Below are 58,963 nucleotides of genomic sequence, written 5' to 3'. Positions count from 1 at the left end.
CCAACGTCACTTTACTTTGCTTTCCCAGAAGCTCCTTTGTACACACTTGCTTTCTGCTCATTTACAGTAAGTCTCTTCCCCTGTAAGACACAAGCATGAATTATTAAGTGTGTGTGTGTGTGTGTGTGTGTGTGTGTGGTGTGAGGAGCCCAGCGCACAGTGAAGCGTCACCAAGGCCAAAGCTGTCTGCGGCACGTTCGGAGTAAACCACGCATGTGAATGCGCTCAGTTGCAGGGCGCACATAAAAGCGGGGGCCCCCATCCTGCTAACGCAAAACACCCACGCGCTCCGGGGACTTCTGGTAAGTAGTCTAGAAACGGGCAGAGTGTGTCGCCTGTCTTGCTTTCACTGCGTTGTCTCTGCATGCACCAGTTGCCATGTAGGCAGCGATAGAGGTAAGAGCAGGATGCTTTTGTTATCTGCTTCTGCAGAAGGGACACCCGGCGGGGCGGGGCATTTGGACGGCTGGTTGAGCCCTTAAGTCTCTCCAGCAGCACGATGACCAACACCTGTTGGCAGTGGGAAAGACCTCAACCCTGCATCGTGTTTCTCAGCAGAGGCCTCCTCATAAGGATCGAGATCCTAGAATTTTGTCACCTTTGTTTGTGCTGCACGGTTCCGGAAAAGCAGCTAAAACGGTTTTGTTCTGTACTGACGCTCTATCGGTGTTGATCTTGGCTTCCCTCGCGCTCTTTTATCACCCCTCGTCCGTCCGCTTAAGCGACGAAAAACGGCATTTTCACTGCTGCTGCTCTTTGGTTCAGGCGGCTCGAAGGCACGGTTGCGGGCCCAGCGACCTGGTATGTCTCCTGGGCGAATGTGGAAAGTGACTCCACCGCTGGAGCTCGTAGTGACAGAGCCAGCGCTCGGAGGTGGCACCGTGGAAGATTACTGCTGACGGCAGGTAGGGGGAGGTGCACTAAGCAAATATTCGCAAGACAGAGGTGATGAGGGCTTGTGGAAGTTGGCAGGAGGACCTTTGTCGCAAGGTCGTGTTCCACTCACGTTTGGGAAAATAGACTCGACAGCTGTGCCACCACCTCATTGGTGAGATTTTGCATGTTGGTCTCAAGAAGTCAAACAACACATACTTCAGCAGAACAGCCAGCCATGTGCATTCATTGACATTTATTCATTTACCTGAAGTGACCTACAATGTTAAGGTTACAATTATTAACCCATTTATACAGCCAGAGAGTTATACTGGAGCAATTTAGGGTAAGTATGTTGCTCAAGGGTACTACAGCTGGAGGGGGGATCAAACCTGCAACCTTTGGGTCTACAGGGAGTAGCTCTAACCGTTACACTACCTGCTGTCCCATGTTCATAATGGGAGTGTTGGGAGGACAGTGACTGGACATGTAGGAGATCTTGTCCCCTCCAGTAGGCCCCCCACCCCACCCCAAAAGAGACCCTCTGCATTGCCGCTTTAGCTCTGCATATCTACGTCTGCATTTTGTTTTCAAAGCAGTTTCAAGTGCAATTTGTAGGACTTCCTCTTTTCCGTGGGGTTAGCAGGACCCCTGTCGTGTCATTGTAAGCACGGACGTCCACGTGTGCGTCTCTGGTTGTGCCTTCGCCGCGCGGCATTTGCTCTCTCTCGGTCGGCCTGGTCAGTGAGAGACCGGACTGCTCTTAATCGTTCTCTCCCACTGCTTGCATGTTGTGTCTCCCCTGGGTTCTCGGAATGGACGTCCTCTTCATGCAGAGCACCGCGGCAGCACATCTTCTGCACTGAAAACCTCAGTTCTCCTGCTCGGGCCACATCAGGAGTTGGCTAAACTGCGAAACACAACCTTATATACGGACACGTGTGTCTGCACTGCAAAACAGCACGAGAGAGAAACCAAAGGGCAGTCAGAGAGTTTCAGACCGCAGACACACGTGGGATGTGACACAGCGACACCTGGTGGACAAAACGCCAAACTGCTGCGCTGATGACGGATGGGAAATTTCAAGCGAACTGCAATTATAAAGGATACAAAATCAATACATAATATAATCTTGGCTACGCTGGTTGAATCTAACCCTAAAAACCAGTGTATGCATATAAATTACTATTTTGTAGCTTAATAAACAGTGTGCAGCTACCACATGAAAAGAGCACTCTATGGGACAGTTGTTACCAGGCCTACAAACGGTAGAAGCATGGGATACTAAACATGGGTCCCCATTTGCAAAGGATTAATTCATTGCAAATTTATGAATAGATTAATCCATTTTAAAATTTGTAAATTATAATTTAATTAGATTAAGAAGAATTAGTTTGGATGGGAAGTTTTTTCATAATTTTGTAACTTCAAAGTCACCAGTATCACTAAATCACAGCAGAAAAACAGCAATAATGTAGATTTCTTGCAATTTAATCGCTGGTAATGTTCTGGAAAAATGTAGTTATAAGAATGTAAACTACTCTGACGCACATGAAATCTAATTGAAAATGAATAAAAAGTGTTTCTACAAACTGTTGTTCGCTCACGAGCGTCTGCAAGCATGTGTGCCATTCACAGTTCATTGATCACCAACTCTTGCCATGAGTTATTCATCTCATGAGATGAAGTAAGGTGTTCCACACGCCTGCTGTTTGAGTGGTTTTACTGACATTGGCCGGTCGCACAAACACAGGTTTTGTTCGGGCCACGACAAACTAACATTACCAAGCTGGTAAGCCAAGAAAAAACAAACAGGAAAAAAACATCAGCCTTTGAAAATTAGCAAATTAACCATTCTTTACACCAAGACTCATTACATTTACAGCGCAAATAGTTTAGTGCAGCAACTTTTACAACGCTTGATGTAATTCAGCATCTCAGAGTTGAACACGGCCAGCAGCGAACACTAAGCAGACAACCTTCTTCAGTTACACTCCAGTTCTTTCAACATCTCAGGAGCAAACAGGATGGCCCATGTGGTGAGGAAGAGGAGCAAGATGTTCTTCAGAGTGAGTCTGTTGCCTGAGCTGCTGTATTGAGTGTGAAGTGTGAACCTGCCCAGTTCCATGACGTCAAAGAGCCCGTTCCTCTGTTCAGGACTCTGTCTGGACATGGGCAGAACCTGGCAGCGTGTGGAAGGAGCACAGCAGCTTTAACTTAGACACACAGGGATTACTTGCCATAATATGCTGAGCAGTTGCACGAGCCACCAAATATAGACCCGAGCAGAGCAGGAAAGCTCCTCTGAGCTGCTGCCTTGAGTCACCTCTGTTAGGGTTCGAGCCATTAGATCTTCAGAGACTGGAGACGACACAGCGCAGAAACCTGCACACAGGTTCATCAACACTGGATAAAAAGTCAAAAAGAAAAGCAAATAATGAAAATGAATTGCTCTTTTGTGCAATTTTTGGAGAAGATTCATAAAGGCCTTAATGTAAAAACAGAACATATGTCATTAGGATGTAAGTCATAAGTATGGTAAGTAAGGGTGTAAATGCTCCTGCTATTCACAAGACTTGATCGACTGCTACACCCTATCCAGACAACTTCGCTCATCTACTTCTGCACGCTTGGTGGTCCCGTGCACGAAAGGTAAAGTGCGAAGGTTCTCAGTTCCGGCTCCGTTGTGGTGGAATGACCTTCCCCTCTCACTCAGAACTGCTGAAACTGTCTACATTCAAGAAGGGTCTGAAAACTCACCTTTTCCAGTCTCACTTCACCCATGATCTCTCCAGCTCATGTGTGGTGTACATGTTCATGCACTGTGACTTTATGATCATCTCCAGATAGGTCTTTACACAGCTGCTACTCTTGTACTGTATGTAAATGTCTGTATACCTTTCTAAAAATAATTAAAAAAAAAAAAAATGTAAGGTGATCAGGATTAGTCTACCCTGAGTTTTGCACACCTACTCAGGCGATGAATATCGGTGCATGAAGTGCAAAGAAAACTAGGTTTACTTAAGAATCATATCTGCAACTATGTATCTTTCTCCTAGCGTAAAGCACAAATTGTATTTTCGCTGAGATGTACGTCACTTTGGAGAAAAGTGTCTGCTAAATGAATAAATGTAAATGTAAGTTCACAGAGCCATTCTGAAAATGTATAAAGGACACAGTAACATTCAAAAACACAGACAATGGACTGGTATCATATTTTATTGGAAAACACTGATATTTCACAGCTTATATTTTGGACGCAACTTCCACAATGTTGAACAGCAACACTTCGTAGTTACGTTCTTAGTCCTTCAGCAACACATACACGCACACACACATCCCTCTTAACACTTTACGAAGTAATTCACAAAACCATTCAAAAGCTTAAGAACATCAGTACTTCCTGTCCAACCATCTTGTCAACTTTAGTGACTTCAGTGTTTACTCGCATACCTTTCAGACTATGAGCTTTGAAAAACCTTAGCAAATACATAACATTCATGAAGAACCCACTCAACATTTGATCCCACCCACCCACCAATCCCAAACACCCAACAGCAGTACTGTTCAGTGATACAGCAAGCAGAGCAAGGAACAAATTTTGCAGCACTACAACATGAGGGTCTGATTAACCACAACAAGAGCAAGAGACGAGTAAGTTGTAGCAGCGGCAACAGCAAAATTTGGTTTTTCTGGATCTGAACAGATTCAAGATTTTTTCGTACACAAAAGTGCAAATATATTTATATATAACCACTAAATTTTTTTCTAAAATCTTGCAAAAGAAAATGAGGCTGAAGATTATGGCACAATTCATAACCAAGAGAAAACTAAGATAAGTCACAGGCCATACTAATATTTATATTAGGCAATGCAAAGTTTACAACACATTTAATATTGACTGATACACACTAAAAAGCATAACATATACATTTGTGTCATTTATTTGCAGTTTAGATATTTACAGCAATGCACACTAATTGAATGTGATGTTATCTTTGTCCTAAAATTGTACAGACACGTGAACACACAGCTCTATCCTAGCATGATGCTGCACTTTTAGGAAGTAAATATCACCCTAACAAAATTAAAAGTTATATGTTAAACTAACAACATTTATCTGTTCATTCCACATACTGCTCAAGAACATTGGAGGGGACTAAAAAACCAAATACCAGCTCCTACCCAACACTGACTCGTCTTTCACTTGTAGCAACCCTCAGTAATACATATTGTACAAATATATATATGTATAAACATCCTCACTGTACACCAACCAGGATGTCCACTCAACCACAGGAGTCCTTAACTGAGACATGAAACCATCCGAAAAGATGCATGCAAGATTATTGTTTTGTAACTTCTCATCTGAAACAGCACTGCGTTTCATTTCTTGCAAGCTGCAAGGTTAAGATTGTTACAAATGGAAAGCTGGTTTTGATTGCCAAAGAAAGAAAATAATCCATCTCTGTCATCAGCTTCCATCTTTTATTATGCACTCGGATGTTGTCCTTTCCTCAAATTTAGCCAGAACGTGTCAACACCAGGACACGTGGCAGGTTGTTCCAGGAAGGGGGTCTCATGCAGCCAGACTTCATCTGTTCACTCCCTTTGGGGCTATTCTGCAGTTATTGGGTCGACAGACACCTCAGAAGTAGATTGAATTTGAAACCACATTTACAGAATTTCAACATTTAAGTTTTTTTTATAGCTTTTCTGTTTGATTTGTATTGATTTTTTTTTTTTAAAGACAGAGTGATCGAAGGAGAACAGGCAATGTAAGAGATAGAAGACAAATGCTTCACTTTGCAGTCATCATTTGCACAAACTCTGAAAGAGGGAGAAGAAAAATAAAAATCAATGACCAAAAAAAAACAAGATAGTGCAGAGTCACACAATTCAGCAACTCCAATGGAGCGTTTAACATTCACAATAAATACTATTTAGCATTCTTATCACAGATTGAATTCAAAAAAAAAAAAAATTCAACAAGAGTTTGAAGAAAAAAAAGTCAGTATACAGCACACCAATTATCAATCTACTTTATGTATCAGTACTACTGATGCATCAGGTATTTAGACTTGTCATAATCGAATGACACCTTCCCAGCTTTTCAGTTTTAATTTTTCACACAAGGTTTAAACAACAACAAAAAAAAAAAACCCCCACACAGTAAATTGAGTTTTCTAATACTAAAAACAAAAAATAAATCAGTCTAATATGCACCATCTATATAGAACTGGCCATACTAATTCCAGTCTTTTTCTACCACGCAAACACAATTAACTGCCTGAATGTGTAGGTGTTCTAAATAGGTCAAGTGAAAGATTTAGTTAGAAAACATTTTATATTTTAGAATCAGAATTTAAATGTGCATCTGATTAAACCAGCTCATTGGAAGCTGATTTTTTTTTCCTCACAGAAATGTTTCACTGTTTTGGCACCCAATTCATCTTTTAGAGATTCAGGATTTCTTACCAATTTTTAAAATACTTATGGCTGTAACAAGACAGCACTATATTGAACACACAAACAAGAACTCACCCTCATAGTTGACTTGGCCATCACCATCAATATCGGCCTCACGAATCATCTCGTCCACCTCCTCATCTGTCAGCTTCTCACCCAAGTTAGTCATGACGTGACGCAGCTCCGCTGCACTAATGTATCCATTCCCATCCTTTGGACACACATATAAAGTCTCTCACAGATCATGCTCATGAAGTACTGAAAAGCTGGACTGACAGGGTGAAAGCTATTACTGGCTGCCCACAGAAATGTTAGTTCCACTGATGATAGATTTTTATTTTTCATAGACATTTACAAATAACTGACCAATATTGAGATGGAGAATTTCTACCAGCTTATTTAAATGTTGATTGTTCTTAGTTCGAAAGCTTCAGAACTGCTATGCTTTTTCAGAACACCTGAGGGCACACTTCAGTATGCAAAGCAAAAACAAAACCAGTTTTTCTTGAAAATCATTTTATTTTCTAAGATCTTTTTTTTGGAATAACTGATTTAAAGCAGGTGATGTTACTCCATCTATAGCATCACAGTGACCAAGACACCGAACTCACCGAGATGGCGCTGACACAGGCTAACTGACCAAACACACATAAACATGTGCTTAAAGGTACACTAAATTAACATGGTCCATTGAAAGCAGAACACATCACAATAAAGCCCAATATATGACCCGACAACTTGCAACAGAGATCACTTCAGAGCCATAAGCTTCTGTAAGAAGCTTGTTTCCTTCACAGGAAGGAAAGCCACAGTTTAGCAGAGAAATGCAAAGATGATGAATGGCAGGGACACTTTACCAAGTAAAGATGCTCACATGAAAATGGAAACAAAGACAGTAATGTGGCAAATACAAAATGGGCCACATGTGCATAGGCTCCACTGATTCCAACTCCAGGTCTAGCTATAAACCTGCCTACCTTGTCAAATACTCGAAAGGCCTCCCTGATTTCCTCTTCACTGTCTGTGTCCTTCATCTTCCTTGCCATCATGGTGAGAAACTCAGGAAAGTCAATTGTTCCATTTCCTGTTGACAGAAGAGGGAGAAAATCCATTAAAGCAGCTTCAAGAATCAATTACCCAAATACAATGTAAGCTTCTCTGATATAGGTAATCCAAAAACTGCAAGGAATGCATCAAAATTTAAATCCTGGAGATGGTTTTCACAGCATGTATTAATCCTGGTCCTAGATTAAAGGAGGTCTTTCAATGGACAATTTCTACTGGCAAAGCTATTTAACCCAAGATTTTTTTTGAGTCAGGAAAACAAGCTAATTATGTTCTTTACAGGTATGACAAAGTCAGGTGTGGTTTAATTAAAATACTTATATATTTCATTCTTTGAACAGCTAGGCAAAAGCAAACCATTTTGCAACCAATACTGCTATAACATCAAAGGTTTCAAATAAAAGGGCATCTCACTGGAAGTCAGCTGAATAGAGTAGTTAAATAACCCTGCTACTATTGTTACAGAATAAAATGAACAATATTCACAGCAATTTGTGACATTTAAACAGGGCAACTGAGGCTACTTTGTCAGTAGTGACAATTAATAGGGGTGTTAAGGCTTCTGAAATTCTCAGATTGGATACAAGGACAGAGTGGTGCCAGGGTTGCCTGCACCATGGTCCCAAGCCCACTCCCTCACCATCTGCATCCACCTCATTGATCATGTCCTGCAGCTCGGCCTCTGTGGGGTTCTGGCCCAGCGAGCGCATCACTGTCCCCAGCTCCTTGGTGGTGATGGTGCCATCGCCATCTTTGTCAAAAAGTGAGAATGCCTCCTTGAATTCTAAACATGCAAAGACAGACAAAATGAAATCAATATCAATATTACCATTGCAAGAACTTTAAGTGCCCATTAGATTTCTACTTTTCCTTGCTCCTCAACTCATAACACAGTTCTTGTAATTAAATACTGTCCACATAAATTTACACCAATAAATTGAGTGATGAACATCTGACAGTCAGACCTAAAGAAGCTGTAATAAACTCAATCATCTAAATGTACCTAGGAAACCAAGCAATAATTAAGTAAAATACCTGAAAATGTATATGTTCTGAGCTTAATTACATTATTACCAACAAAGTTAACAACAGTATTAATCATTTTATTTATACACATACACACACTGTCTGAAACCACTTGTCTCAATTTACACAGCAAATTACAAATTCTGCAGCTCAAAGAGCTTTAAAAAGAATTTAAAAATGACTGAGCTATTCAGGAGCTATAAAAGCTGATTTGATTAAAAGAATATACTATAAATAAGTGAAAATAAAACACTAAAAAATAACATTAATAACTCAAAACAGTAAAGTTAATTAAAAGCAGAATTAAAGTTTTGAGCAACTTTCTAGGTGTCCACAAAACCTGCATTTATCATATAGTGGGATTTTGACCCATAATTTTGTTGCATAGTAACAGAAAGCTGCCTCTCCACTCATCTCATGTGTAACTTTGGGAACATGCAATTAGTCTTCACTTCCTCTGAGAGCACAGCCTTAAAAGACTTTCTATAGTGTACTCTGATGCCAATTCATTTAAAGCTTTGTCAACTAGAAAAAGAATCTTAAAGTCAGTTTTCAAGGTTATACTGTAAGTGGCAAATGCAATTTAGCAAGTGGACAAGTTGTGTGAGCTCTTTTTTGTTTTAGTCAGAACTCTAGGATTCTGCACCAGCTGTAGTTTATCAATTAGCTTTCTTGGGAGCTAAAAGCATGACAATAATCCATCTTGCTAATGACAAAATGCATGGGTCAACTTCTTAGCATCATACAAGGACAGATAAAAAGGTCTTATTTTTGCAATATTCTTAAAGATGTTAACAGCATATTTAAAAAATACATTCAATAACTAAAGATAACTTTCAGACAAAAAGAATAAACCCAGCATTATATCTTTTCATCAACAAGGTTTTTTCCTTTATATCTTTTTTATAGAACCCCTTGTAGCACTACAGTGATACAATGTATCATATTTGTGGAGATGGAGGAGGCTCTTGTAAATTCAATATGCAGCTGACAAGCTTTTTTTCTTTTTTTTTTTTTTTAAAAATCAAAAAGAGTTCCTCACAGTTTACAGTTTGTATTCAAAGTGGCAACAAACAGCTGTAAAAGACCCAAAAAACCCTCAAAATCCCAAAAGTTCCTTCGGATTAGGGAAAAGAAAGAAAGTGAGAATGTATTGTGACTGGTTAGACAGAACAATGTTACCTCTAAAGCAAAAGCAGTGCATTACTACATTCTCCATCTGTTTGCTTGTGTCAGTTGACAGAAATTAAAAAAAAAAAAACAGCAGAGTAACAGGTCACTGGTTTTAATATCATTAACCTACTTCAACCAGTCATGAAATGTGACTCAAACACCTTTACTAATTCCCAGACAATTTATGGGGGATACATTTTTACAAACAATAAGAGGACACATATGATGGTTAACTGGCTGATGTTAATATTGTTTGTCATGTTTTAAATCTAAAAACACAAGAAGATTGAATGTCCTGATAAGTCACTGGTTCTCTTTAGGGCACGCCCACACATATCTGCAGCAGAGGGTATATTCACCCAGCGCCCCCAGACCCTGCTCAGAGTCAGCAAGACACAGGGGGGCAAGGGAGTGATGGACATGCCCTCTATTGCAGATATGTGACAGAGCATTCAGCTTGCATATGACCAGGCCTTCCAAATACAGTATTAGCAACTCTCCTCAGTGAACCTTTCAGCAAGCAATAACCTTTGACCTTAGGTGTATTTCTAGACTTAACGATTACTCTTAAACCTTTTAACCTCCTCCTCACCTCACTTCACACTATGACAAGTGGACAGGTGGCATATTCCAAACACATGAAGAGTGCAAACAGAATATAAAGCGAATATGTAATAACATACTCCAGGTATACAGTGAAGTGGTACCAACTTACCAGCAATCTGCTCTTCAGTCAGCTGGTCAGCCTGTGAGTGTGCACAAAAAAAAAGATTGAGGGTAAGAGTTCAATGAAGGAGACTTGCTGACAGGAAGGCTTACCAAACAGAAGCCAAATGGCAGTGACCTGGATCCTACATGAGAACAATTCTCCTTGTAAGCACTTACTCAATAACCCCAAGCGCATGCTGCGATTACGCACACTTCAGACTAGGGAAGCGCAATGAAGGACATGTATAAATACTTCATGTCCTGGAATAGGAGCACCGAGTATAATTAGAGTGACATTAACAGGGTCGGAAAATGTGGCACACTTAAAACTATCTGCATCTTTTTGCATTCAGCTTTTATTTTGTTGCTTGGCAGCAAAAAAAAAAAAAAAGTTTCATGTGGTTTCTGGTCTACTGTGATCAAGATCATGTAGCACAACCTAGAACAGGAGACCTGTCAGAACACATTGCCTTCTGGTTCAGTACAGATACATTTCTGTTTGGAAATAGTCAATAGATATCAAACTCATTGTTTAAGTAAGAAAAGTATTTATGGTGTCTAATTCCAAGACCATACATTTTCAATGCAAGATTGTACTTACATAAATGATAAAGAATACATTCTGTTCAAAAAAATTAAAGAGGTGGTTTAAGTCACTGAATAAAAGTATCCAGTCATTGGTACGGTAAATGGTTTAATGATATCAATACTAATTGTTTGCAAGGTTGACAGTGAACCTTCTAGAGACAATGTACCCAAGTCATGACTGGAACAGCACAGTCACTAAAGGCCAGGACTCCAAAAAGCAAAACAGCACTGAAAAGAAACAAGACATGAAACAAGCCTTCAATTCAGCCTGTTCAGAAAGCAGAAATCTCTCCCTACACTTTCATATCCTGCATGCATACACTGCAGTTTGACTGTCAGTGTACTGCAGCAAGCATGATTTGGTTCAATGCAGGGGGGGAGGGGATGTGTCCAGGGAGGGGGACTGAAGATCACCGAGGAACAACAAGCTGCAGTACAGTGGTTTTATGGTGCAATATGCAACAAGGTACCATCCACATCATTGGAACACCATGGAGTCTGACAAATGTAGCCAAATACATACACAGTTTTTAATATCAAACTACTCAACACCATCCTCAGAATTATTTCTGTGTAATGCAACAAGAAGCTTGGTGCTGCTGGGCATGATGCTAGGCTGCAAGGTCTTGTTAAATAAAAAGCTGTGTTATGATTCATGCACATTGTCACTTTCATGTTATTAGATCATAATGTGATGTTTCTTTTGACATCAGCACTAGTTTATATCATGTACCCTTTATGCAAAACTTTTTTCCCCCCCACAGACCCTACTGCGTCTCTGAAAGCAGAGATGAATGGCAGCATGACAGCTATATTAAATATTTAAAAAAAAAAAAAAAAAAAAAACCCTTCCAGTTGGACTCTGGCCACCCACGTTGGACCGGGCTTTGCAGTGAGGTGGGCAGTGGTGGAGCTCCGCGGCGGCGTGGTGCTCTCTGCCTGTCTATATGGTGCACTATTTTTACACCGCTGACTAACGGCAGCGACGCCCCCTCCACGCATCCCCCATCCCGCAGCCCGCCCTGCAGCCCTACTGCTTGCATGCGGGATCTGTTCTGTCTTATATAAAAGTGCCACCGAATCCGAAATGCCAGCAGAGCTACGCACGGCGGCGCAACCCTGTGCAGTGCAGGACAACACATCGATGTATTTTTCAAAAAGCAGGAAAGGAGACAAATCCCCCCGGTCCTGGTTTTTGTGTGTTAATCATGTGCTTTTCCTTCCGCCCCTCTCGCGAAAGCAGCAAAGAAAAAGACTGTTGTGGACGTCAGACACAGTGTGCAGAGCTTGTGTGAAAAGGTGTCGTATCCTTCACACAGACTCAGAGACTGACTGACGCGTATCCTCCTACATCCATAAAAATGTCATTAATTAAGAAGCTAGTAATTTTACTAGTATTCAGCCTTCGCTCTCTTTTTTGACAAAAAACCCTGCAGCACTGCAGCAGAGTTACGCGACTATTCTGAGAGCTCGCGCGGCAAACTATATATAGTAAACAGCTCCATTTCGCCCGCGCAGAGCCGACCGAGCAACGGTCCCGCGCCGTGAAAATACCGCACTGCTGGAATTCCTCAGCAACGGTCAGAGGAACATTCCTCGCGACTGCCCGCGAAACGGCAGTGACAGGTCTGCAATCCCGCCGCTGAGGCGCATACAGAAAACAGCTAAAAAAAAACATTCAATAAAGTCTCCAAAAATATTTATTAAAAAAAATGTATATATACGTATACTCACCATTTTATTGCCTTTCTGACTTTAGAAGCCTTTCTATACAAAGAAAAAAAAGCAGAATTTAATTTTCTACCGTCGACGTACGTCGCCCGTAAACGCTCCGCTGCTGACCGGCTCCTCCTTCCGTTGCTTCCTTCTCACCACCTGCGTATCCTCATTTGTACTGTATCCCTCCGCTAGATGACATCATCTACCCCAAGCCAGCATGCCCCGCTCGGAAACCGCAGCGTGAAAAGTGCGCCAGGATGCAACAGTTTATTTACGCTTTATCGACTTCAGCGATGCTTTTATTAAAATGACCCCGCTGGTGCGCGCTACGGTGCTCAGCATTAACGGAAACCTTAAGTTGCACTATTTTGCAAGCTCGCGTAGAGATACTGCAGACTGCGCAAAAAAATCGCTAGCTAGAGCCCTCCGCGCCTAAACAGGATAGCCGTCCATAACGGACGCACGTGCATGCTGTTCGTATGAGCAAACTACTGCCCAGCAGTATCTTCTCGGAATTTCCGTACAATGTAGAACTTTTTGTTTTAATCTGAGTATGTTTTGTATGATTATTTTTAATTGACAAAGACGGATATCTAAACGTGTAACATTTAAAAGAGGCGTTATTAGTCTGCGAAAAATGACACGATGGTCCTCATTGGCTCAGAGTGTTTGGAGAAAAGTAAGGCCTTTAGTAATTGGCTACTTGTTACCTGCAATGCGTCAAATTGGATTCAACCATTGCGGGATAAAACGAATACTGACAAGATGGAGTGAGCTATAATTGTTCATTTTGATTTTCCTTGTATCTTTCTGTGATATATATATATATATATATTTTTTTTTTTTTAAATGTAAGCTTGAGAGGATTGACGTTTAGACATCGTTGCAATAACATAATCATGACTGATTACTAACCGTGATAGCCGAATTATTCACCAAACTTTTTCACCGTAATTACTTATTTTTACTTGAAACTTTGAATTTTTCTTGACAAAGAGCCACATTGTTACTGTCACAGAGCCCTACAGGTGTTGAGGTGTCCAGACATCACAGTAGTAAAGTGTGGAATATGTTTGACATTGTCCACCATGCTATGGCATGCTAGAGGCCATGCAATAAAATGGATATAGCAGAACCCAATAAAATAAGAAAAACTTAGTTTATGTTGCATGTAATCAATGAAAATGTAATTTATAAATAGAATGTAATGTCAGAATGTGGGTTTGGTTTTACAGAAGTCAGGTTCCGTGACTTCACAATGAATGTTAAAAGTTTGTCTTAAGCATAACGAACCCAAAAACACTACTTAAGTTAAGGGTGAACCTGCCAGCTGTTAAAACTAATCACTAGTCCAAAATAATAAAGCATAAAGTGTTAATATCTCCTAGATTAATTTATGATAATAGCTACACTGATGGATTTCTTCAGAATTATTTTTACTCTTCGTGACATTCTTTAGCTCTATGGTAACTAGTTGGTAAACAGTTTAACTTAAGCTATCTACACCTACATTGCAAATAAATTGCAATGAATGAGGGTTTGTTCTTTATATATTGATTAATTGGACATGTTAAATCTGTCACATAGAATGGAAATGATCAGAGAAATTCTCACTAAAAATACAGCTCCAAGAACCAATATGAAATGACAAGTTCAGCTTTAAAGCAGTCCTTCATTAACATTTACCTTTTTTCCTTTCTCTGCAATGACATACAAGCTCAAAGTAATCAGTGCATTTCATCAGAGGCAAAGTGGTACAAAAGAAATCACACAATTCTCAGAGTACATTCAGTTAGTTCAATCCCACTGTTGTTGTCAGCATACATTATACTTGTAGTTGCATATTGAATTTTTGAGTAATTAAAAAAAAATTAACAGGTAATGCAGTTCAAGTTTATAGAGCAGATAGGAAATTGAGGGAGAAGTGGGAGATGTGTGCTTTCAGAGCCTTATTGGATGTTGAGAGGGATTCGGCAGTTCTGAGTGAGAAAAGGAGCTCACAACACAATTACAACTGGTGCTAGAACCAGCAATTTGTGGTTACAGCTTGCAAGACAGTGAATGAATGTGCTGTTTTGCAAGCTGTAACCACAGTCTTGACCTTGATTTGGGCAGCTACAGGAAGCCAATGGAGAGAAATGGGTGGATACACTGGAACACATTGGTCTTGACTGTTCACAGGTGTATTGCCTGTAACCTTTGCACTCCTGGATCTGTAGTCATGAAGCATTACATTCAGTTTGTAATCAACACCCATATGTAGTATCAGGGCAATATCAAAGCATGGAGGAAGCAAGAGTATTGACAAAGACCCCTGAACCCCATTACAAACATATATACAACAGTAGAATAACATTTTACATATGCATTATATTGACACTTCATGATTTTCACATTTAGTAATGTCAATTAAGGATGTTCTTAATGTTTCTAACCATGGTTAGAATGAGGATACTCAAAGACATGGTGTTTGTGTGTTGTTGAGTAGCATGAAAGAAAAAGATCAGTATCAGGTTTATTCAGCAGTACAGTCAAAACCAGTACATATCACCATAGACTGAGAGACAGGCATGTGAACCAGTTAGTCCAGTGTATGTGCAACATCTTTCCTTTTCAAAATTCCCATAGTAGACAAAAATATGTACATAGTTTTCTTCCAAAACAAATACTATACTCAGGGTACCATAGATGTAATTGAATAAAACAACCACACACAGAAGTCCCTTTGCCTCTTCATTTATAAGTGGCCTTTCCCTGGAAGTAAGCCTGGGGAAAAAATGCTTATTATGTCATTGCAAACTAACATGCATCGGAAAATTAAATCCATCTTACTATATATCAAATGGCCAGAATAGAAGTTTGTTAAACATTATGGATGACTGCCTGCTTTTATCACTCTCACTGAGGCATTCTGAGCTCATATGTAAAGTGTAAAGTGAGCTTATGTAAAATTTTTGGCAGATAGTGTTTTTGCCCCACAGCTCCTGGGCTGTGGCTTTGGGCTTGATTGGAATCCAGCTTACTTTGTATGGAGTTTGCATGTTCTTCTGGCATTTTCAGGAGCTCCCTTACTCTGCTTTCCTCCCACAGCCCAAAGATATGTTTCTGCTGAATTGGTGGCTCGTATTTTCCCTTAGTGTGTATGAGAGTGTGTTTTGTTTACCCTGCAATGTAGTAGTGTACTGAGTGTACCCTGCCTCACACCTACTGCCAAGACAGGGTCCAGACTATCATGACTTAATTCTGAACAAGTGGTTGTTGATTATGGATGAATTAAACAATTTTGCCATTGTATAGAATTACTATCATTGAAGTAAGATTGTATAATGTTTCTGGTGGAAGAAAAGCATATTAAATGTGCAGCATTTAAGCATATAGTTGACACAAAGCATCAAGTCTTCATCCTATACACAGTTAAATTGGTAACCAAGTTACCAAGTTAAGAGCAGGGGTGCTGATGACCAGGCTTGTAGTTCTGCAGTAGCTCAGTATGAATACCAAAGTATGATGTATGATGGGTTAGTTCCCTTAATTCACTACTCTGGAACTGATGCTTAAATTACAATTAAGATGGTAGCGAAGTGCTCAGAGCTGCTGCCTTTGGACCAAGAGGTTGCAGCTTTGAATTCTGTCTCTAGCTGTAGTACACTTGAGTAAAGAACTTACCCAAAATTGCCCAGCTGTATAAATGTAATAAAGAGTTGGGCCACCCTTTTGCCTTCAGAACAGCTTCAATCCCTGTCATATATGACATGTTGTGACCTGTGTGGGCACTTAGAATTCCTAGCTAGACTCCTGCTTAAAGGTTCAAGTGATGCTAAGATCTGGTTGTTGAGAAGGCCATAGATGGCATTTGACTTCATCCTGATGTTTTTATGCATTATTATCCCTGAATATCTGAACATACGGTGCACCTGGTCCTGTAAAATGGCCTCATTTTCCTTGACCATTATATGGCTACGTGGAGCAATCATGAGACCTAACAACTCCCACGAGATGGCTGTATGTACTGCTACGGGTCCTCCACCACGTTTAACAGCTGGTGAATAACACTGTGGGTTGAAGGTAGCCTTTGGTTTTTCTCCAAATATAAACCCATCACAATGTAAGAAATATGGTGAAAAATTACTCATACCATATTACTGTGTACATTGCTCAGGGATCCAGATTTTGTGCTCCTTGCACCAGGTTATGCATCTTTGTGGGTCAGTCTTCAAAAAACAGGTGATTTTCCAATGGCAGCCTGGTGAAGCTCACGATATACAGTTTTTCATGAGACTGGATCACAGATTTAATTCCTCATTAATTTCTGAGGCTGTATTTTTGTAGCATTTAGCCACTGTCCTGTGATGTGTGTCGATCCCTGTCGGTGAGCTTTGACTTTCGACCACTGTTCCTCTTTGCCTATGCACATTTGACATATGATGTTCTTATTTCTAAGACTTTTCCTCTTGATATATTAAAAAAATGTAACAGTTTTTATGACCAATGATCCTGCAATATGGGTGCCAGCTATCTAACCTCTTTGGACCTCTGTTGGCTCTCTCATGTTGCCTTGAAGACTCACATAACAAAGTGGCAATTGTCAGAGCTCTTTCAGAGCTGACATATACTGCCCATTTCCAGTCAGCCTAATATGATTCACCTTTGCAGCTCCAATTGTGATATAGTTACTTTAAACATTTTTCATTTACAGCTGGTTTTCTCTACACCCTGTATTAAACTACCAATGAAATCTTCTGAACCATTTCGAACACAAAGCCAATAGCTGCAATCAATATTCTTTTGCAGAGAAAAACATTGTCTATAAAACCAAAGATAAAATAAATGAGACAAAAATACTTTAGCAGAATTTCATGTTATTGAACAAAATGCACTTCACTATATTTGCCACTAGATGGAAAAATCTCCCAGCTAAACTAAGACAGAATTGTACAAGCTGCTATTACTGTCACATGTGGCTTTCTCATCTCTTGACAGTGTCAGATCATTTTTTTTTGCATATTAGGAAAGTATTAACAATAAGACTGACAAGTGACAAGTTTATGTTAGTGCTTTTAAATCTCTTCATTACTAAAATGTTAACACTTGGGCTTTAAGAAGAAACTCCTACTATACAGTACATTGCACAACAGGTGACTTTTCGTGTGATTTGATGGTTTTTGTGTTGGTGGGTTAGACTTGATCTGGTTTTTTGTTGGTGGGGTTGGTTTGATGGTTTGGTTTTTTGTGTTGGCAGGTTAGGCTTGGCTTGCTGGTTTGGCTTTGGTGGGGTTGGTTTGATGGTTGGTTGTCATGCTTGGTTTGTTGGCTTGGTTTTGTTGGTGGTATGGTTTGATGGTTTTGAGTTGGTGTGTTAGACTTGATTTGTTGGTTTGGTTTTATGGTTGGTTTTTTTGTGTTGGAAGTAGGCTTGGTTGCTTTCTGTTGGTGGTTGAGACTTGGTCTGTTGGTTTGGTGGATATGATTTGATGGTTGGTTTTTTGTTAGTGGGATGGCTTGAGATCTGGTTTTTTGTTGGGTTAGGCTGTTTTTTAGGTGTCAGAAAACATCAGAATAAAGAAACATTTTACAGTGAATACAATATATAATGTAATTTACTTCATACAAAACAAACTTGTGCTCTCCCACACAACCAACCCATCTGCATTCTCAAACCTTCCTCAATTTGCTTTTCCAAGTTCTGTCCCTCATCGTTACCCAGTCCCGTTCCACATCTCTGATAACAACCGCCCGCCTTGTTCCTCAACCATGATTTTGGATCCTTGCCTCTGTTCAGTTCACCAACCGACCAACTATTTGCCCATCCCCGACCATGAGCGCCATGCTGAGGACAGGCAGGCTGGAGACAGGTGAGTAGTGGACCCAGCTGCAGGTTGGTTTTAATCTTTTAACAAAGTTCGTAGGACAGGACACAATCAGTAGTTGAGGAGAACAGGTGAGGGTCAAAAACCAGGAACAAGAGAACAAGCAGGCCGAAGCTGCTGAGACTGCAAAACCACAAGGGAACTTGCAAGAATCCGCATCAACAGGTGGACATGGAGCTCCTTTTATTCGTGTCTTAACTGAGTGCAGGTGTTGTCGCTCCACTTGTTCCCAGTGGCATGACACTGTCAGCATGTCTAGTCCTTTGATTCTGAATAAACAATCCTGCACTTGGGTCCAGCCACCTCCGTGTCCTCTGTTCATCATCACAGTAGTAACATTTCTTATTTCTTTCTGTGTCTGTATTATTATTATTGTAAAATTAAAGATTTTTTAATGTATCCAGAACAGTTCGTTTAATGTTTTTATGCATAGAAAGGTACATGATATACGATATACTAAGACAAACATTTGACTAACTGATGGTAGATACCCGAATATTCTGACTTGCGTCAAAATCCGATTTAAAGACAGACTGAAGAACAGAATTCGTTCGTAATCCGAGGACTGCCTATAATTGTTATATTTCCCCAATACCATATAAAAGGTGGTCTTGGTCGTAAGTGTTTTTGGATGTAGTTTTTCAGTATTTTATGCTGAAAGAGCAACTGAGAAATGCATCAAGGCAAATGCAAGTTCATTTATTTAGATTTTTTTGTCTTTCCTAGTTGTACAAAAGTGCAGGTATTCAAATTTTCATGACTGCATGGTAATTGAAGGTTTATTGTGTGCAGCTTTTTGGGGGAAATGTCAACTCTGATAAAGCTGTTATAGTAAATAAATTATACTGCAAGGAAAAATCTCACATATTAAAACTCAGGCATGAGATTTGCCGAATAAACTGGTGATGTCAATGAACTATACAGTACTAACTTCCAACTTTTACAAGAACATTTTTGCAAGCTATGAAAACCAAAACAACTTGAAAAACATGATCTGTCAGTTTTTCTGAGGGCATGTAACAATAAAAAATGCAGACATGATAAATTGTGCATGTTTACTTATGGGGCAATATGCTGAAGAATGCAGCAGACATTTCTGTGCTCTTCTTTCTGCGTGACACTGTTGTGTAGACGGTGGTTTGTGAATAACTGTTCTGACATGCCTTAGCATACACAGCCCTTATTGTTCCTGTCTGTTGGAGCATAGCACATATAGAGTGTTACGTGAACAAGGTCATAATACGTGAAAATGTGCAAGCACTGAATTTTGTCTCCAGTGAAACAAAACAAAAGTTTCGAGAGCTTGACCAGCAGATCTGCATGAATCACACACACTGACTGAAACCGCTTGTCCAGAGCCTAACCTGGCAACACAGGGCGCAAGGCTGGAGGAGGGGACACACCCAGGACAGGATGCCAGTCTGTCAAAAGGCAGCCCAAGCAGGACTTGAACCCCAGACCCACTAGAGGGCAGGCACAAGCCAAACCCGCTGCACCACCATGTCCCCCAAGTCCTGTGTGAATTGGACTTAGATATACGATAATGCTGGAGGAGATCTTAAATACCTGAAGTAAGCAATAACTGGCATACTAAAGGAATAAGTGACATATGACTTAACACCAGTAGGACATCAGTAGTTTTTTTCTTCTCCATAAGTAAGTTATTTAAAAAAATTATTAATTTTGTTCTTTTTGAATGGTGGCACTGTGGCATAGTGGGTTGCACCATGGTCCCCGGAGGAACGACATTTCGTTCCACTGTATACATACAATCTATAGAGGAATGACAATTAAAACCCACTTGAACCTAAATGTCAAATGCGTATAGTGCCAGAAAACCTATGATAATGCCTTTATTTTTGCAAATGACCCTATGCTGTATGTGGTAATTACTGTGAAATTAGCAAACCCTCAAAAGAGCTTGCTGGCAAGTAAAATCCTAACCAGTGTTGATGTGCAGAATTTTAGCCTTGATAATGAGCAAACCTCAGTAGTCCATGGAATGCCAGCCCTCATCTGACAAGTAAAGCCAAAGTTGGTAGGTATAATACGTGACCCTATAAATAATTTGCGATCTTTCGCTCTCTGTCTTTTCCCCATCTTCACTTCTAGACTCATGACAAACCCAAACAGATGAGCATTGACACTGGTTACCCACCTGTCAGTCTCAGGAAGGACAGGAAAGTGCTGTGTGAAAATGAGTGGTGAGTCAAGATGAGAGGAAATTAAAGGATAACAAAAACAAGGCACCTCAAGCAAGACTCAAACACCAGACCCACCAGAGAGCAGACACAGGTCAAACCCATTGTGTCACCACACCTCCTCTGCTTAAAGAATGAGCATGATTAAACATTGCATTATAATAAATGTATATGTTATAATGTAAAATACAATAAATAATAATAACTATAGTTCTGATAAAAAACAAAATGCCTCTTATGTTTTTTCTCAGAAGGCCATGTGTTGGAGTGTATTGATGCAAAAAAACAATACAGACTTTTTTCGGGCTTTACCACAGAACCCTTGAACCCGTGCACAGTCTCAAAGTGAAAAGAAGCTGCTTTTCCTACTTTGCTGCTTTGCTAAAGAGCTCTTAGTCCACACCAAGATCACTTTAGAGGAACTGGAGGATGAATGACGAGGCAGTACGAAAGAGAGAAGATTATATCCAGTCACTCTTTGATTTACTGAATTCTATACATACACATAAAAAAAAAAAAAAAAAAACTGTCTTTAGTATTTTTTCCATCTGGCATTTTACGGTTATTATTGGTTCAAACTGAAATGAGAGAGGGCAGCGAACTACGAGCACTTTCACATGGCTTTTGACTGATTTGTTTTTCCTGTGCTGTAAAAAGAAATCGACAGATGCATTTTGGATTAAAAAACAGTTAAATGTTTATGTTCAACGGTTAAATTGTGAGAATTGTGAGAACGGCTGAGAAGATCATGGGAGTCCCTCTAGTCACCATCGACACCTCATACAACAACCGCTGCATCCGCAAAGCCACCAGTATCGCGGATGACCCCACTCACCCCTCTCCTGGACTCTTGCCATCGGCAGAATCATCCACGCCACCACCAGCAGACTTTGCAACAGTTTCTTCCCTGAAGCAGTCAGATTAGCCAACACCCTGTTGCCTCTTAACGCTCACCTGGCAAAGTCAAACTACTAATCCAGCACGACTCAATACCACTGCACACCTGCGCTTTACAAAGCTGCATCAGACACTTTTTTATGGAACTTATTGCTGCTGCACTACAGTTTACAGCCCATGTCCTGTGTATTTATTGTCCTGTGTATCTACTGTTCTGTTCTGCATATTTATTGTCCTGCACTTGTCTCACACTGTTGCGTATTTGCACTTCATGTAGTCCTGCGTACTGTTCTGTGTCGCACCATGGTCCCAGAGAAACGACATCTCGTTCCACTGTGAACAAGCTATATAGAGGAATGACAATAAAAACCCACTCGAACTTGAACTTAAATGTTAACGGCAACATCAGTGTGTGAGCAAATGGGGACATGTTCGGGCAGGAAATGATGTGGTCTCCTCACTTGTGTAAATGTCTCACATTGTCTTCTTCACTGCCTCAGGCCTGCAGCTCCTGGGCCGCAATCACCTGCTGACGTCTGTAAAATAACAACATTGTTAGAACCGAAAAAAAAGTCCCACATTTGTACATATCTCTTTATGGTTGTTGTCAGTGTGACGTACATATGATTTATGCTCTGTGTTTCACGGAAACCTGGCTGACTGAAGCCATTCCGGACAGCGCGCTACATCTGCCGGGCTTCCAGCTGTTCAGAGCGGATCGTGACGCGGAATCGGCGGGGAAATCACGTGGCGGTGGGACATGCTTCTACATCAACGAAAGGTGGTGTACAGATGCGACAGCGTTGAAGATGATGTGCTGTCCCGACCTAAAAGCGCTCTTCGTCAACTCTAAGCCTTTCTACTCGCCGTGGGAATTTTCCTTGTTCATCCTCGTCAGCGTTTACGTTCCACCGCAAGCGTGCGTCAACGCAGCGCTGCAACAGCTGGGCGACCAGATCACAGACACAGAGCAACAACACCCGGACTCTGTTATAATCGTTCTCGAGGACTTTAATAAAGCAAATCTCTCCCGTGAACTGCCAAAATATAGCCAGCATATTACATGTCCCACCAGAGACAGTAATATACTGGACCACTGCTACACCACTGTAAAGGATGCATATCACTCTGTTCCACGGGCAGATTTGGGGCTCTCTGATCACTGCCTGGTTCATCTTATACCGACCTACAGGCAGAAACTGAAATCTGCTAAACCTGCTAAATGCTCAAAACAGTGGAGATGATTGTGGACTTTAGGAGAAACACCCCGGCATTACCCCCACTCACCATCATGAACAGCACTGTGGCAACAGTGGAGTCATTCAGGTTCCTGGGCACCACCATCTCACAGGACCTGAAGTGGGAGCCCCACATAGACTCCATTGTGAAGAAGGCCTAGCAGAGGTTGTACTTCCTTCGCCAACTGAGGAAGTTCAATCTGCCACAGAGGCTGCTGATGCAATTCTACTCTGCAGTCATCCAGTCTGTCCTCTGCACCTCTATGACTGTCTGGTTCGGCTCAGCTACAAAATCAGACATCAGAAGACTACAGCGGATAGTTCGGACTGCTGGAAGAATCATCGGCGCACCCCCCCCCCCAGCTTTCCAAGAACTGCACTCGTCCAGAGTCAGTAAAAAGGCTAGCAAAATCATTGTAGACCCCTCACATCCAGGCCACTTCCTCTTCGAACCTTTGCCATCTTGCCAGCGCTACAGAGCACCGAGCGCCAGGACAGCCAGGCACAAGAAAAGTTTCTTTCCTCAGGCCATCTACCTCATGAACAGCTAAATCCGCCTAGAGAGTAAACCAGTGCAATACACAACGCTATTTATATTTATAACTATTTATCACATCATATCTCTTACTCACACTCCGTTGCATTTGTATAGAACATACCTGTACATACATACAATTTCTAGTGACTATTTTTGTATATTGGGTACTTTATATTTTTCTATATTTTTTATCCTTCATTCACATATTCTATCTTCTCATCTGTGCCTTGTCATTATCATTCTGTCTGTGCTGTGGAAGTTTCTGTCACCAAGACAAATTTCTTGTATGTGTGAACATACTTGGCAATAAAGCATCCTGGGTGTGTCCCCTCCCCTTCTGGCCTTACGCCCTGTGTTGCCGGGTAGGCTCCGGTTCCCCGCGACTCCAAATGGGACGAGCGGTTCAGAAAAATGTGATTCTGATTTACTGGTATGTCTGAGAGCAGGACTGAACACTGACATAATATTACTGATAGTGATCATAGAAACAAAATACGTACATAAATGACTCATTAACCACAATAAATATCCAAGCAGGATGAATGAAGCTTATTTGGCAAGTATATAGACACATTGTCTGAAACACCTTTTCCCAAGCGTGGTCGCTGCAAACTGGAGTCCAACCTGGTAACACAGGGGGAACAGAAGGGGACACACCCAGGATGGGACACCAGTCTGTCACAAGGCACCCCAAGCAGGACTCAAACCCCAGACCTACCAGAGAGCAGGATCCGGCCAAGCCTGATGCACCACCATGCCCCATCTTGGCAAGTATATCTATATTTTACTTACCTCACACCTTTTTCCATGGCAGCTTTCAGTGCCAGTGTTATATTGCAATGTGCAAGATTTTCCTACTTACAGTGATTTACTATTTTATACACAACTAAGTAGCTTTGAATGGAGCAGTTTAGGGTGAGGTCCTTTCTGAAGAATGCTGCAGCAGAGCTCAAGCTTGTGATCTTAAGCCTGCCACAGCTCTAACTGCTACGCCTCCTTCATGTCACCTTTAATCCATCCGCAAATATCAACAGTGTGAAAGAACCTTTAGAGAGAAAGTTCGTAATAAACAAATTGGACAGCAGCGTTGCCCATGTTCAGCACAATGTACTGATGAACAGGGCCGTTGCCAGTGGGGTGAAAGGTGGTGACAATTATAGGGGCCCCCACTGCCCAGGGGGCCCTCTAAATCAAGTAATCATGTTATATAGGCCCCTGCTCTTTGAATAATTATAGTATATATACTACAGCTTCAGCTTGCATGCCTGAGAGTTTAATGAAGTCTTTGAAGTTGCAGCCATTGACTTGGACGAGCTCACCGATACTGTGATACCTGACATCAATTTCTGTGAGGATGTGTGTGTTTCCACCAGGACCCGTTTAACATACAACAATGATAAACCATGGTTCACAGCTAAACTCTTAGAGGGCTACAAAAGTGGGGACAAAGTCTTGTACAATCAGGCTTGGAACATCCTTACAAAGGAGATAGGAGTGGCTAAGAAAAGCTACTCTGAGAAGCTCACAAAGTTCTCAGTTAATGACCCTGCATCAGTGTGGAAAGGCGTGAAAGACATGACCAACTACAAGACATCATCCCCCCACCCTGTGGGCAATCAACAACTGGCTGACGACCTGAACGTGTATTACTGCAGGTTTGAAAAGGCCGGTCTCACACACCACACCCATCTTCTCTCTACATGACCATCAACACCCCCCTCCCTTCTCTCCCCTCTCCTTTTACTCAAACTGCTCTGAGGATCTGTGAAGAGGATGTGTGCCGGGTCTTCCAGAAACAGAAGACAAGGAAAGAACCAAGCCCTGACGGTGTTTCACTTGCCTGTAGGAAAATCTTTGCTGACCAGCTGTCACCCATCTTCACCCAGATCTTCAACAGATAACCGGAGCAGTGCAAAGTCCCCTCCTGCCTCAAACACTCCACCATCATCCCAATCCCAAAAAATCCAAGATTACAGGCCTAAATGACTACAGACCTGTTGGTTTGATGTCTGTAATCATGAAGTCAGAGACTGGTGTTATCCCACTTGAAGGACATCACCTGCTGGACCCCCTCAAGTTTGTTTACAGAGCAAACAGGTCAGTGGATGATGCAGTCAACATAGGACTGCACCTCATCCTGCAACACCTCGACAAACAAGAGACTTATGCAAGGGTCCTATTTGCAGAATTCAGTTTGGCGTTTAACACTATCATCCCAGACCTCCTTCAAACAAAGTATACAGCAAAAAGATGTGTTTTTAAGTGTAGATCTGGAAACAGTTTCTGTCTTATAGATAGCCTCGTAATGTAACATCCAGATTTGAAATGTTTCCCCAAGGACAGAATATAAAGTTATGCTTTTTTTTATGGGGGCTAACAAGTTAGCCGAAACAACTGTTCGGAATTATGACGCAGACACAAGTTCCTCCTCTGCTGTTCCCAAAACAAAATGGATAAGATTGTCTTGATGAAGACTTGTCCCTGCTTTTTTCTGTTGATTGCTTTAGCTTTAATTGCACTTCTGTCATATTCCAGGAAAAAAAAAAAAAAAAAAAAAAAAAAAAAAAATTCTGGCCGCTTCCACAACAAAGCAGAAATGCGGTCTTTATCTGAAGACATATTTGGCAACTGGTGTTGACAACAAGTGTGGGTGGTGATGGATGGCTGGCTGTCTCAGAAGCTAAAGCTGGTAGACCTCATGTAGAATAAGCAACTCGTCTTACTCCTGTACAACCTGGGACACATTAACAAAAGAAGCAACAAAAAAGTCCAGCAAAAGTAACCCAGAAGAATTGTTCAGGACTCAGTTAATTGTATCCATGATCATACTTCCCTCCTATGCAAGATAACCAAATTTCTCTTACATTTTGCGTAACCTGTGTCACAAAATCTTTCTATAACCACATCTCAGTGGGATAAACTCATCCTCAGATGACTTTCTACTCCTGTTTTCAGACAAGCTACCCTGTTCCTTTGCAGAATCTTAGCATATGAAGACAACAACTTTAAGCCCCCACTGTCCATCCATCAACGGGGTGCGGTGGCGCGGTCCTGCTCTCCCGTGGGTCTGGGGTTCGAGTCCCCCTTAGGGTGCCTTGTGACGGTCTGGGGTCCTGTCCTGGGTGTGTCCCCTTCCGCCTTATGCCCTGTGTTACTGGGTAGGCTCTGGTTCCCTGCGACCCTGTATGGGATGAGCGGCTCTGAAAGTGTGTGTGTCCATCCATCATAATTAAAAAAAAGCAGCTGCTTCAAGGAAAAAGACACAATAATAATTATCAATCACACTATGTTCTGCAAGAGCATATGGCCCAAACATGGGTGCCTATTGACCGAATATGGGTGATAAGCTCTTCACCTGCATTTTAAAAACGTATGCATTGGAGGTTTAGGCCCAAATCATTTAGTTAGGAAAATTTTTTTCTTTATTAACTCAAATTAAAAATAGAAAGACTATACAAACACATCATTTACACCTATACACACTGTCTGAACCACTTGTCCCATACAGGGTCATGGGGAGTCAGAGCCTAACCCAGCAACACAGGGCGTAAGGCTGGAGGGGGAGGGGACACACCCAGGATGGGACGCCAGTCCGTCACAAGGCACCCCAAGCAGGACTTGAACCCCAGACCCACTGGAGAGCAGGACCTAGTCCAACCCACTGCGCCACCATGCCCTATACATTATTTAGCATTAAATAAAATAACAACCACAATACCAGTACAACTGCATATACTCAAAAAAACAAGATCACTCAAACAAAGTTCAATACAAAACAAACATTAAGCACTAGTTAAAACATCAGATACCAATCATGCTTCACACACACAGTTTCAGAACCACTTGTCCCAAACGGGGTTGCGGGGAACCAGAGCCTACCCGGTAACACAGGGTGTAAGGCCAGAGGGGGAGGGGACACACCCAGGACAGGACACCAGTCTGTTACAAGGCACTCCCAGCGGGACTCGAACCCCAGACTCACCGAAGAGCAGGACTGTGGTCCAACCCACTGTTCCACCGCACCCCCACCTTGCTTCAGTTCATCACAATCATTGTCCGACTACTAAAAATTCCAAAGCTGATATCTTTAAAATCACAGTTGCACAGTATCAGTACTCCAAGAGATCATTGGACTCCACCAAAGTACTCATGACTTTCAGCATCTGCCATAAATATCATATATTAAAATCACACTATAAATAAAGAAAAGCAAAATTAAATACAACAAACATTATCATTAAACAACACTCTAAAAATATATTAAACATCAGCAATACTAAAAACTTCAATAAAATCCAAATAAAAACACATTTTAAACAGTTGTTCCAAGCAATAGTCCCCCTCCTCCCCAACTCCCAGGTGGGACCTCTTACAAGAGCCTGAAAAACTGAACTTAGGAGGGGACCCCACCCGGGACAAATCAATAACCAAAACACCCAAATGATCTGTCCCCAAAGTGGAGGGGCGGTAATCTTCTTGGCTTTCTGTGGGATACCCATCAAAACAGGTACCCCAGTGTAGTACTGGTGACATGCCCAGCTTCCCTCCTTCGTCTTTTCTTCCTCCTGGTCACCCGTGAAAAGTTCAAGGTCGTGTCCTCCTGACCAGGAGAGTGAAAATCCTCTTCGGCCGGCCAGTTGGACCCCGCAAACACTAGCAGCTGCAAAACCATCACTTACCTTAGTCACCTTCACACTGGGGACAGCGGCGGGAACCTACGCAGCCCCTGGCCAGGTGGCCGGTCTCCGTACACCGCCGGCACCTCATGCCTCTACGGTTCCCTGGCCCTAACACAGACGACAGGAGGGAGGCTGCTTTAGATAAAACAAGTAGCCCAAAAGTTAAAATACGCAGAAGGCTGGACAAAACCTTCCATCCTAGCAAGGTCAGGGTGAAGACATACCTGAAATTGTCTTTGCCCATTACAAAAGCCCAGCTCATCCCGCACGTCCTTGTGTCCTCTGACGTCGACAAACTCCTTCAGGAAAGTTTCCATGGCTGCTACCGACACAAAGGGGTCAAAGATGTGGACTGTCACAATCCTTCGGTCGGGCCTCCACAGTGGTTTCAAAGAGTAGGGGTGCAAGGTGGGATAGTCAGCGATCTACCTACACAACCTCAAAGTCTTCCAGTACTCCCCCTCGATCAGCAGCGTGAGGTTGAAGAACAACAAATGTCCATTACGTTGGATGCAGACCACATCCTCAACAGTGAGGGCCAGGAGTCCTAAGACAAAATGACATCATTTAAAATCTGAAATAAGCAGTTTACGTCAGCCCAAACATTGTTGGTTCCAGGTTTTTAAAAAATGCTTATTTGCAAGAAATATAAATCTGTGCAAGTCTCAGCTTCCCAGAAGCCACAAATGCTGGCACTGAGATGAGGTATGTCAGAACTTAAGTTTGCTAACAAAAATGTACAGCTATCTAGTAGGAGATCAGGAAATGATAAAGCCTTGGAGGTAATGTTTCCGCATGTTGAAACCCTTCTTGATTTATATCCTGAACTAATCCCGTTTATGTTACACAAACTATATTCACAACACTAAATAAGGTAGCAGAGGACATCCAAAAGATCTGACAGCTGAGATATTAAGTTTATGCAGAACCACAGGAAACAGAACAATGTCTCATTGCTAATAAGTCTCTGGAAGGAGAGGAAGCATGTCACAGAATGAAGTGATATAAAATTTCTTCAACTGAGATTAGTCATAATTTCTCCCAGCTGCAAAAACATGTGATACTAATGACTTAATTGCAGGGACATTAAGTGAAACATACATGCAAGTACTCTCGTACGCTCAGCCCAGGCCTAGTATTTCAGTCTAGCGGAGCCATAACAACCACATGCAACTGCTAAAATGAAAACACTAAATGTACTGATGTGACAGTCATAAAAAGAGCAGCAAATGATGCTGCTCATATGCAATTATGGTTTCTTACATATTCAATGATACTTGTAAATTGTAAAATAGGGCCAAAAAAATCTCAGCTTTTCCCCACATTAAATTGTGGCAATAGGGGGGCATAGTGGTGTGGCGGTGTGGCAGTGTGGCGGTGTGGCCGTGCAGTGGATTGGACCGGGTCCTGCTCTCCAGTGGGTCTGGGCTTCGAGTCCCGCTTGGGGTGTCTTGCGACGGACTGGCGTCCCGTCCTGGGTCTTTCCCCTCCCCCTCCGGCCTTTTGCCCTGTGTTGCCGGGTTAGGCTCCAGCTCCCCGCGACCCCGTATGGGACAAGCGGTTTCAGATGATGTGTGTGTGTATATTGTGGCAGTCAAAATGTTATATTTTCTATAAAAATAAAGCTGACTTTACTCATTTTTGTCAGACAGAGCGCATAGATTTTGTGATTGCACCACTGTGTTGCAACCCTTCGCAGTCTAGTGTAAACAAACATGGGTGAGGTAATACTGAAGGCCAAAATAAATCCTGAATCATCACAACATCCTGTTAGAAATTGAAGGGAAAGCATATTGGCAAGAAAGAAAGGAACATGGATGACTAGGAAGACTGAAGAAAGGAAGATGATGCAACATTATGAAAGATTACCCTTAGAAAATGTTAACACGCGCAGGCATGAATAGATGCTGAACACATCACAGTAATAAATGTACAGTATATTGTACAAATTTTACTCTAAAAAATAATTTTTTCTGCATAATGGGACAGAAAGCAACATGGGGGTAAAGAATATGGACTTCTATCCTAAATGTTGCTGATTCAAGCCCCAGGTAGAGCCGTACTGTCTGCAGCACCACTGAAATTCCTGAATTGCTCCAGGAAATATCCAGCTGTGTAAATGTCTAAAAATGTATCTTACTTTATATAAAGAAATAAGATAAGAAACTAAATGATTAAATAAGCTCAATTAAAAGCATCTAGCGAGGGGGCACGGTAGTGCAGTAGGTTAGCCCAGGTCCTGCTCTCCGGTGGATCTGGGGTTTGAGTCCCGCTTAGGGTGCCTTGCAACAGACTGGCGTCCCGTCCTGGGTGTGTCCCTCCCCCTCCGGCCTTACCCCCTGAGTTGCTGGGTTAGGCTCTGGTTCCCCGCGACCCCGTATTGGACAAGCGGTTCAGAATGTGTGTGTGTGTGTGTGTGTGTGTGTAAAAAGCATCTAATTGTGAAGTTTTTCTTCAGGTCATAATGTCTAACATCACTGAAAAAAGTTTATATTTAACTTTCTCTTCCCACAAAGACTTTTGTCTTTTTCTTGTCACTTGGCATCTTATCAGTCTCAACAGGCTGATGCTGGTCCAGATGTACCGCTACCAATTTAGATAAAACTAAAATGTGAAACTTCAAGTCATCTAAACATCAGATCAGTACAAGTCTTGCAGCTCTCGGTGTGTGTGGGCAGCATAGTGGTGCCTTGGGTAGCAGCACTGTGTGATAGTGCTTGGGCAGTCTAATCTAATAAGCATTTAAACATGGGTTCATGTCATACTTTTTCCATCTGCTCTTGTTTCCTCCCACACTCCAAAGACATGATATGTTTTAAGTGAGTTGGGCATCTAAATTGCTTGTAGGGAGTGAATGTGTGTGAGTGACTACCCCATAATGGAGCTCCACAGTTGTTTTTTTTTTGTTGGGTACTTTATATTTTTATATATTTTTTATCCTTCACTCACATATTCTATCTTCTCATCTGTCTTGTCACTGTCATTCTGTCTGTGCTGTGGAAGTTTCTGTCACCAAGACAAATTCCTTGTATGTGTGAACATACTTGGCAATACAGCTCATTCTGATTCTGATTCTGATTCTGATAATGGACTTCTGCCCAAAGTGTTCCCTGAACTAGCGTTGCACCTAGTGAACCTTGGATAGGCTCTAGGAGGCTGTCACCCTGTCTTGGGCGAGCAGTTGCTAACAGGGAGTGATTGTGTTTTCATATAACTGTTTAATCTCAGGGGGGCGCGGTGGTGCAGTGGGTTGGACCAGGTCCTGCTCTCCAGTGGGTCTGGGGTTCGAGTCTCGCTTGGGTTGCCTTGCGACGGACTGGCATCCCGTCCTGGGTGTGTCCCTTCCCCCTCCGGCCTTACGCCCTGTGTTACCGGGTAGGCTCCTGTTCCCCGCGACCCCGTATGGGACAAGCGGTTCCGAAAGTGTGTGTGTTTAATCTCATAATCATCTTTCAAGGAAACCCAAAGTAGTATTTCAGGTCTATAAACTGCGGCTTGTTTCTTAGACATTAAGCTGTAAAAGACGTTGCACGTTAAGTTGCTGAACTCAGCCTGAACTTTTAAAAAAGAAGCGGCAGGCTCTGCAGTGTTTTTACTAGGACACTATAGTATGTGACTTTCAACTACAAGATCAATCTAGATGCGAGTCTGAGACATTATGTCACTACTGATAAGATCGTGTAACTGAGCATCTAAGGTGAAGTTAAAATGTTATCTGTAAAGGGTGTTGAGGGTGTTGGCCTGAGCCAGATAGTAAAAGCTGTGACCTTAACATACAGTATGTACCCCTTTCAGCTGTATGCTGTACTGGCCTGGAATTGAATGTTTGTGGTCTTCTTGATGGTCAATTACATCCACAACTTTCATATTTTATTATACTCTCATAGTTTATGGATGATGCTGTGAATAGCACTGGTGTCTCACAGTTCCTGTATTGTGGGTTTGGATTTGACTCAGTTTGTGTGGTTTACGTGTTCCCCCTGTCTGCATATCACTTTCTCTTGGTGCTCCTGTTTCCTCCCACAGTCCAAAGATATATTTCAGGAGAATGAGTGACTCTAAACTGGCTGTTGTGTGTGTGTGTGTGTGTAAGTGTGTGTGTGTGTGTGCGCGTGCGATTACGCAACGAAAGACACATTTTCCTGTCTCAGTGATACACTGATTTTCCTGGCCTGTTTCCAAATCATGATAGGAAACCCCAGGAGAGTTTTCAGCTTTCTAAAAGGTCCAGGACCAGAGCTACAGCTCTGGGATACTTCCCACTTTGTTTTTCACTTGATCAGTTCTCCACAGGCTGGTCAATAAACTAAGCAGGTATCTGGGCATTGAGCACATCACACTCATTGTACACAGCTTTCTACAACTGTCGCTAAAATTCCCATAAATTTCCAGAACACCATGCGCTACACATGTGCACTGAGGCAATAAATTATGGCTAGAAATGTTGTTGTCTATAGCAGAAGCTCTGTCCACATATTTGTGATTGACTCAAATCCTTAGCCTTTGACATACGTACATGATAGTTCAGATGGATTCTTAAAGATTTAGTTATCTTCCTAGAATTCTGAAACGCTGCTGCATGAGTAACCGTGCTAATTATTGTATCTTTTCCCCTATTGCTGTATTTACTGGTATCCGTAGGATTTATATTTTCTTGATTAAACTTTATTTCTCAATGGTATTATTGCCAAACACAAAGGGCAATTTAGTCATCAGTTCATCTGCCCAACACATCTTTTGACTGTGGGAGAAAACCAGAGCACTCAGAGGAAACCCAAGCAAAGATGGCAAGAACTTGCAAAGTCCATACAGACAGAGCTGAGTCCAAGCCCACAGCCCAGGTGCGACGATGCACTAGTACTGCCTGCTGTGCCACTGCACTGCCCAACATAAGATACGTGGATTTCATTTCTGGTTTTATGAATTTTATTAGGGACTGGCATCCGATCCATGGTGCACCTGGGATAGACTTTGGACCATTCCAACCCTGACGAGGACAAAACATTCACCAAAGTGAGCGAAATGTATGACTACAGTCTTTTGCAAAGCAGAATGTTATTTTCCTAATACTTTTGATGAGGGTATTAGAGGGCATTGTTTTTGGAATCAATGGGGGTAAAGTGATTATTGCAATGAGAAAATCAGCGTAAAGGCGCTTGAGGTAAAGTAAGGAAAAGGTAGGGAACGGTAAACCATCAACAGCAAAAAACCAAAGAAAGGTGATTAAAAAACATAGACCCAGAAACACAGTAAACCCTCACATTATGATTATTTCATGTTACAATGGCTCATCCATGGTAAAATGAGCTCTGAAACGCTATAAAATTTCACAATATGATGCAAATAAGATGATATTCTTCAGAATCTGTGGAAGTGACAGCAGAGGCATCAGTAATTGGAATGACAGCCATCGGCGATAAGAATGTGTGAATTGTGAGATGTACGTCGCTATGGGGAAAAGTGTCTGCTAAATGAATATGGGAATTCTCAGCCAATGAGCAGCTGCATAGGGGGCTGGCACTGCCTCATTGTTTATCTGACCATCCTGTAAGCCACAGTGCTCCAATTCAATTTACACATACATCATCTGAACCGCTTGTCCCATATGGCGGGGGGGGGGGTCACAGGGAGCCGGAGCCTAGCTCAGCAACACAGGGTATACAGCTGGAGGGGGAGAGGACACACCCAGGACGGGACACCAGTCCACCACAAGGCACCCCAAGCGGGACTTGAACCCCAGACCCACTGGAGAGCAGGACTCAGTCCAACCCGCTGTGCCACCACGCCCCCAATTTAATTTATTAAAATGTAATTTTATGTGCTGCATAATTTGATTTGTTAAATAACAAAACTGTGTTAAACAGAAGCAATGACCCTTAAAGTGCATTGTAACGTCCCTGTACGGATTCAGCGTGTTTTGTTATTCCTTTCCGTGCTTCTGTATTTTTGCTCTCTGTACAGGTCCATTGTCCATCATTGGTTGTCACCCCTGTTCATCGTCATCAGTCCTGTTGTCAATTTCTCCATTTGTTTAGTTGTTCTGTCTTTGGTTTGTTGTTATGGTTTTCTATTGACTTTGCGTTGCTACCTTGGGGAAAAAAGCAGACAGGTAAACACATCACATGACCTACATATTCAGCATGTAGGTTTCAGCTGCCCATCCAGACACATTAGGCAAGAGATGGGTGCCACCCTGTGTACTTTAGATTTTTGGTAGATAGAGTAGGTTAGTTTGGGCATCCTAGAAGCTGAAGAGCCATTTGTTTAGTTTTGTTTCATAGCTAGGGTAGTCTACCAACTTCAGTTAGTTTAGCTTGGTTTTCCTAAGTTCTTTGCTTTGGCACCAATTTAGTTCATTTTTCCCCTGACCAGTATCTTTGTATTCTGTAAATATTGTTAATAGTCACCTGAATTTCTGCACCGATTTGCACAGTAAAAAGAACTTGCACACAAGCACTGCATTGTTGTATGTGTGATATTCTTGGCCCCTTGTTAGCACTGAGGGTATGTCCTATTCACCCCTAGATGCCTGGGGTCGAAACATGCATAGTAAACCAAATACGTGAGATTAAGCATAAACTTGTGAAAAAAAAGACATGATGATAGTATTAAAGGAATTAGTGTGCCAATATGGCTATTCGCAGTCAATTTCAACAACTGTGAAACAGAAAGAAATTTTGAAAATTATAAGTTACTGAGGGGGTGCGGTGGCGCAGTGGGTTGGACCGGGTCCTGCTCTCGGGTGGGTCTGGGGTTCGAGTCCTGCTTGGGGCGCCTTGTGGCGGACTGGCGTCCTGTCCTGGGTGTGTCCCCTCCCCCTCCAGCCTTATGCCCTGTGTTGCTGGGTTAGGCTCCGGTTCCCTGTGACCCCGATATGGGACAAGTGGTTCAGAAAATGTGTGTGTGTAAAAGTTACTGATGTATATAACAAAAGGCAACAGACATTTTTTGTTGAAAAAGAGAGTGTTTTAGATTATGAAAAAACAAATGAAACATGAGCTAATTACTGGAACCTTCATCTGTGATTCTGCAATGGGCATTTTTGATTAAGTAAAAATAAAGTCACAGTCAACCCGTAGAATAAGGCTAGTTTGTGTTCTAAATAAAGATGTTCTGTGAAGAGTGTGATGAGAAATGGTGAGGCTACCAGTGCAAATCAGGGGCAACACCAGAATGGGGGAAAAAGTGATCTCAGTAATTTTGACTGTGGTATGATTGTTGGTGCCAGACAAACTGTTTTGAGTATTTATGTAACTGCTGATCTCCTGGGATTTTTATGTTCAACAGTCTCTAGAGTTTATTCAGAATGGTGCAGAAAACAAACAAAAAAAACATTCAGTGAGTGGCAGTTCTGCAGATGGAAATGCCTTGTTGATAAGACAGGTCAGAGGATAATGACCAGACTGGTTCGAGCTGACAGAAAGGCTACGGTAACTCAGATAACCACTCTTGAAAACTGTGGTGAGCAGAGAAGCATCTCAGAATGCACAACACATCAGACCTTGAGGTGGATGGGCTACAACAGCAGAAGAGCACATCAGATTCCACTCCTGTCAGCCAAGAACAGAAAGTGGAGGCTGCAGTGGGCAGAGGCTCACCAAAATGTAGTCTGGTCTGATGAATCTCGATTTATGCTGAGGCACACAGCTGGTAGGGTCAGAATTTAGCATCCACAGTATGAATCCATGGATTCAACTTGCCTTGCATTAACAGTCCAGGCTGGTGGTGGTAGTGTAATGGTATGGAGAATATTTTTCTTTGTACACTTTGGGTAAGTTAATACCAATCAATCATCGCTTGAATGTCACAGCCTGAATGTTGTTGCTGACCATGTGCATCCCTTTATGACCACAATTTACCGATCTTCTAATGGCTGCTTCCAGTATGATAATGCACCATGTCGCAAAGTAAAAGTAGTCTCAAACTGGTTTCATGAACATGACAACGATTCAGTGAGTTCACTGTTCTTCACTGGCCTTCCCAGTCACCGGATCTGAATCCAAAACAACATCTTTTGGATGTGGTAGAGGCTGAGGCTGTTTTGAGAGCAAAGAGAGGCCCTACCCAGTGTTAGTATAGTTTTCCTAATAAAGGTATCTCACATGTGTCTTGAAAGTAATACAGAAGCTGCAGAACAGTGAATCAAGTTTATTTTTAATATACTATATACTGGGTGGGGGTGTGCTGGCACAGCCGGTTGGACTGAGTCCTGCTCTCCAGTGGGTCTGGGGTTCGATTCCTGCTTGGGGTGCCTTGCGGTGGACTGGCATCCCGTCTTGGGTGTGTCCCCTCCCCCTCTAGCCTTATGCCCTGTGTTGCCGGGTTAGGCTCCGGCTCGCTGCAACCAGTCTCGGGATAAGCGGCTTCAGCCAGTGTGTGTACTGGTTGCAGCACATTAACTTACACACCCCCAATTCTAGTATAAATTTCTAAATCTTTTTTTTTATAATCATGCCTCACTTGTGTAACGGCAGGACAGTGACTGTATACACCTAAAGTACAAAAAACACAGAGAAAGGAATTTCTGCTTTTATTGAGTATAAAGGTAAGTACATTTTATCTATACATACATGATCCATCGACTCATGCTTAACATATGTAAAAATGACTGTCAGCAGTGTTTGTCACATATACTGGTTTTTGTCACACTGGTGTCCTTTGCTTTCAAAGTCAATACGCAACCAGGGTTTAAGTGTTTATCATGTATAAAAACAGTACATGTTTCAGCTCATTCCGTTTCTGCGGTACTGACAACCAACATCGCATGAGACCTTTGTACTAACATTTCATTTCAACATTAGTCACTGACACCAAATACACCCGCTAACACACCACAAACATGGATAAATATTACTGGTGAGTTTTTCACATTCTGTTAGTCTTGGTAACTGGCAAATTTCATGTTTCCAAAGTAATATATAATTATAATATATAGAATATAATTTAAATAGAATTAAAATGCCATCAATAATTAATAATTTAGGAAATTAAATTTTCATGTAAGTTACATCAAGTATTAGGGATTGAAAGGCACCAAAAGTGAAACCTGATGGATTTAGCACCTATTCAAGAACTGGAAACATCCACAACAACACATTGAAAATGTCACCAGAGCCTTTACATAGTATTCAAATTGCTGAGTTCAGACCACATTTATGCAAAATGTAAAAAACTTCCAAAACTAGTATCTTTTCACAAAAAATACACTCACAGTAAAATAATTCTGTAGCTAGTGCTAGCCCTACAAAAGCACCAGTTTTACTGAACAATTCCATCTCAAGGGAGAACTTTAATAAGGCAGATATGACAAATAAATTCTGAAAAACAGAAGCGTCAATGCTTAGATAACTTTTACACAATATAATGAATTACTCAAGCTTATGGAACTGATCTAGCAAATCTGTCTTGTTAGCGTGCATATACTGTATATACACACACATGCTATTTTTATAGTTTATGAACTTTGCTGAAGTAAGATTATAGCAGTAACTCGCCTTAACCTCACATTGTCGGCATACATTAAAGTTAAAATGTTTTCCACTACCCCAGTAGAAGGGCCTGGATATTTCCTCCACTTTGTGCTCATTACGTTGTCTGCCTCAGCAGCTTTCCTCAAGATCAACACTGACAACTTCATAAAATGCCACTGTGGTATTGGATAGGCTACTGAGCCAATTATTATATTTTGTCCTAATCTATAATTTTTTTTGGTCGGTGAAAACAAGGCAGACGGGAAAACAGTGAGACTATTTAGCAAGGCACAGATTAGCACAGCTATTATTGCTGGAAAAGTAGAGCAGCTACTTTCTATAATTTCAAGCTTATATCAGGTCTTCTATCCTTGTATGAGTAATGTTTTAATCAAAATCAATAAAGGATTGGAAGGACAGATTAATTACAGTAACTAATTTGAAAAACATTAATTTTAGTTCTTTTTTTTTGCAGCTCCATTTCTGCTTATTTTATGTATTTTAATTTTTGTCCGTAATTCCTTTACATTTCCAGCACCTCTTAAACGCAAACTACGTATTTATGTAGGCACATTTGAAACATGTGATAGTGTTCAAGTCTTATCACTGGTCATCAGTGTTTTCATTTGCCATCTGAAATTGTCTGAGATGACTTCTATGATTAAATAACATGATTTAATATACAGGTGAAGCTTTCCCTTGAGCACAGATTATTGAAATGGTTGCATGAGAACAAGTGGAGAAAAAATGTCAGGCTCTAATGCTACTAGGCTGAGATGTCCACGTAACCTCAGGATTTTTTGCATGCGGACAGGACAACAGGGAGCAAGGAAGTGTGGTGCTCCTGAGTAGGGTAGATCAGGACTTTGTCCCCACCAGCATCCCCTGACCTGTCAATCCACAGGTACTGCCTGCCAGCGTCCAGCTCTGGGCAGCTGCAATGATCCATAGCGAATGAGAGAGGACTAGCCTTTAGTTCTGCACGTCCCTCTCTCAGGTAGATGGTGAAAACGTTTGTCAGCACGATGTGCCGGCAGCTATCCTCCTGCCATGTTGCCTCTAGTGTACCCAGCTTAACTGGACCAAACCAAATAGAGTAGAAAGAGAGAGCAACATCTCTGTTCAGTGCTTCTTTCCGTCTCCCATTTGGAAGAGCAAAGGAGGGTTCAACAGGGGACTAATTATGTCTTTTAGGATGTGGGGGATATATATCACTATTGCAACAAGAACTAGGTCACTGTGCAAGAGGTTACAGACTGGTAGGAAATTATGAAAAACTACACAACTCCAAAACTGGAAAAGGTTTATTCATGTCCTAAGTAGTATGACAGAGCAACATGTTCTAGGTCCAAAACAGAAATCTAGAAGTTTTACGATCCCAACATTAGCAGAGGATTATGTGACCATAAATAAATGACTTTTAGTTGACACAAAGTGACAAGCCTAGCAAAGAACTATCACAGTCTATACATACTAAGACTTCAAGGCAGTTGCAGGAATGAGAACATAGCATTACCTGTGGCATTCTGGGGCTGTAAGCAGAGATACGTCAAGTTCAGATGGCTGCATTCCTTGATGTGCGCTGACGGAAATAAGCACAACAAATAAGTAAAAATTATAAGTAAAAACTTATTAACAGAAGCATTAAATGCATATTTGTACCCACGTTGTAAGTTATGATCAAAATTATTTAAAGAAAACATCACGTCTGCTTCTGGTCTCCTGACTTTTGACTGTGCTTTGAAGACCCATCTGTTCACCTGTTAAATTACATTTATTCATTTAGCGGATGCTTTTCTCCAAAGTGACTTACAATGTTATGCTACTCATAGTTACTTACTCATTTACACAGCTGAGTAATTTTACTGAAGCAGTTTAGGGTAAATATGTTGGTCCTGAGTACTGCAACTAGAGGTGGGATTCAAACCTGTGACCTTTGGGTCCAAAGGGAGCCACTCGAGTAACTGCAGCATCAGCTGCTCTACACTGGCAAAAATAGTGGTGTCAGAAAAAAAGAACTGTGCTTCAACAATCATCTTTCTGCATCTAAAGCTCTTCGTGTGCTGTAAACTAGTTTTGTTCACGCTGAGCTGTACATCATTTTGGAGAAAAGCATCTCCGACTCAGTTACTCTACCGAATAATCTGTAAATTACCCTGAACAAAGGTGTCAGGTAAATACAGAATAATAACGAGTTATAAATTTCAATTAGTCACTTAAAGTTTTTGGCCTTAGAAAAACCAAAAACATGTTGCAGAAACCACATCCACGCCCACATTTCTTGGGAAAACTGTCTTGAACCGAGTGCTCTACCTTTAATATTTGAGAGTGGAAGTAACTAGATTTCTGGCTGGCCAAACCCTAGTTAACAGAAGACTGCTATTAAGCTATTACTCAGCAATGGAAATTGATGATGTAAACACTTCAGGAAACAATATCTAAGAAGCAAAACAGTAAAATGAAATCTTACATTAAAGCAGAACTTTTTATAAAATATTACTTTATGCCAGTTTGAAGTCTTTTTCATAACCTCAACATAAATGTGTCGTGTGATGAACACTGGATTTTACGGTAAAAAGAAACAAACTAACTGTACTTTAGAATCAGGCGTCTGCATCTAAGTCTTTCTGTTGATATAATGCACACGTATTTTCTATGACATATGTCGCTTTGGAGAAAAGCTTCTGCTAAATAAATAAATGTAAATGTAATGTGTAGAGAGGGGCAGTAGCAAGACCTTTCCAGGCAGAGAAAATTACATCTGTTTTTGATTTTGTCTTCAACTGAATGTGACATGTATGAAATTCCAAGACAAAAGCTAACTGGAAAATCTGACGGACAAAGACTCCACGCCTGGGAAAAAACATTTTAAATAGAAATTAAAATACCAGACAACGTCTCAGACATTAACTCAAAGTTACAGACATTATCCCAGTCCCCATCTAATATTACAATGTGTTGGTAAACCCACGTTGAGACAACATGCAACACTGACCTGCTTGCAAAGGGCAGGATTTTAGGTTCTGTCCGGTTCCAGTGTGCAGGATCCCTGCACAGCAGAAGAATTCAGAGGTGTTGTAGTACTGGTGTCCGCAGCAGGAAAACTCGGGGCGGGAACTGTAGACCAGCTCCCACTGTGAGGAGATGCAGCACTGCTGCTTGGACGTATCCGTTATCGCTTGTGTCCCACAGCACTCGGCCGCCCCTGCCACACTGCTCAGCTTGTGCAGGTGACCAGAGCAGCACTTTTGCATCGGGTCTGAGGAATTGTATGCTTCGGCGCCACAGCAAACTTTCCCAGGTGATCTCGTGTACCTGTGTAGGAACATGCAAACAACACAGGGGATTTGAGATGTCCGAACTGGCTGGGCACAGTTGGGATCTTCATACCAGCTGCTACACTTGCTTGGTCATTGTCTGACTGTCATCTCCTTTGCCGTGATGCAAATAATGTGTTCCTGCTGCACAGTTTTATATACACACACAGAGAGAATGTCTACAACCGCTTGTCCCAAGCAGGGTCACAGCGAGCCGGAGCCTGACCCGGCAACACAGGGGGCAGGGCTCGGGAGGGAGGGGACACCTCCCGGACGGGACGCCAGTCCACCGCAAGGCACCCCAAGCAGGACTTGAACCCCAGACCCACCACAGAGCGGGCCCTGGCCAAACGTGCTGCAGCACCACACCCCCCCCCCCCCAAACAAAGCTATATACTGAACCACAAAATCAAAGGCCTTTAAAGTCTTTCAAAATAAAAATGCTACATTAGTCAGAGGTGGCACAATGGCACAGCATGTAGTGCTGGTGCTTCCTAGCACCTGGGTTGTTTTGAATCTAGCTTTGTGTTTATGGATTTTCCACATTCCCCTGTGTTTATGCGGCTTTCCCCTCACAGTCCAAAGACAGGTTTTAGGAGAACTGGCAACTCTAAATTCCCCTTTGTGCGTTTCTGCAAAGGAATGAGTATTTCCAACTGCTTTATGGCAGACTTAAATCCGATCCAGGGTGTATCCCGCCTCATGCCCTATGCTTCCAGGACAGGATCCAAAGCACCACGCCCCTGCTCTGGACAAGCAGCCGATGAATATGAGAAAAACTACATTGGCTGGAAGTACTTCACTTAACGATGAAAACTCATAACAGCCCCTGAAAAATAACACTATTTTTTTAAGAACTTTTTTGTTATGGGGGTTTTTCCTCATACCGTTCTGCCAAGCTGATTCATCTCTTGCACTCTACTAAAAAGCACTGAGTTCATTCCTCAACCATACCTCTCTCACACACACACACACGTCTATAACCACTTGTCCCAAGCAGGGTCACAGCGAGCCAGAGCCTAACCCGATAATGCAGGGCGCAAGGCTGAGGGGGGAGGGGACACACCCAGGACGGGATACCAGTCCGTCACAAGGCACCCCAAGCAGGACTTGAACCCCAGACCCACCAGAGAGCAGGACCAGGCCAAACTCACTGTGCCCCCATGCCCCCCAACAATTCCCAAAAAAGAAAAAAAAAAGCGGAATTCTATGAAAGCTGCTGTAACATAATTTCTTAGTTACAAGTTTGTGTTTTTACCTTGACAAACCAATGTTAACCTAAAGCTTGCTTGTTCATATCCAATTTGGGGTAATTTTAATTACACTAAAATTGGTCTAATAAAATACTTAAAAGCTTAAGGAAACTTTTTAGCGCTACAAACATTTGAGAGAGGCGTTCAGTATTTACACACACAGACACACACATTTTCCGAACCGCTTGTCCCATACGGGGTCGCGGGGAGCCGGAGCCTAACCCGGCAACACAGGGTGTAAGGCCGGAGGGGGAAGGGACGCACCCAGGACGGGACGCCAGTCCGTCGCAAGGCACCCCAAGCGGGACTTGAACCCCAGACCCACCGGAGAGCAGGACCCGGTCCAACCCACTGCGCCACCGCACCCCCTTCGTGTTCAGTATTTATTTTTTCATAAATAGGGCAAGAAGGTAATTCAGACTGAATGGCAAATCTTCAATCAATTCATGCACAGACAGCAACTGCGAACATTAAGTGCTGCCTTACATTCTTCAACACCCTGCACTAGCCCTGGCCAGGATTCTTTATTCCGCTTTCCGTATTCCGCTTTCTTATACATAATAAATCAAATATTCAGCTTGGCAATTTAGAACATGAAGGCATGTGCATAAGGCTCTTTATCAGCCTGTGCTCCACAAGCTGCTCCGTGGGAGCGAGAAAATCTCAATAACCCGACTACTGCTTTCCAGCCATGGGAGCCGTCATGTTGCTGACATTTTTACTTATTCATTTAGCAGATTGTTATCCAAAGAAATTTAAAACTCAGAGTAAAAAAAAAAGTGCATCTCACCACACACAAAGAGTAATACAGACATGCAATTCTCTGAGCAGTTAGTCCAATAGCGCCGTTATTGCGAATTACACTGTATATAGACCTGATGAGTTCACTTTATGTCCCATTCGAGTAACAAACTTTTCAAGAAACAAATGAAGTCTCGGCCCGAATTAAGTACATAAATAGGGGACCCGCTGTACTCAGCTGTACAAAGGAGAACAACTGTATGACCTATTTATAAAAAAAGAGGAAGGAAGAAACAGAACAGTAACAATACTATGATTAATACTGTACCATGAGAGTACAAGATGAGTAAAGAGTTCACCTGTATCCATTGCAGCAAAGTTCTGTGCTGGGGTCTAAAAGATGACGTCCACAGCAGTATCCATGTGCCTTTGGGTGTATGATGTTCTCGCAAACTGTCTCCTTATTGGGGTTGTAGAAATCCTTTCCTGCACACCGACTGCCTTCTGGGACATTGTGATGCAGAGTTCCATTGCAGCACAGTTTCCCTCGCTCTGCTACACGGTAAGTTATCCCTCCGCAGCACTGGGTACAAAAACAGACCAACACTCTCAGACTGCAGAATGCAGCACCCTGCACAAACACACAGCTAGAGCTCTGTTAATTCTAGAACACACACACACACACACACACACACACACACACACACACACAAGGATGCATGCTGGATTGCCTGCATTTTCACTCTGGCAGCACTACTCAGCACAGCAGCGCAAGAGAGTAGAGGCTACAATGATGCTACACGCAACTTCTAAACCCTTGCGCTCTGTTTGGGAGAAGAAGAACAATAGCGTGCTGAAACCCAGCCCTTTCACGAAGCTTATCTACGGAAGAGGCTGGTGTATAGTGCAACCACCTGCGTCAGAAAACTAGTGACACTTTTTCTCACAAATAATTCTACAAATAACTGTGTGATTGATGGAATGCTGGCTGGCGAAAGAAAACTATTCACTCCAAGTGGTGCTTAATTTCATAAAATCTGAGACAAACGATACAATGAAAGTAAGTCGACACTTACACAATATAATTGTTTGTCTAAAAGCACAAGTTTTGAAACCTGTCAAATTCAACGAGAAAAAATTTGGAATCGAAATCCGACACAGTTGGCCAGTCGGAGTACATGGGCTCCAGAAGCGCTTAAAGAAGAAGGTGAACCTGGAGTCATTTTAAGGACATTTAATTGTGAATAAATCAGAAGCAGAATAAGAATCAGAAAGTTTTATTGGCCAGGAATTTGCTGTGGTTCTAGGTGCCTCCAGTATTTACAGACAGACAGACAAACAAACAGCTGACGCAGAATTACAGAATAAATAAACAAACATAGTATATGAATACAAAAGTATAAATACAAAAAAAATTTAAAGAAATAAAAAATTACAAAAGTGATGGGATATTGTTGCACTGACAGGAGCCCTATAGAGAAGTGTTCACTGTTCATGAGAATGATGGCCTGAAAGTAAATTTTTCCCAGGGTGTGGTTGAGAGAATACATGTTACATGAGCAGCGTGGGATTGTGAGTGTGTGTGTGTGTGAGAGAGAGAGAGAGAGAGAGAGAGAGAGAGAGAGAGAGAGAGAGTTGGGGAGAGAGGGGCTGTGTGAGTTGGAATTGTGAGCATGGTCTGTCAGAGTTGGCTTAAAAGTTTATGGCATCGGTTGCGGGTGGGGCAGCAGCCTGTTTAATTTTTCAAAATTTTAAGAAAAACCAGACCTTTGGCAATCATCCCTGGTGTGGTTCCGTACTCATTCGGGCCATTGCATTTGGATAAATACAAAGCATCTTGTACAGTAGATACAATTACCTACATTTAGTGGTAGCTGAACATACAGTGTTGTTAGATCAACGTCTGAATACGAATAATGAACATGCCTATATGTTTATATGTATCTCCAAAAAATAAAAACTATTAGGAAGGTGATTAGGAATCGATGATATTCTGGTTAAGTTTTATGCAGCTACTTGTGTGATGAACGAACGTCGGTGAATACGGTGAAGGAAACTAACTGTACTTAAGTCACACATCTGCAACTCTCTCTTCCTCCTAATATTATGCACAAATTGTACTTTCTATGAGATGTATGTCGCGTTGGAGAAAAGCGTCTGCTAAATGAATAAATGTCAATGTAATGCTAACTGAAAAAATTTTTCAGGCAGCTGCTGTAAGGCTGGGCATACCTGTTTTTTGTCTTTCAGTTCTGAGAGATTACCATCACAGCAGATGTGGCTGCTGGGGTCATATTCCCAAGAACCACATAAGAAGCTCATCTTAGGTTCTGTAATAAAAGAACACTGAAAATTACACGCTGGAAATGGCTTGTGTGGCAAAAATATCATTAACAAGCAAACCTGGGACTTGTGGTTTGTTAAAAATATAACTTGGACTTCAACAGCCAGCCTTAACACCCTCACAAAAGGTCTTTGTACTTAACAAGATCATCAGTGCAGAGAACTTCATAACACCAGACTTAAGAAAATGTTAGCCTACAAAAAAAGCACACTTTCTAGAGTGTATGCCATAAGAACCTCAACACAAAAACAATAAAATAATCTTATATGTATTTACACATACAATGGCAAACACAGTTGGGAGCTGACAACCGTTCACAAGTGGATAGGCAAAATACCATCCGGTGCAATGTGGGCTGTGTGTCTTGTGTTTAATGTGCATGTTCAGCACTGTGCGTTATTTGGCTACTTATTCTTTGTCTACCCCTCTTTGTGCACTTGCCCTTATGGGTCAATATGTCATTGCCTTTGACAGACAGAGCTGAGATGATGCAAAATAAATCTGATAAAAAGTTGTTTTATTATGGTGTATTGTATAACTTGTTTTGATCATAATTCCAAATCACTTAAAAATGAATTCAGAATTTTTTTTTTTTTTGCATTTTTTTGCCATCAGTAAAATACTTGCATATAGCCATAACAAACAAAAAGTTTATTTTATTAACTGTGAACAATATTAATAAACGAATTTAAAATGACGGCACTTAAAAACATTGTCTCCACAAACTCCTAATCCATTCTGACTGTTGATCAATTTTCCCATGAACATAAGCAACATTCATTGTGCTGTTGATTACCATCACTCACAACCACCAGATAAGAGCCGGAAACAGTGTGGGTGCTTTATCCATGTATCAGCCTGACAGATAAATGTAAATGATAAATTGTGTAAAGTTCATACAACCCAGAGAAATTTTTGCAAATCGCATACATTGTATTTTTTGTGTAGTCTGTATTGCTTCCATTGTCAAAAGATTTGTAACAACTATCTGTAACAAGAACCAGTGAATTTTTAACAAACAAGATAAACAGCTAAGGGCTTGGTGGTTTACATGTTCCTGAATGGCTTTCAACAAAGTGTTACACTTATCTCCACCATAGCCTTGCCGGTAGGAAGGGGGTATTGTGGCTGCTGTACCTAAACATAGTGGTTTTGTATTCAGGAAGTTGCTGGCTCAAGTCTCTGAAAAGACTTATTTTACACCAGTTGATTGCTGAGTTTATACAATTATCCTTCTGTGTATATAATAAAATGCAAATTTGCAAGCCGTAGATCACTTCCTGGAAGATTGTTGACAAAATGACATAGTAAAATAAAACAATTACCTGGGATTTTAGCACGATTCACTAATCCGTGAGATTTTGAATGAGGGCTACAGAACATCCATACCATGACAAAAACAAATAGAAAAGGAAAAAGATGTCAGGAAGGAAGGGGGAAAAAAAACTGTTACTACTGGTGATAAAGAGCAATATATTTTCAAAGGCAGAAAAATTGCTAGACAGTGATGAACATTAGTGGTGTTGACTGCAAAAAAAAAAAAGACAAGAATAAAATGGCTCCTAATAAAAGCTCTTCACTCATAGATTTTATGAGTTTCTTTAATTTTCTGGTTTCCTTTAATGACCTGTAACTGCATAGATGAAATTATTCATTGCATGGTACTCATTTCAGTTTTATTGAAGGTCAGACTTCTACATTTTCCTCCTACTACTAGTCATTCCCCATGCTGGCAATGACTCAGTTTCTTCTATGTAAGGTAAATTGCAACGACACAGGTCATAAAGCCTGGAGAGATGCTGGCTCAGAAAATCACCACATAGGTACAAATGTGTGGTGTCATGTGATCTTACCTCTTGCTCTCATTGGCCTTTGACAAATTAGAAGGCAGCTGAAGAGTCAATTGTAAGATGTTGCAATATAAAAGTAATACATGTAAGAAAAATACAAGACAACGTAATGATGCATTTTAGGAATTTACACAAGTTTTGTATTTTTGTAAAAGTGAATATTTTTCAGGACATGGACATTGAGAATTAATTTGGCTTTGGAATGGAAATAATTTAAAATACAGTATCCTCTAGGTTTGTAAACCTTCATGACTTAGTACAATGAGAACACTAAAGAGGCAAGAGAACTCCTGATAAGTATCCATGTGTAGGTGGTCCTAAATGAGTAACTCCACAAAATGGAGTGCTTACCAGCTGTTCTTGACAAAGGGTTTCTATAGAATGAGAATAGAAAATGAGAAGAGGAAAAAAAAAAAAAGAGTGAGGAAACAAAAAAAAAAAAAGCAATCAAAAGACAAATTCTGAGGAGCTTTTTATGCACCCACCTCAGCATTTGGTACAATGTTAAAATGCTTTATGTATTAGGTTCCATCTTTCAGATTTGTCATAAAGTTCAGTTTTTCCCCTTAAATTGTTCTCATACAAATCATCTTTCACTTTGCAGTTTGTTTATAACGGTTTCATACCTCTCTGGCAAAAATACACCACAGTACATAATATACACAAGTCATTCTGTACATGAGCATTTACTGATCAATAGATAATTCTATTAAATGATAAGAAAACATGTTCTGGCATTTTCCACACTATACTAAATACACAGTACTACAAATAAGAACTTTTCACAGGAATAAATGAAGTGTTGGAACTAACCATTTTTTGGGTGAATGGTAACACTCTTTCTAATGCAACAGTTTTCTTGAGCATCAAAACTTTGGTTCCCACAGCATTGATAATGTTCATTTTTTTTTAATAAAACGCTCTCTGATTCTTTGGAACCGCAGCACAACTCCTTCTGTTTATCAATAACTCCTGTAAAACATGTGAAAACAGAAACGAGTACACATAAGATGAGGGACCAAAAAATTTTAACAGTTTTATATCCTTATGTTCAGTTCCCAGAGATGTTTTATGTTAGTATGGAGCAAACTCATGGCTTCTCCTACACTGAAGAACAACTGTATTCAACATCCTCCATTCCTTTTTTGGTTCAATGCTCCAAAGCAAGCTTCAGAAAACCCTGGTACTGGATAGTCCTAGTCACTAAGCACTGAACAATTACCTAGTGCTTTGTATGGAAGTATGCAGAGAACTACAATTTTGGCTAAACATCCATCTCATGCACATTACACTTCTTTAGACAACCTGGCTTTCTAAAGAGCATTAAAAGTACAGCAAACCTCTATCCACAGATGATACCTAAAAACATATATCCACACAATACAGTATTTGAGTGATTTATGGTTGTTTCAATAGAATTGTTACAACAAAAATTAAATTAAAAGGAGAATGTGTCAATCTGTTTCATGTGGCTATCTGTTGAATCACATGTGTGCCATTAGGAGGGGGACCATTTCACTGTTTTACTTCAACCTGCTATACAGATATGTTCTCCCACCTTTCCCACAGCAACCTGAATGGGCCTGTCGAGGGTAAACATAAGATCTGCAGCATATCTCATTCAGGGGGTTATATGCCACTGAACCACAGCAAAGCGACACCAGCTCACTTAGACCCCTGGTGAGGTTGCCTGTCAGACAGAGGACATCAAGACACATATGTTGACACAGCTGGAGACAGCTTGATGAGCAATCTTTAATTCTGCAATGCCTTGATATACATCTATTCAGACACATTTAATCCACCTAAACTATTGGAATTGTACAAGCTCAAGACTATTACCTGCTTATTTGTGTTGTATAAGGTAAAATCTTATCAATGCTGTTGTGTAAGGCTGTTGTCAGAAAGTGAGTTTTACTGTAGGCACAGATTCATGTAACATAGGCCGTATCACCCTTCTTTTCTCCTTTGCACTCTTTCATACTCACCATTACAGCAAGTGTCCTGGATGGCATTGTAGGAACTTTTTCCACAGCAGCACAGCCCAGTGCCCTTGTAAATCTGGTTACTGCAGCAGGAGTTAACGTGCGAGTCATAGTTAAAGCCATTGCAGGTCGGAGGACTTTTGCCGCATATGGAGAAAATCAGCAATGCAGAGTTGAAAAGTCCACAGTTTGACGAGATATGAAAAAAAGAAGAAAGGAAACTAAAGCACATTTCTGGATGTAGTACAAACCAATTATTGGAATAGTTTGAATTGCAGTGATGCACTCACGAGTAGCACTTCACCACAGTGGTTGACTGCACATGTCCTTGGTGAAACAGTCCTAAAAACAAAAGATGCTGTTAATCTTGAGGCTGTTGGTACACGCACGCAGGATTACTTTTTTTCCCCACAATACAAGAACTTTAATTCAGAACAGTCAACCTAGCCAGGGGAATTAAAAAAAAAAAAAAAAACCTTAAAAATTACAAAACACTCCAATAACCAGACATTACATCAAGTCCTTAAAAATATTACAATAGTCTTAACGGCCTTCTTATCACACTCCTCGATAGTGTTTATGTACTGCTTAACTTCTTTAAGAAAAACATAAAATATAGGCTTTTTTATTAGCAAATTTGACCTGTGTATATGATATTTAGCTAAAATGATTAATAAATTGATATATGCTTGTTTTTCTGTACGTCTATCAAAACGCAAGAACCCAAACAGTACATATTCATAGCACAAAGCAAAATCCTTACACAGTTTATCAATAATCAATTTTGAGACATCTCTCCATAGCTTTTTGGCATAACGGCAGTGCCAAAAGAGGTGAGGCACCGTTTCTGGGTGCAGGTTACAAAAAGAACAACTTACATCAATCCCATCCTTGAATCTTCTAAGAAAATTCTTGACAGGGTAGAATTTGTGTACAATCTTGAAAGAGGTTTCCCTAACCTTGTTAATTAAGAAGTATTTGTGAGTCGACAAAATTCAAATAATTTTCAAGATCTTCCGATCTCCCTTGCACCAACCTGACAGGCTGCTCCACTCTTCAACGCGCCGCTCGAGGTTAGAAACTCTCACAGTGACAGCCCTGAGGTCAGTAATAACACACCCTCCACCTTCAAGTCAGAGATTCGCCTCTCAAACCCGTTGGACCTGCTGTTAATCAGCTTGACGATATTTGCGAACTGACACGCGACCTCAGCGGCCAGCATCGCGGCATCACACTCCACTACGATTTCTTTTTGGCAGCGGGCGACTTGCTCGGGATGGCAGCCAGCGGGGGAACTCTTCCTCCTCGACTGTACACCGCCGCGTCCTCACACGTCTCGTGTGTAATCGTGGCCCCCGCAGCGCAAGTGCGGAGCTCACCACCTTACACTCCTCGGCCGAACAAGACTAAACGTCCACGCTTACGGACCATTGGAACAAACAACACAGCTCACTGAACGCACACGTCTGAAACCGCTTGTCCCATATGGGGAGCTGGAGTCGAACCTGGCAACACGGGGCACAAGGCCAGAAGGAGAGGGGACGCACCCAGGACGGGACACCTGTCCATCACAAGCCAAGGCACCCCAAGCGGGACTCGAACCCCAGACCCACCGGAGAGCAGGACCCAGTCCCACTGCGCTCCCCCGACGAATAAGGATAAATGCACTTAACTACTTAAAAAATGGCTTTTCCACCTTTTTTTTTTTTTTTTTAATACAAAACAGTGCAAAGAGCTCGAAATATGCGTCCTATCTGATAGGATAGCTATCAGCCTCAGGCAGCCATCTTAGTCTCCCCTGTTTATGATTGCAGGCAGGATTACTATGACTAATTACCATACTAGTCATTATGCTACAAATTAACACTGGGTCAGAAACACATCATTTCACATTTTTACTTCATAAGTGGTTTTGCGTTTACTTCTACGCCGGCTGCTAACCACGGACGGATTTTGTCATGCCTCATGGAGATACGCGGTGTTAAAACAGCGGTGGAACTGCACAAAACCACACCACTGCTGCAAATACAGTCTCTTGTCTCTTTCCATCATCACACAAATACACGCGTCGTGGGTCTAAAAACCAGTGCAGTGACAACAAGTATCCAAGCCCGCCAATAATTGCTCACCTGACCTACGATTGACGCGTGTGACGTCACGCAAAAATCCACTCGAGAATTGCGGCATTCCGACTAACGCAAACTGAACTTACTGTGAACTCGACCCGTCTACGAGAAAGCGTCACAAGGGAAAAACTACTGGAAAAGAAGGTGGCCTCGGCGTAACCCGAATGATCGTCTTACTGACTCTTCGCAAAAGTCTTGCGACTGGCGGTTTAACCCATCCCCTGTGGATGATTCCTTTAGACTAGATTTTGGTAACTGCACTGCGTTTTTTTCCAACATCATGTGTGACCAGTTCCTAAACGGTGTTTTACTGTGTGTGACTCAGGACATATTCTTGGAATCGTTCGAAGTCTTATCGTGTTGTGTTTCTGATGCGTTTTCTGCGTGCGTGCGCGCCGGCGGCGGGAAATCAAATGGTGCGAGACAGACACACCAGCGTCTCCGTTTTAACACAAAAAAAAACGAGTTCCCTACCCTGTTCCCTGTGCCAGAAGTGAGTTTCTTCCAGAGATGGAATGTCTGTTTGTGTCTGTGTTTGTGTCTGTGTTTGTGTCTGTGTCTGTACGGGTGCGACTGCTTGGCTGCCTGTCCGAGACCAGTCGAGTCGCGCAATTAATTAGCAGACGGAGGGAAGCAGGATCCTGTGCGCTTCTTGTAAAAGACGCACGTTCTTACAGCCCGGTCCCCGTGTCACGTGTCATAGTGATGGAGGACATAATCACGATACGCCTGTTCTAAGCATCCCACAGTTGATGCAGTTTGGTGGGAACGCCCGATCCTCCACACCATGCGACCCCTTATGTTCTTACTTAAGAAGCACATCCTGTGTAGGTCACGACTTCAGATGTAGATTGCATGTATAACTGTAATACAGGAAGCAAATCCCAAAAAGAACAGTACAGTGCTTTTTTTAACCCAAGCCTTTAACATTTGTATTCAAAACGGTAAAGGTTCATTATAAGACTGACGTGCTGTCCCCTGTGTCCATGCTCATTCTCACAGAGGCCGTCTTTCCTTTTGGGAAGGGACAGAATTATAAGACAGGTGTGGCGCAGTTCCCCGTCTCAGATTCACATGCACTTCGAGCCAAATTACATTTCATCCTCAGAAACATGTGTTAAAACGTGTCTTTAAGCCAACCCGCAATAAGACGTTTTGGAATGCACTTTTTTTTTTTTTTAGGCTTCAACTGTGCACTGATTTACTTCAGACATGTGAAAAGATGTCGTTGCGTGGAGATAAATTTTGTCCATCACCTCCAGACCAGTACCGCTTCATCGAACATGATTGAACGTGTTTTTCATTCCCTGAATGGCGAATTTGGGAATATGGTTAGCAAGATATATTAAGCAAAAGACATTTCAAAAATTAAATTCGTATTTTATAAGTAGCTAACGACATCCATTTGCTGATCTATTCAGCTTCAGTAACAGTAAAATAGATTAAAATTATAGTCATTTATGCTACAAATTAACACTGGGTCAGAAACTGATCATTTGCCTTTGCATCATGGAAAACCACAATTACATACTTTATAAGCAAGTATCACTGAATCTGAATGTTATTCTCACTTACTTTTTCGAACCCCAATTCGTCTGCGAGAGAACTTTAATACCATATATATATATATACACACACACACACACACACACACATATATATATCTGAAACCGCTTGTCCCATATGGGGTCGCGGGGAGCCAGAGCCTAACCCGGCAACACAGGGTGGAGGGCTGGAGGGGACGCACCCAGGATGGGATGCCAGTCTATCGCGAGGCACCGTAGGCGGGGCTTGAACCCCAGACCCACCGGAGAGCAGGACCCGGTCAAACCCACTGCGCCCCCCCCCCCCCCCCCCCCCCCCCCCCCCCCCCTTAATACTACTTTTAATAATAGTAACACGATGTGATATTTATAAAACACACTAGAAGAAAGTATGGCTTCAGTGAAGTGTTTCACCAAGACTACTTCCCTCACCGGTAAATTTGGCCCCAGGACTTTTTTTTGTTTTGTCCAAAAACAAATTCAGTTTATTATCTTTAGCAGGAGAGTTTTTTTTGGAAAAAAGGACCTGGGTGATTTGTGACGGCCATAGAATACCAGAGTTTTAAAGATGATTAATAGGCTAATATTATTGTAAAGGGGGCGCGGTGGGTTGGACCGGGTCCTGCTCTCCGGTGGGTCTCGGGTTCAAGTCCCGCTTGGGGTGCCTTGCGGCGGACTGGCGTCCCGTCCTGGGTGTGTCCCCTGCCCCTCCAGCCCTGCGCCCTGAGTTGCCGGTTAGGCTCCGGCTCCAAGCGACCCCGTCTGGGACAAGCGGTTCAGAAAAGGTGTGTGTATTATTGTAAAAAAATAAATGGAACACTGTAAGACGCATCATCATTATTAGGGTTGTTTTAGCGGTTTTCTAGCCGAGACAATGTTCTCACTGCCATCGTTCCCCTTACGCCGATTTTCACAGCTTGCAATCAAGAGAGTGACCAGCTACTGCTTCTCTGCTCGAAATGTCCAGATTCCATCAATACATTTTCATTTATTTATTTAGCGGAAGAGTTTTCTCCAAAGCGACTGTTAGTCAACTCTACCAGACCACACACACACTAGGTTTGAATAGCTTCTCTTCCGACCGTGGGAGGAAACCCACGCAGACACAAGGAGAACATGCAAACTCCACACAGAGTGGGGATCAAACCCACATCCTCTCGCACCACCCAGGGGCTATGAGACAGCAGCGCTACTCGCTGTGTCACCGTGTCGCCCGTTAATTACTCATAATACTGATATAAGTGGTGGGAGGATGATTCCTCATCACAATTGGTGCCTGGATCCCACATTTAATGGCCGTTTAGGTAGGCTTATAATTTCAATGACCTTACCTTGGATGCAGCACCAGTGGACGATCATAGAAACTGCAATAAACACCAAACAGCATTAAATGAGATTTAAATACCTCTGTGTGAATCAGCAAACCTAATCAGAGATTAAGATTCTTTCTACATACAGATTGAAGCCTCCCAGATGGACATGATGATCCAGTATCAGTTTAGAGACTTCTTGCTTCGGTTTTCTCTAGGAAACACCTGTTGAAATAGTTATGAAATAAATCCTCTTAATGTTGTTTGTACAACACGTAAGAAGATGTCTGTATTACCATATTGCTCTTATATATATATGCGCTGAATCTGCTGAATCCTGTGACATCAGTGCAGGAGGAACAACATCTATGACTCAGTTTTTTCTCCCACACCCCCTCTGCCCTGAAAATCATTTCAATCAACATTCCTGCACTTCAAACTGTTTGTGTTTCTCCTCAGGACTCGGTAATCTAACATTACTGAATTTAGTATTTTACATATCAGTGACATCTGAGACCATTCCAAATGACAACTGTTGTATTGTGTTTTCAGAAAGTTGATAAGCGCAGGTGACTTTCTACTTACCTGCCACTTATCTTTTTTGTAGAACTTTCTTTGATTTGAAGATTAAACCAATTCACAATTCTTTTGTGCATTGAAAACCAGTTCTTCCATACTTTTAATCATTTCACAGATGCTTATCTCCTAAACGGTGTACAATTCAAAATGTTCACACACGTTATTCGAGTAGCTGCATTGAGTCAGACAGGACTTAGAGAGATGATCAAGACAGATGTGGTGCAAAATGTATGTTATTTTTAGAGGATCAGGAGAAAAGTGGGGGTTTTCAGATTCTTTGACTGGGATTCAGCATTCCTGAGGGAGACAATGAGCTTGTGAATGGGACCACCAAGTGGCCAGGGGTGGAGGATCACAGCGTTCTCCCTGCGGTTTATGGAATGACGAAGTCCTGTAGTACCAGATTTCTGCTCTTCTGAATGCTAATGAAAGAACTGTCATTTGAGACCGAGTGCTCACCCACACGTAGTATAATACTATGCCTCCTGCATTCACAGCTGCTGGCTGTTTCTGTTGGACATCCATGCATGACTCTTTGAATATGTTTCTTCTTTCCCCCCCCCCCGTTCACTTTCCATAACCACTTTAGGAATAGCAGGGGGGTTCATACTTCAAAAGTAATTTATTTAAGAACAGGAATACTTAACCATTTTACTCTCACACCTCAACTGGAAGTGAACATAATGATTATAACTCCCATCCTTCCCCAAACTAATCAATAAGCCAGTCAAGACAAAATTTCAAGGGAAGCACCTCATACGTCCCCTTTTGCACCTCCATTAGGAAGGCACACCCCAGAGGTTAAGAATCCCTGTTCTAAATTAAAACAGGTATCTCTTGATTTATTCAATCCTGACTGTTGAATGATCCCAACTACCATGTTCAGAGTTTTCTGCCCACTGTCTGTAGTGTCACTACTTTCATCTCTATAGTAACAGAGAACAGTTATGTTTTTTCTTCTTTGGTTTTCTCCACCCTCCGACATGGACCTGGAGTGACACCTCTCCATCAGTGTCAATCCAGGAGTGATGGATGGGATTCGCTGGACCCAAAAAGCAGGATTTCCTATAGGTTGAAAAGCAGCTTTTTGGAAGCCATTGGAGAGCGTACCTGTGGATTGACAAAGCTGCTCTACTATGATTTCAGTAATGTTCTTGCACTTCTCATTTGCTTTCTTATTGCTGGTACTTTGATATTTGTGCTCCTTTCACATTCAGGTTGGTTTTTATCCTCATTCCTCTATACAGCTTTCATACAGTGGAACAAAACTGTGTTTTTCCAGGACCATGGTGCAACACAGAATAGTACGCAAGACTACATAAGGTGCAAATACACAACAATGTGAGATGAGTACAAGACAGGAGTTTCATTCTTAGTCTCATTTTCAAACTGCCTGTACACCTCACAAGAACATTAAACACACCCTCCTGTTCGTGCATACTATTTGTTGTCTCATCAATTCATAACCGAACTTGGTACCAAAACACACTTTGTTACACCCTTCTACACCCCTAAACAACTTTGGAGTCGTAACACTGGCACTAAATGAAGAACCAGCACTCAATACAAGCTGTAAACTGGCTGGAAACCAGCTGTTGCCAGCGCTGTCCTCTGGCTCCGTTTGACTTGGGAAGTAAACACTGGTGATATTCATTCAACTGACAGCAGAAATTTTGGAAAACATAAGAAAATATTAAATTTCTTTGATATACTTTTCTCCAGGGAAATTTGACATTTTAAAACAAAGTAAACTGAACAGGCAGTGTATTCTTCTGAGAATGGTACACTATCAGAGAAATGTTTTGCCACATTTTCGAAGTGGGGAAAATGGATGAATTCCAAGTACAGATATTTTGGCCTTTACAGCTAGATTTGCGAAATCCCCGCTACAGTGGCACATAGCCAGAGCGTTACCAAAAATTATCGTGGCTTCCCCCTAGTTCATACAATAGTATCCCAACTGTACAATCCGTATACATGTGCTGTCTCATAAATGCTTGCGTGTTCAACATTCTCTGTCTGATATAACATGGTCTTTGGACTTTTTAGCAGAAAAATTGTTTGCTAATTACAGCAGGACAAATATCCATTGGGAGCATACTACTACGTGTAGATACAAGAGACAGAATCACTTTTGGAAGCACCCAAAAAGGGTAAAACAACAAGAAATAAGGGCAAGAGTTAAAAAATTTCCCAAGTGACATACATTTATACCACTTTCCACTGTTGCATGATGACAACATTAATTTCCTTCCATGTATGTATTACAGTAGGATGTTGTTTCTAGGTATTCAGGTAATATCTTTTTTTATTCAAGAATTTGCTCTGGATTAAAATGTTATCCTTCTGGACCATTATTTTATTACCTGTCTTAGCACTGACAAAGATATGAACTTACAGCAAGTACTTTAGACATATTACAAAAATAGTGAGGGAAGGATAATGATACCGGTGTTATTCATTGTCATCTTGTACAAGAAGCCTATAATCATATGATGTAATTGGTCATCCCACATTCCAAAACAGGGAGGTTACTTTTCAAAAAATTAAAATGTTGTCATCAAATTCTTTCTTAAACCAGAAATACACAGGGAGCCATGCCAGTGCCATTATACACAGAGTTGAAACACTTACCTTAATACCAACCTCACAACTTGTTTCTGGGACTTTCCAGCTAAAGTAATAACAGGGAAATATTGATTTAATTATTTCTAAATGATAATAGTTTGGGTGCTAATTAGGCTTCCTGAGAAGGAAAGTTGGTGTTCAGTCAAACAGAGGACACAGGACCCAAGTACAGGATTGTTAATTTGAAACCTAAGGACTAGGCTGGTTCTCATGGTCAGGGATGGGCAAATGTTCAGTCGATTGGCAGACAGGGAGCAAGGACCCAAAGTCAGGGGGAAAAAAAAAAAAAAAAGCAAGTAGTCGTGACCAGGGAGATGTGAAGCTGGGTAGGGAGCAAAGAGGAGTAGGACAGGAGACACCAGGGGTTCAAGAGCACAGAGAGGGGGAGAGGGGGGAGAGTTGTCTCAAGCCAGATTCCACAAGTGTGCAGTGGTGGAGTGGTGCTCTTTACAGCCAGTTGCTCTAATTAGAGCCAGGTGCTGGTGTGGTCATGAAACTTATTTACTCATACATACAGCAGGGTAACTTCAACAGAGCAATTTGGTGTAAATACCTTGATCAGCAGGAGCAGGAATTCAGATGTGTCTTTTGACTGCAAGGTGATAGCTCTAACCACCACACTTCCTACAATCCCAAATGAATTAACAGGCATCCCTATGAAATTAATCCATTCTTGACAGCAGTGTGGACATTGAAATTTCAGATGCCGAAAGCCTATTTTCCATTATTTTAAAAGGGAAAAATAATAATGCGTCCCCATCTCATCCAAAACCCCAAACCAATTTTTCCAAATACCATTAAAATACTGAAAAATAACTATGTCACAATCCTCCCATGATTTCAGTACTATATAAAACACATACAAATGTTTATTCATTTAGCAAATCCTTTTCTGATGTACATCTCAGAAAACAATAGAAAAGAGCATTACAGTTTTTACTTTTAAAGTTCTGCTTCCAGACCCTGCTCACAACATCCAGTAATTCTAGGGCTGGAGTTACTGCTCCAGGATAATTCCCACTTTTTTAAAAATTAATCAGTACTCTGCAGGATTAGCAATAAACCAAGCAGGGATCCACTTCCATGTTTGTTGTGAACATGTTTCTAAAACTGCACACTTGCCAAAATGTGCATACACACACACACACATCTTCAGAACCGCTTGTCCCATACAGGGTCACGGGGAACCGGAGCCTACCCGGCAACACAGGGCGTAAGGCCGGAGGGGGAGGGGACACACCCAGGACGGGACGCCAGTCCGCCGCAAGGCACCCCAAGTGGGACTCGAACCCCAGACCCACCAGAGAGCAGGACTGTGGTTCAACCCACTGTGCCATCGCACCCCCCATATGTGCATACATAATCCAAAAAAAAAAAAAACAATTAGCGATACTTTTCCAGCTAATTGGTCTGTTGTCCCCACAATCATTCAATTAAATAACACACCCAGTATGGTGGACAGATATCCCTGTTTAATTTCATACACCTCCCATAATGCCCCACTCTCTCAAAGCAACACTCTCGCAGACTTAATACCCCGACAGTGGGAGAGATCTGGATGCCAACGCAGCAATCGCAGTGGACTGGGCAGCACGGTGGCACAGTGAGTAGTGCTGTTGCCTCACAGCACCTGGGTGGTGTGAGAGGACATGGGTTTGATCTCTGCTCAGTCTGTGTGGAGACTGCATGTTCTCCCTGTGTCTGTGTGGGTTTCCTCTGGGTGCTCTGGTTTCCTCCCACAGTCTGAAGACATGCTGTTCAGGTTTCCCCCATAG

At 41.7% G+C, this 58,963-nt stretch overlaps 3 protein-coding genes and 1 long non-coding RNA gene across 4 annotated transcripts; all 4 read right to left on the bottom strand.

Moving 5' to 3' along the window:
- Positions 1–4,076: 4,076 nt before the first annotated feature.
- calm3a (calmodulin 3a (phosphorylase kinase, delta)) lies at positions 4,077–12,988 on the bottom strand. Its single transcript, XM_018748824.1, has 6 exons — positions 12,637–12,988; positions 10,322–10,352; positions 8,048–8,191; positions 7,320–7,426; positions 6,418–6,553; positions 4,077–5,703 (listed from the first exon to the last, which is right to left on the bottom strand). The coding sequence occupies exons 1-6, from the start codon at positions 12,637–12,639 to the stop codon at positions 5,675–5,677; spliced, it is 450 nt and encodes a 149-aa protein (XP_018604340.1). The 5' UTR covers positions 12,640–12,988; the 3' UTR covers positions 4,077–5,674.
- Positions 12,989–27,957: 14,969 nt separating this feature from the next.
- LOC108932326 (uncharacterized) lies at positions 27,958–28,551 on the bottom strand. Its single transcript, XR_001965981.1, has 3 exons — positions 28,475–28,551; positions 28,266–28,363; positions 27,958–28,149 (listed from the first exon to the last, which is right to left on the bottom strand). It is a non-coding gene; the product is annotated as an uncharacterized LOC108932326 (long non-coding RNA).
- Positions 28,552–37,558: 9,007 nt separating this feature from the next.
- LOC108932177 (galaxin-like) lies at positions 37,559–47,980 on the bottom strand. Its single transcript, XM_029255310.1, has 9 exons — positions 47,830–47,980; positions 47,368–47,390; positions 47,020–47,057; positions 46,492–46,538; positions 45,055–45,152; positions 43,182–43,405; positions 40,507–40,826; positions 39,028–39,093; positions 37,559–38,588 (listed from the first exon to the last, which is right to left on the bottom strand). The coding sequence occupies exons 5-9, from the start codon at positions 45,142–45,144 to the stop codon at positions 38,302–38,304; spliced, it is 987 nt and encodes a 328-aa protein (XP_029111143.1). The 5' UTR covers positions 45,145–45,152; positions 46,492–46,538; positions 47,020–47,057; positions 47,368–47,390; positions 47,830–47,980; the 3' UTR covers positions 37,559–38,301.
- A 559-nt stretch (positions 47,981–48,539) lies between these two features.
- LOC108932176 (galaxin-2-like) lies at positions 48,540–54,153 on the bottom strand. The gene is made up of 5 exons (XM_018748418.2): positions 54,128–54,153; positions 54,003–54,035; positions 49,292–49,343; positions 49,005–49,138; positions 48,540–48,706 (listed from the first exon to the last, which is right to left on the bottom strand). Exons 1-5 carry the CDS (start codon positions 54,150–54,152, stop codon positions 48,540–48,542), a joined length of 411 nt encoding a protein of 136 aa, XP_018603934.1. The 5' UTR covers position 54,153.
- Positions 54,154–58,963: the final 4,810 nt, after the last annotated feature.

This window comes from Scleropages formosus, chromosome 10, assembly GCF_900964775.1.
Source record: "Scleropages formosus chromosome 10, fSclFor1.1, whole genome shotgun sequence".
Taxonomy (NCBI): Eukaryota; Metazoa; Chordata; class Actinopteri; order Osteoglossiformes; family Osteoglossidae; genus Scleropages; species Scleropages formosus.
The sequence above is the reverse complement of the archived record's forward strand: the minus strand, read 5'-3'. Positions and strand labels throughout refer to the sequence as shown.

Bases quoted from the DNA above. Each gene is read 5' to 3' on its own strand.
- calm3a (XM_018748824.1), bottom strand. The intron at 7,427-8,047 runs GTGAGGGAGTGG...TTCTGTCAACAG, and splicing joins CAATGAGGTGGATGCAGATG to GAAATGGAACAATTGACTTT. The intron at 5,704-6,417 runs GTGAGTTCTTGT...TCCCTCTTTCAG, and splicing joins TGGCCAAGTCAACTATGAGG to AGTTTGTGCAAATGATGACT.
- LOC108932177 (XM_029255310.1), bottom strand. From the start codon at position 45,144: ATGAGCTTCTTATGTGGTTCTTGGGAATATGACCCCAGCAGCCACATC. The intron at 39,094-40,506 runs GTCAGTGTTGCA...TATTTCCGTCAG, and splicing joins ATCCTGCCCTTTGCAAGCAG to CGCACATCAAGGAATGCAGC. The intron at 38,589-39,027 runs GTAATGCTATGT...GGTTTGGTCCAG, and splicing joins ACAGCCCCAGAATGCCACAG to TTAAGCTGGGTACACTAGAG.
- LOC108932176 (XM_018748418.2), bottom strand. From the start codon at position 54,152: ATGTCCATCTGGGAGGCTTCAATCT. The intron at 49,344-54,002 runs GTAAGGTCATTG...TTTTGTTTTTAG, and splicing joins CCACTGGTGCTGCATCCAAG to GACTGTTTCACCAAGGACAT. The intron at 48,707-49,004 runs GTGAGTATGAAA...TCTGTCTGACAG, and splicing joins CCAGGACACTTGCTGTAATG to GCAACCTCACCAGGGGTCTA.